This window comes from Mauremys reevesii, linkage group 7, assembly GCF_016161935.1.
Source record: "Mauremys reevesii isolate NIE-2019 linkage group 7, ASM1616193v1, whole genome shotgun sequence".
In the NCBI taxonomy this organism is placed as follows: Eukaryota; Metazoa; Chordata; order Testudines; family Geoemydidae; genus Mauremys; species Mauremys reevesii.
The window spans coordinates 111,552,043-111,624,131 of record NC_052629.1 but is presented as its reverse complement, the minus strand read 5'-3'; the positions used below and the strand labels follow the sequence as shown (position 1 = coordinate 111,624,131).

The 72,089-nt window shown below is 42.5% G+C and overlaps 1 long non-coding RNA gene across 1 annotated transcript; it reads right to left on the bottom strand.

The window, feature by feature from the left end:
- Nucleotides 1-56,808: 56,808 nt before the first annotated feature.
- On the bottom strand, nucleotides 56,809-68,963 carry LOC120368637. Its single transcript, XR_005582702.1, has 3 exons — nucleotides 68,871-68,963; nucleotides 57,892-58,014; nucleotides 56,809-57,079 (listed from the first exon to the last, which is right to left on the bottom strand). It is a non-coding gene; the product is annotated as an uncharacterized LOC120368637 (long non-coding RNA).
- Between the last annotated feature and the right edge of the window lie 3,126 nt (nucleotides 68,964-72,089).

Here is a 72,089-nt window from a genome sequence, read left to right as displayed (position 1 = left end):
TTCAGGTCTGTAACAAGACTCTCATTTGAGTCTTAATCAGCTTATTATTACACAGTAGAGAGAAGAAGGGTCAAAGGTGTCTGGGCAGAGCATACACCATCAGGTCTCCACTCTCTCCTCCATTCCATTGGGCTTTGGCAGACCGTGTCCCCTGCCTAGGGAGTGCAATATAGTTGAGGGTGAGTATACCTCAATCAGGGTATGCCAAGTTCTGCTGCCCTTGATTCACACAACAAGAACAACAACTCGTTATTACCCCTGCCCCAATAACCAAGTGACTTGTGATCCAACACCAGGCAAAAGTGATCATTTGGGTAAAGCAGCTCCATCATGCTGAGTACCGAGGCAGGGTGGGTGTGCCCATGCAAACAAGGTCAGTTCCTGAAGTTCTCTTCCCCAGCTCATCACTAGATGTCAGAGGAGAGCTCATTCAGACCCTGCTTACACAGGTAAACAGGCAGCTTCTGGCAGCAAACGTGCAAAAAGAGTAGCCTATTTATGCTCATTTTGGACTACATTTTGCTACAACATAAAAGAGTGCTGTGCTTTCAAGGTTACTCTGGTAACTTCTGTTATAAGAACATACTACAGCAGTCTAAGAAAATGGCCAAAAACACAAATAGTGCTAGAATAATAGTATTGTAAGCTGCAGGGTTTGGGGTCATTAGTGTAAGCGCCTGTAATACGTTTAGTTAGCTAGAAAATTTAGGGACCTTTTATCAATATCAGACTGTGATTTTTTAAAAAAAAATACACATTTAAGATTGGCCAGATACCCTAAGATTCCCTTTTTGCACCTTAGGGATCTACCAGTCATTTCATTTACAGATGGATAAAATAGATTCATGTCCATAGACCTACATTTCTTTGCAGCAGTACTGACCGACATCAGTACATGTTACATACACTAATCCCAAAGGGTAAACTTTCAGTGGATTGTGCTGGGCTTCTTTTGATCCTGTAGGCTGTTTATAATGGTGGGAAAGTTTCTAAGAATTCTAAGCACAGACAAGGTCTTAGAAACTGAACATAGATCTACATCTATCTAATCTCCTCCTCATCCTTTACCACTTATTCCCAAGTGTTCTGCACCCTCCGCACCTGGTACTGATGGCTCTGTCTTGGCCTGGAGTCTGGATAATGCCTGTGATTCAATTAAAGCAAATAAGAATTTGGAAAGTAGAAGTTTACATGATGTTTGAAAATGAACTCCAAGGTTTTCCTTCTTCATGGACAGCTTAGGAAACATGCACTACTTAAAGCATTTATTTAGAGTAGAAAAGAAGAACTGCAATGGGTTTCATCTACCTGTAGGTTTGGAGTCCCGAGGTCTCTTCCAACCCTAATCTTCTATGATTCTGTGAGTCATGTGGTTATAGGGTGACCAGATGTCCTGATTTTATAGGGACAGTCCTGATTTTTGGGTCTTTTTCTTATATAGGCTCCTATTACCCCCCCCCCCACCCTTGTCCTGATTTTTCACACTTGCTGTCTGGTCACCCTATGTGGTTACCAACACTTTTGAGTTGAAGGAGGTGTTGGAAAACTAGTACCCTTTTAACATTCAGTGGAATGAGTGGAAAGATTTTAGAAACTGAAAGAGGACACAAAGATTTGCATTACTCGAAAAAATGTCTCTCATGGCTCTTGATTTTATGTTGTTTTAATGGATGAGGATGGCACCTTGCATGGTGACATCAGCTTTCCCATGAGCAATTATTATTTCTCAGCAAACAGCTTTGCTGGAAGCAAAATTCAAGTTTTTTGCAAACAGCCAGAGGATTTATTTAGTCAGATGAAGGAGGGAGGTGGGGAAAGAGATGGATAAATGTGCCTTAGTTCCATTTTGATGAGAGTCCTAGTGCAAATTTCTGAACTGCATGGCATATTTCATTTGCACAGACAAACAGATAAAGCCTCGTGAAGGAAGACTCTTAATTCCTGGCAAAAGCCACCTTGTTGACTGTATCTGGACTATCCATCCACTAGGTACAAAATTGCCGTTTGCACTCTTCTTGTTTAATGCATAAAGGAATTTTCATTCTCCTTATTAGGAGAAGCATTATAGTATTCTCATACATCACAGTTAATGTACCGCACCAAGGAAGGCACTACTTAAAGATCCACTCTTCACCCCATGCACAACGCATGGAAATTGGACATTTCACCTAAACAACATTGCAGAACAGTGAGTCAGCTAGGAAGAGGCAGATATTTGACTGGAGACATTCCAAACCCAGAAGCTTATACTTCTTGGCAGAAGGAAATGAAATCCAACAGCTTCAAGAACTGCTGTCATGTAAATCACCTGACAGAGAAACATGGGAGCAATAGGAGACACTGATGAAGAGGGACTGAAGCTCAGTGGGTTACTCTGATATACATAAGGAGGAAATGTCTGACATTATCTCATTTAGATCAAGAACTCCTCCTCTTGCTTTAACTTTCCTTCTTGATTTCCATTTGTTTGGAACTGGACCACATCTCAGATATTTAAAATATATATGTATATGTCAGCATTACAAATGTAAATGTATTATTGTTACCTATTTGTCTTTCAGTAGCACCAGTGAGCCCCAGTCACAGAACAGGGCCCCCTTATGCTAGGGACTGTACAAACAGACTGTCCTTGCCCCAAAGAATTTACAATCTAAGCAGTATTAAGTTAATACCAGTTCTAGTCTCCCAGCAAGTCTTGTCCTTCCTCTCCTTGTCTGATTGTAAACTCCTCAGGGCAGATGCTGCCTTCAGTTGGGTCTTGCACATGTTGTGGTTGGTACTTAAATTATAAATAAATAGCCATATCTGAAAAATCATAACATAGGGATGGGCTTGAGCAAGACACCTAGAGTGAAACACCCCCAATGTTTCCAAAAGCATTGGAAATTTAAATGGAACCAAAGTTTGCAAATTATCACTCTCTCTCTAATGGGCCAAATAAAATTCACAAATCCAGACATCCACTGACTTTGAAGGAAGCTGGACCTGGAACTGAAATATGCAGCTTCTTCCATAGTATTTCTTTTCTATAAGAAAATCCCCTTCCACATCACATTCCGACAATTAACTATTGCGCAGATAAATAAATTTTTCAGCAGGAAGAACATACACCACCATAATGTACTTGGGGGAAAATACCATCTTTAGTGACTGTGTGTTGATAACACCTGTTTTACTTATAGATTGCCATGTAGCCATGCATTTAAATGAAGGCCTTGCCTACACTACTGAAGTAAGTCAACCTAAGTTATGCTACTCCAGCTATAATGTAGTTACTCCAGTGAATAATGTAGCTGGCGTCGACGTAGTTTAGGTTGACTTACTGAGATGTCTTACACTGTGCTGCATCGACAGAAGATGCTTTCCCATTGATTTACTTTAATCTTCTCATTCCGGTGGAGTACCAGAGTTGACCGGAAAGCGCTCTGTGGTTGATTTAGTAGGTCTTCACTAGACCCGCTAAATCGAGCCCACTAAATCAAGTGCAACAGCTTCGATCCCAGGTTAAGTGTACACATGGCCGAAGAGTCTTACATAGGTATGCACAGAAGAGGGAGTATTCGGAAGGGGACAGCATGCCTCTTCCCATATGCAGGCCATACAAGGATTTGTCATCCACATACTAAGGAGAAAGCAGTGACTGCTCCCAAGGTGTGCATGGCTTCCTAAAAGGGCAAGGAGACAACTAGGTCTTGGTCCTACCCTCCTAGCTGCTACACTGGCCCAGAGACACCAGCTGCATTGGAGGGGTGGGGTGGGGAGTGAGACTGACTCCATCCTACAGAACATGTACATGGCTGCTCAGGGAGGGATTGTGTCAATCCCACTGAGAGTTCTCCCAAGCAGCTCTGCACACCACTCCCCTACTCAACCTACTAACTGCCACAATTTGGCTCCTACACAGCACACCCTGATGTATTTCCTACATAGAATAAAATGCCTTGTAGCTAAGAAATGTCAGATTATTATTGACACTCTCTGAGGTATGAGGGACTAAGGAAAGATCCTACAGAGAGCACAAGAAATAGACACAAACATATAAATTGTCATGGAAAGCTAAAGTGTGACAGATGTACACAATGTTCTCTAACCGTTCATCATGGGTGCATCATCATATAGCTCATTCTTTGTAGAGCTGCCGAGATGGATAAAAACTACAGCAGTAAGAAAGCAAAATGTGCCAGCAGAAGCACATGACTAGAGCAACCGAGGAAGCCCATACCTATTGCTTACTGGTATTAACAGGTGATCTTTTGTTCCTTATTGTCTTAATTGCTGCATCGTGACATTACTCAGGGCACATTTTGTGTTACTGGTTTATGTATAAAATATCTGGCCACCACCCCATTGCCTAACCTCTTAAAAATCGACATGGTCTAGTAGGTTAGTCATACATTTTGACCCACCATATTTTTTCGCATAATATGGTGAAAAATTTCCTTCAGACATTTATAACCAGTTCTACTCCCAGTAACACCACTGCAAAACTAAAGAGACACCATAGAAAATCAGAATTTTGCCCAGTATCTATTTTTCTGACGTTAATTCATAAAATAATTAGAACATAAATCACTACCATTAATGCATGATTCTATAGTAGTCTATAATGTTTTCCCACTGCTGCTTTTGCAGATCCAAGCAGAAGGAGAAACACGTGCAATTTTTATGGTGCTTATCACTATAGTATCTGAGATCACAGATATCACCACCAATGGTTCTGATGATAAACAAGGCAATTCTGTGGTGACTAGTGCTCCATAACATAAGAGTGGGTGAAAAAAAAATCAATGTTTGTCAGATAGTTTAAAAGGACAGCAGTAGAAAGGAGACTAAAGTGACATTTTCAAGCTGCTAAGAGGACATGATCAATAAGGGAAACTGAATACCACAAATGACAAGAAGAATTTGAGTTGTGTTTCTCTAAGCAATATTCTGCACTTTTGACTTTTGGGTGCATTACTATTGAGCAGTGTATTCAGTGTTTCTGTCTGGATACAGGAGTCATATTAGAATCATCTGACAAAGACAGACGTAGGGGAGTTATAGCATTAGAAAAGAAGCTCAGTCTTGTGTTTAAAATACAAGCAGGGCTGGGAGTTGACAAACTGGAGTTCTGTTCCTGGCTTTTCTGGGTTTGCCTCGGCAAGCCACTTAATCTTTCTGTGCTTCAGTTTCCTCATGCATACAATGGAGGAAACTCCAGGGTTGTTATGGGGCTAAATTTGTAAAGTGCTTTGAAATGCTTGGATGAAAGATGCTGAATGCAAAATAGTAGTAATTAAATTACTACAGCTAGCACCTTAAAGGAATAATCCTTTCACTCCAGTTTTTCATCTGGCACCGAGCAGATGGTATTACCAGTATCATACACACCTTGGATACCACATCACACAGACCTGAGTGGTCAGTTGCTTTATAGACAGTAAAAGGGGGAAAAAATCTTGCATTTGGGACCATATCTCTGTCTGGATACTGACTCCTCCTGCTGTGATGGTTATAGCCCATAAGAGATTTGCAATATGTAAGAAAGTATTACCTCAGCACATCGTATCTCGTGTGTTGCCAGGAGATTTATCCTAGAGATCACTGGTTGCTCCTAAATTGCTCCCAAAGAGATTACATTCTATAAAATAGCCCAGCACAATTAACTGAAAGCAAATTCCTCAACGCATAGGGAAGCAAAATGCTTCCACATTAGTACAGCCAAAACTTAATTTTGCCAGCACAGCATTTTGAATCATTGCAGTCTCATTTCTTATGAGAAATCCATAATGGACCAAGCTTTGGGATGGGTAGAGATCCATAAATAAGCCTATTATTTGCTTTCTTGCACACACTGCTTTTATCACTGGCAGGACAAGCTGTTCAAACTAGTTTCTAAACTGGATACCTACAAACAATCTGACTGCCTATGATCTACCTAGAATGTCGCCAATTTAAACCAGTTTTCATTAAAAAAAGAAGAAAGGCTCAAAGGCCTGACTTGTTCAGCTGATTGCTAGTGGGCTATGGAGCCTTTCACCTGTTTACTTCCAGCCCAGACCAGAACTAACTGAAAGTTATCATTATCTCTGGGATATTCAGAGGCACCCATATAAAAACTGGTGGTCTCAAACTGAGTTCCTCAGATGCACATCAAAAAGCTACCACCACCACCACCACAATTCCAGCCCTGGTTGCTAAGCGGTGAACATATACAACAACTTTGCACCTTGAAATTGTATTGTTTCCCGGACCCCTTACAGTGGGCTGGTCTACAGTACCACAGTAAATCAATCTAACTTACGCAACTTCAGTTACGTGAATAACGTAACTGAAGTCGACATAGTTAGATCAACTTTCTGCAGTAGCTACACTGTGCTGTGTGAACAGGAGAGCATCTCCTGTCGACTTCCCTTCTGCTTCTCGGGAAGGTGGAGTACACAAATCAATGGGAAGAGTGCTCTCCCATTGATTTAGTGTGTCTTCACCAGAGCTGCTAAATCGATACTCGCTGCATTGATTGCAGCAGTGCCAATCTACCGATAAGTGCAGACATGCCCAGAGACAGTTTCAGAGACCTAACAACCCCCTTTCCAACCGGGGTTGCACGTATACTCATATGCTATAATTACTGATTGGTTTGTGATAATGACTATAGTGAATGGTGACGGGTAACAAAAGACTAGAGACCAGTAAAAGCAATAAACACACTTGATAGAGGCACATAATAGAACAATTCTATCCCACCCACAGCAATAACCACCAACACCATGCTATACCTCACCGCTATATACAGGCAGTGTTTAGGGTTGCCAACTTTCTAATTGTACAAAACCGAACACCCTAGCCCCTCCCCTTCCCTGAGGCCATGTCCCCTTCCCTGCCCCTTCCCCGAGGCCCTGCCCCCTGCTCACTACATTCCCCCTTCCTCTGTGGCTCACTCTCCCCCACCCTCACTCACTTTGACAGGGCGAGGGCAGGGGGGTTGGGTGCAGGAGGGGGTGAGAGCTCCAGCTGGAGATGCGGGCTCCAGGGTGGGGCCAGAAATGAAGGGTTCACGGTGTGGGAGGAGACTCTGGGATTGGGCAGAGGTGTGGGAGGGGGTGAGGGTTCCAGCTGGGGGTGCGGGCTCCAGGGTGGAGCCAGGGATGAGGGGTTTGGGATGCAGGAGGGGGATTGAGTCTGGGGGGTGGGGCAGATGGGTTCAGGGTGTGGGAGGGCACACTGGGCTGGGGAGAGGGTTGGGGGCGGGAGGTGAGGGCTCTATCTGGGGGTGCAGGCTCTGGAGTGTGCTGGGGATGTGCAGTTTGGGGTGCAGTATAGGGCTCCAGGTTTGGGGGGGCTCAGGGCTGGGGCACAAGCTTACCTTCAGTGGCTCGCAGTCAGCGGCACAGCGAGGGGCTAAGGCAAGCTTCCTGCCTGTTCTGACTCCGCAATGCGCCCCAGAAGCAGCCAGCAGGTCCAGCTCCTAGACAGAGGCATGGTAGGTGGCTCTGCATGCTGCTCTCACCTACAGGCACCGTCCCTACAGCTCCCAATGGCTACAGCTCCCAGCCAATGGGAGTGCAGAGCCAGTGCTTGGGGTGGGGGCAGCGCATGGAGCCCCATGGCCACCACACCTAGGAGCTGGACCTGCTGGCCACTTCCGGGGTGCAGCACAGAGCCAGTACAAGTACGGACTAGCCTGCCTTAGCTTCGCAGCATCACCGACTGGACTTTTAACAGCCCGGTCAGCAGTGCTGACCAGAGCCGCCAGGGTCCCTTTTCGACCGGGTGTTCTGGTAAAAAAACGGACACCTGGTCACCCCAGCAGTGTTTCCAAAGTACCAGGCTTCTAGCCTGGGCTTAACATAGTTAAACAAGGCAGAGAAGGATCTAGAAGCAGCCCTCAAAGCATGGGCCCATAACGCCAAACAAATAACATGCTTAGACAGCACAGGTCCGTAACACCAAATGTCCATGGCCACATCATATGGCTTTATTCCAGGCAGCTAAAAGGCACCCCCAAAGGCACATGCAATTACTATGTGATGAAAGAGCTTTGATTTTATATGTGGACACGGCCTATAACATTAAGACAGACCAATTTTTCTAGCAATTTACCCTTGACACAGCCTAATAAATTACCTAAAAATTCCCTAATCCTGTCGGCTCAGCTGCTTCTAACTTCACCAACCGCTTGTGAACCCAAAGGCCCTGAGACTTGATCACAACCTTCACCTGCTTATTACAGTTACATGCATCTGAACAGGCAACAGAAACAATACCATGTGACTAACGCAAGCTATCAACCAGTGGTAATAGCAAATAATGAGTCACAAACAATACATGAACAACCTACAGGCAGAAATATGTTTTCATGAAGAATTCATTGAATAATTACAAATAAAATTAACAAAAAGCAAAATCTATTTGGGAACAGTTAATGAATGGAAGAAAAGGCCAAAAATAATGCAACAAAATATTCTCTCTAGATAGTTTGGCACAGCTCTATATTTAGTGCAACTAAACAAGTCTTCTTACAAACAGATGGTTTGGTAAATTCAAAAGTAATCTATACTGTAATTAGTAGTATTTTTTTCAATACATTTTGGCATCATTGTAGAGTTTCCAGGGACCCTCAGAAAGACTTTAATAGAGCACTGACTTCAAAAGGACTACTCACCCACTTGAAATTAAGCACATGCTTAAGTGCTTTGCTGGAAAGAGACCAAACACAATGAAATTCAAAGACAATCTATGATTTTGAGTATCCAATTTGAGACACCTTAAAGAGGCCTGATTTTCAGAAGGTTGGTGCTCAGCATTGGTAAAAATCAGACCCCTTTAAAGGCACATCAGTTGAGCAAGTTAAGTGAAATCTGAGGCACCCAAAAATCACTAGTAAAGACAGTCGATTTCTTTTTCAATTGTTTTTGCAAGAATTTTCACAATTTTTTCCTCATTTATCAAATCAGCTCAATCACAAAGTCATTGTTTTTAAATCATAACCACTACTTCTACCTAGCTTATATAGACTCAAGGGTCAGTACATTTTAAAAAAAAATTAAATGGACATACTAGCTGGTTCACCCTGGTAAAGATTTTTCTTTACATTGCTGAGGCAGTGCTTTGTTTAATTATGCATGTTATTTTGATTCTGGTTTTTAATTAAAAAAAAAGGGAAGGTAGGAGATAGATTTTGCACCACTAGCTTTCAGGACTGACTCTGAATCCATAATGTATTAATTTCAACTCATGCTGCAATTGTAAATCTGTCACGCAGGTATAAACATTTTTTAAATATTGAGTTCCAGATGTCATGAAACTACTATACAACTCTCCCAACCCCCACTACTTCACTCATACAACCTAGAACTATTTCTAAATGAGCTGAAGATTTCAGGGTTGCACTTTACTGACATCTACAACATTTTAATAGCTATTTACTAAATCTTGAGCTTCTGTTACAAACTGTTACCATATTAATCTCACCACATAATTAGCTCCTCAGGGAAAATTTGTACCATTCATAGGATCTAGTTGAAACAAAAATAGCCTTGATAGTTATGAAACTCACCCCTTTACCTTCTTTCCCAAAAAGGAAAGTGAGGTACATTCCTTGCTCTGCTGTACATAATATTTAACAATCTTGCTCTGTATGTCACAGAAAGCGCAGCATTGAAAGATGAACAAAAATACTACTGCCAAAAAAGTGAAAGCCACTCATTTACACTGTCATCACAGAGCAACCACTGCAAAGGCACTCACTTAAGTTTAAGGGCACTTGTAGAGATAGTTAAGAAATTAAAACTGATAAAAACAATCTTAGTCAATGACATGCTGACAGACAATTAGTCTTAAACAGACTTATGTTTTTACTTTTTAAATTTTACTTTAAATAAAATAAATTTAGACTTATAATATGCATTGAATAATTTATTCTCCCTCTTTTTCTGCTCAAAAATCAACAGGACACTTTTCTCGTTCATTAATTTGAAAACTATTATCCAAATTTGAGCTGATTTGATTGGATATACAGAACCTGAACTAAAACTAAAGGGCCCCAACCAATAGCATTAATGTTAAGGCCCCAAAACAAGTAAAGCATTTAAGCATGTTCTCAAGCCTACCTCTATTTAGCAAAGCACTTAAGAGCATACTTTGCTGTATCAGGACATTATATTTGATACAGGATTGTCACTAGAGGCACACTTAAGGAATTAGGTAAAACAATCTTGGAATTATTAGCAATGGTCTTTGAGAACTCACAGAGGACAGCTGAGGTCTCAGAGGATTGGAGAAAGGCAAACATAACACCTATCTTTAAAAAGGTGAACAGAGAAGACATGTGGAATTATAATCCAATCCACCTAACTAGGATACCTGGGAAGACAGTGGAACAAATTATTAAACAATCAATTTGTAAACACCTCAAGGAGAATAGGGTAATAAGTAATAGCCAACATGGATTTGTTGAGAACAATTCATTCCAAACCAACCTAATTTCCTTTGACAAGATTACTTAGTGGATAGGGAGGAAGTTGTAGACAAGACATATCTTAATTTTCAGTAAGGCTTTTGACATAGTCCCACGTGATATTCTGATAAGCAAACTAGGAAGATGTTGTCTAGATGGAGTTGCTATAAGCTGGATGCACAACTCATTGAAAGAGCATAATCAAAGTATAGCTATCAATGGTTCACTGTCAAAGTGGGAGGGCGTATGTAGTGGAGTCCCACAGAGGTCACTTCTGGGTCAATACTTTTGTTAAGGACTTGGATAATAGAGTGGCGAGTATGCTTAAAAAAATGGCAGGGGACGCCAGGTTGGGAGGGGTTGGCAAACACCTTGGAGGACAGGATTAGAATTCAAAATGACCTTGACAAATAAGAGAATTGCTCTGAAATCAACAAGATGTCTTTACTGAATTTCAAGTGCAAAGTATTTCACTTAGGAAGAAAAAAAATCAAATGCACAACTACAAAATGGGGAATAATTGGCTAGGCGGCAGTACTGCTGAAAAGAATTGGGGGGTTATAAATGGATCACAAATTGAACATGAGGCAATGTGAGAAACAAGGTGGGTGAGAGTATATCTTTTGTTGCACCAATTTCTGTTGTGAAAGAGACAAGATTTTGAGTTAGACAGAGCTCTTCTTCAGGTCTGGGAAAGTGTTACAGATAAATACAAGGTGGAATAGATTGTTTATAATAAGTAGTTAATATATATTGTAAGAGACAATTCAAAGTGAAGTGGGCTGTTGACACCGCTGCAGTCATAGGGCAAAAAAAGCCATAAATCCAGTGTCTTTATTAAGATCATGCTTTTTAGAATCTAGCAAAGTTATGAATTTAAGCTCCCAGGGTTGTCTGTTGAAGGTGTTGTGCAGGTTTCTTTTGAGGACGAAGACTGAGAGGTCAGATATAAAGCGATTGTTTTGTGAAAAGCGTTCACCCCCAGGTGATGGAGTTTTTGTCTTTTATCATTTTTCTGTGTGAGTTCATTTGAGAGCAGAGTGATTGTCTGGTTTCACCCACACAGTTATTGGGATACTTAATGGACTAGATGAGGTACACCACGTGTCGTGACAGGCATGTATAGAACCCAGGTATCTTGAAAGATCTGTTTGCTTCAGGAAAAAAAAGTGACTGTGAAATCCTTAATCACCACAATCTCTCCACTGCTGAGAGGGCAGCTATCCAGTCCCTGAAATCCAGCCACCAGATAGGATCAAACCAGCAGACAAAGGGGATGCCATCATAATTTGCAACTGTGATGACTATGTTAATGAGGCCAGACAGCTCACGGAAGCCTGCACCACCAGCTCGGGCTGGTCTCGCTGAGTGGCTCGACCGCCCCCCAGCTCGGGACCAGCAGCCCCCCCCCCCGGGGGTCGCCGCCCGTCGCTCTGGCCCGCCCCCCACCGCACTCTGGCCCGCCAGGCCCGGAGTCGGGCGCGGGCCCCCCCCCCCGTGCCGCCGGCCCGGCCCCCCCCCCCCCCCCAGGCCGAGGCAGGCCCGCCCGGCCGCGCGCGGCGCAGCGCAGCCCAGCCCCCCCCGCCCGAGCGGGCCCGACCCTGACGGCACTGGTTGAGTGGAGGAGGAGCCCCAGCGACCCAGGTGGGCAGGCGGGGGGGGGAGGGAGGGGGGTGTGGTGGTGGATTGGGGGGGGGGGTGGGAGGGGGGCAGAGAACAAGGGGGGGGGGGGGGGGGGGGGGGGGGGGGGCAGGGGGGGCAGGGGGGGTGGGGAGGGGGGGGGGGAGAGAGGGACAGAGAGAAGGGGGGGGGGGGGGGGGGGGGGGGCCAAGAATAAGAGGACAGGTTGGATGGGGCTGCAAGGGGCAGTCAGGGGGGGGGGGGGGGGGGGGGGTCTCAGGGGGTGTCAAGGAACATGAGGAGAGAACCAGTTGTTAAAATTTTGGCAGCTCATCACTGCATATACCATATTATTTACAGTTTCATTTTCAGTTCAGTTCTCTGCCAAGGAGAGAAAAGGGAAGAGATCTCTCTACCTAGAGATTCTTCCTGGTTCTGGCTCTGCTAGCCTGCCTCTCTTCCCCAGCACTTCCTCTCCTTGCCTTCTTATACCTCCTATGTTAACGGGCCAAGTTGCTTATTAGTCCTTGCCCAGTCCATTCTAATCTACTAATTAGGCCCACCCTGGAGAGAAACAATTGGTGTCTAAGTGAGCAGAGTGCTGGTTGTTGGCTCCCAGCACTGTCACACTGACCTATAAGGAAAGGTTTAAAAAACTGGGCATGTTTAGTCTTGAGAAAAGAAGACGGGGTTGGGGCCTGGACATGACAATAGTCTTCAAATACTTTAAGGGTGGTCATAAAGAGAATGGTGATCAATTGTTCCCATGTCCACTGAAGGAGGACAAATAGTAATGTGCTCAATCTGCAGCAAGGAAAATTTAGGTTAGGTATTAAGGAAAACTTTCAAACTATAAGGATAGTTAAGTACTAACAAAGGCTTTAAAACATCTGTCCGGGATGATCTAGGAATATTTGGTCCTGCATCTATGGAAGGGGCTGAACTAGATAAAGTATTCACATTCTTGTTCTACCAAAATGGATCATGTAAAGTCTCTAATAAAAGCTTGTGACTCTGGTCATCAACATCACTGAGAAACACATGTATGGATGCTGTGTAAGGAGTTAAGAATATAATGTTAAGTGTATATACATAAGATCTGTGTCTAGGGACTGGTCACCAGCATAAGTGAAAAACAGGTTTTCTTCCAGGCAAGAAATGTTTTCTTATCTGTCTGTTTACATATAAATTAAAGTATTGTATGGTTCATGGTGGGCCTTCACTCACATGTCTGAACTGAATGCTAAGAAAGGATTGTGCAATATTCACAGAGAGGAAAGTAAACAGGAAGAGCATGCCTGTGGAGGGTCCGCTGGTCCCATGTGCCTGAGGATGTTCCACAGGAGCCGCGGGACCAGCACCCTCCACAGGCACGCAGCAAATGGAGATAGGAGAGGAAACACCCTAACTTGAGGTGCACAAAGACCTGGGCTGGTATATTCTGAGGGCAAAGAGGACAGACATCCTGACATCCCTCACCTAGGAAGTAAAAGGACAGCAAGTTTTCTTTAAAAAAAAAAATTTCAACAGGCTTGGTTGAAAACTCTGGAGAGAACTTTGGGTGTGATAAGCTTCTTCAGACAGGAGGAGAACTTGGTAATTAGGTTTAGTCTCTAGAAATCTAGTTATGATTTTTTTTTTTTTTACAGGTAACCATTTGTTTCCAGTATTCTTATTATAACTTATATTTCGGATCTTAATCAACTTTTTCTCATTTTCACTGGAAATGTATTTAAGTGTGTGTGTCCAGAAGAGCTGTGTTCTCAGCTATAACTAATAAGCTGTGGTGTACTGTTCCTCAGAGAAAAACAGGCCTGGTAATTCTGTGAATGTTCAGCGGATAAGGGGCTGGACAGGGAACGCCTGAAGGATGCGAGGTTGGCGTATGCCATTTCTTTACCTATGCAGAGAGAGCAAGGCCTGCAGAAGAGTGCTTCTGTTGCCAGAGGCTAGAGTAGTCAGGGAGCTGACAAACAGCAGGCATAAACAAGACATCCTCATGCTAATGACAGGTGATCTGAGGGTGATGAGGCACCTTGCTAAGCATCATAATAATTTCTCATGGTCCCTTCCAACACTACATTTCTATGATTCAATGATCTCCCACACACTAAGGTCTTAGTACCACAAGATAATCCAGGCCCTTGGACCCTTCTGCCTCCATGGACCTCCATTGATTCCCTGTGGATCAGATAGCCAAATCAGAGCCTAACCCAATGTCTTACAAGTATAATACATAATGGTTAATGTAAGCATGGTATGGTAATTTTTAAAAAGAGCGAACATGCTTTGTTTTAGCCATGGAAGCTGGTTGAAATAACAAAAACAAAACAAAAACAAACCACCACCCATGAAAACTGTGTTTTTAACTAACAAAATATGGTTTTCATCAAAAAGAATCTTTTAAACACAGTAAAGATATCCAAGGCCGTGAGAAGGGAAGATACACAACTAATTATTGGGGGGTCTGGATGAGTTACTGTAATATGCAGTGCTGTGTCTCTTGGAACAGAGCCAATATGTCTTATTACTTAACTAAACAAGCTTGTTGGTACACAGTACAACTATCTTCCTTTTGATCATGTTTTTTGCTCTTTAAGTAGCTTTATGATGTTCCTCTGCACACATGCAAAGATTTTAAAATTGCTATTAAATATTAATGTGGTTTTCAGCAACAGAGAACAAGGATTTAAAATGTAAAAAGTGTCTAAATCAGTTTCAAAGTTACAGAAATAAACAGTAAGTATTAGATACAGATACAGGAGCTACTAAAGACTGAAGAAATAGTCATGAGATCAGGGATTCTCAAACTGGGGGTTGGGACCCCCCAGGGGGTTTCAAGGTTACTACATGGCGGTTCGCAAGCTGGCTGGCTCCACCCCAAACCCCACTTTGCATCCACCATTTATAATGGTGTTAAATATATAAAAACATGTTTTTAATATATAAGGGGGAGGGGTCGCACTTAGAGGCTTGCTATTTGAAAGGGGTCACCAGTACAAAAGTTTGAGAACCACTGCATGAGATAAAAACGAGGAGTACTTGTGGCACCTTAGAGACTAATAAATTTATTTGGGCATAAGCTTTTGTGGGCTAGAACCCACTTCATCAGATGCATGGAGTGGAAAATACAGTAGGACGATATATATATATATATATATATATATATAGTACATGAAAAGATGGGAGTTGCCTATGCATCTGATGAAATGGGTCTTAGCCCACAAAAGCTTATGCCCAAATAAATTTGTTAGTCTCTAAGGTGCCACAAGGACTCCTTGTTCTTTTTGCTGATACAGACAAACACGGCTACAACTCTAAAACCAATCATGAGACACAAGTCCCAAAGCATAGCATATCTTGACTATGCCACATGGTAGATTGTAGGTTGCCCAGGAATCTGTTACAAACCCACAAAAAAGGATCACAATTAACTGGCTGTATTCCTGGTTTTGCCACTGACTTGATGTGCAAACTTGGCTATGTTGTTTAGCTTTTCTATACTCATGTTCACTCATCTGTACAAGAGGTCTGATTAATTAGTAGCCTAATGCTTGCCTAACTCAGCGAGAGATACTTCTGGTATGTTTGATGCTGAACCAGTTCCTCATTACATCACATACCGAAACAACTAATCTTCTAATCTTGACTTGGATATTTTCTTTTTCTATATTTGAATTGACTTCAAGTGTGTAAATTTATTTTAAATATGACCCTTTACATGTTCCAGCCACTTATGCAGAATGGGCCTAAAATTTAAGCAAAAAAGACTAATGTATCAGATGGGCACCTACAGAATCAGCAGTTACTAGTCCTCTGCATTATTCCTCCAAAGAAGCAGAACGAGTGTATTAGAGGAATATCCTACCAACAGTAGTTAAAGGGACTTATGCCAGTTAAGATTTTTTCTATCAGCATACCGCAGAGAAACCTCCTTTTATTCACATCACTTTGGAAGGCAACATACAAAGTTGCCAGAACGTTTCAGTATTAATGCATTCAGAGAAATGTAACAATTTCCCAGTGAAGGACAGTACACTTTTTAAAGTAAATTCAACAAAAAAAAATCTACCAAATTAAAAATCTTCCCTGGTTGTTTGCTGTGTTGTTGTAGCCATGTTGGTCCCAGAATACAAGACAAAAGATAGGTGAGGTAATATCTTTTTTGAAACTTCTTGTGCTAAACAATTTGTTCCACCTTCTGTTCAGTTGCAACACTCTTGAGTATCTTTCCCGGGCCTGAAGAAGAGTTTGGTGTAACTCAAAAGCTTGTCTCTTTCACCCAACAAAAGTTGTTTCTATAAAAGGTATTACCTCACCCACCTTGTTTCTCTATTAAATTCAATGCAGCTTCAACGCTACTGAACAGCAACAGCAAAAACATGGTCATTTTTCCTTATTCTTCCACAATGTTGCCAAGATAAAGCTATTACATTGAGTGTTTGATATATGCAAAAGGTTGAACTATTGTGAGCTAAACCCCTCTCACTTCTTTCACTGTTACTGGTAACAAATAAAGGTCACTGATTATTATAGAGGCAGATGATGTGCTATTTTCTTTGAAGAGACAGGACAATGGCATATGCGAATACCACTCCAAGCCATTTCCTTAATACAATATGAAGATCTTCAGGAGCAGTGTTTCATCATTCACAAACCATGTCATGAGGCAAAAGGAGAATAGGCATCATTAAAACCACCTCATCATTACTTCTGTAGGCTACTTTATTAAAAAAATCTGTTTGATCTCTTGTTTTCTGACTCACTGCTAGTGACTATAGAGAACAAAAATTCCTCCTCCCCTTTCGCGGACCCTTTGCTTTGCCCCTAGATATTACCAGATTTAATGCTGATCTACAAAATATGTGTTACAAGAAATATCTGCGTCATCTGAAAATGTGCTGTGTCTTGATGCGTTTAAGGTTCAAAAGGTGGACTAACTGCACTATATTGCAGCTCATTTGTATTGCTCTGTCAGCAAACCAACTGTATCCAAAAGCAAGAGTAACCAAGGTTCATCAAGATTTATCTGCAAAAAGCCCTGCTCTGAGACCATTTTTCAAAGGAGGCACAAATGACAAACTCCACAAATAGCATTTGCATGTATGAAACATGCACGTGTGTGGATAAGTGTGGATGCAATTTACACATTGCATGTGTGCGAGGGGTATTTTGGATGACACAATGGATATAGGTGCACTTTTGCACATTGTACTTTCCTTTCAAAATCTGGCCACAAAGATCAAACTGTCATATTAAGCATCATGCACATCTCTCATTTTGTAGATTATTTGCATAATCGTGGAAACTACTGAGAAATGTGAATCCTTAGGAAAAAATCACTAATAAAATGAAAGCATATTTAATTGGCAAGTTGCTAAGTGGAAAATGTTAATTGCCAGCTATAATATACCAAATAAATTAGCACAGCTAGCTAGTCAAAAGCTGACATGTATTATGTATATCATTGAGACTTTAAATTATTCATACAGACGAACTACAAAGTCTTCAAGCTTGCCTTTTCTTTAGATTTATGTTGCCCATTGTGACTTTTAAATGTGTTTCTAATATTTGTCTCATAAACTACATAGTTCCCTGTCTAGCAAACTACCAACAGCCAATTCTCAATTCTTGCATGTAGCTCTATGGGAGTAGAATATGCTGTCTCACCTACCTGAAGTCTTTCACGCTTTCACATTTCAGGCATAAAAGCATGGTAACAATTCACCCAACAATACAATGTCCAATGATCCAGATTATTTTAGATATACAACTATATCATTGTTTCCACACCAGAGCAGACAAACCATAACCTGTGCCTGTGTTTGCAAACAAATTGCAAAAACTCAGTAAAAGCAGGCAGTTTGAAGGGACACACAGCCACTTTCTCTAGCACTCTGAATGGTACTGAAATAGATAAGCTGCAGCCCATATATGAAAACGGGAAGCAGAATTGCAGGGCACCCTGGAAGGCTCCTGGATAGACATCCTCCAAACATAATGCAATCATCATGGAGAGATTTCCAGTGCGAAACAAGTAGTATGTTGTTTCTGCCCCCCTTGTAATTGCCAGAATGATCTTAAGTAGTATGGTCTAGTGGATAGAGCACTGGACTGAGACTCAAGAGACCTAGATTCTATTCCCAGTTCTTGCCTTGGATCACCCAGTAGACCAGTGGCAATCACTTCACCTGTGTGCCTCAGTTTCACCATCTGTATAATGGGGATAATGCTATGACCTTGTTAAATTATTTGAGATCTATTCATGATCAGCACTATATAAAATCTAGGTATTAGTATCATAAATTAATTCTTATTTATTAAATTGTTTATTATTTATTATGTTGTTATTATTGTAAGCAACTACAAACTCTGCTGGAGAGTGTATGGACAAGTAGACAACATACCTATCCAGTCTGAAACAGATTACAGATCACACTGGACAATCTCATATCTCGCATGGGGACCACTGGGGTTCTAGTGAATGAGGTACTTCACACAGAAGAAACAAAGATAAGCAATGCCCATGAGTGAACTATATTAGATCCAGAAAGAGGACAATCTCTTTTTTTTTAATATACTGCACAAGTTACACCTCCACTTTCCCTAGTTACAACAATTCTACATCAAGTACTTACGTAGCAACTTATGTACAAATATTTGACACAAGCTACTTGTGGACTTCTGGGTGTGTAACCATGCTACACTAAATAGCTAAGCACATTGTGTGTGTGTGTGTGTGTGTGTGTGTGTGTGTGTGTGTGTGTGTGTGTGTGTGACACTTACAAGGTAACAACAATAGTGCTGAGCTAGCTTCCCCAAGGGGCATAAGGAAAAGCAGAGCGAGGGGGAAGATAGCACTCTGCCCTCCTACTATCACACCTGTCCACTGACCTGAGCTGGTGTGGATGAAGGTTGCAAGTTTCTAAAGGATATGTTCTCACGCATGATCTTTCTGGAGCATAGAGCCAGAGCCAATAGGAACAAGGATGGTGGGTGCCGCTACTAGGGAGGTGTGGTTCTGCAGCTGTGCAGGCAAAATCTAGCCAACAGCATTAGCAGCAACCAGGTAGGATGATCTAATCAACCTAAGAACTACATTGCCACAAAGCAGAAGGATGGGAGCAGACGTCTTCAGCGGCCTCTCCCAGCAGTAGTATCTATATGTTAGCTTGTGTTTCTCAAATTTTAATTTTCCCCTCTTTCCCTGGGTATTACACAATTGCAAGAGGGAGGAACCCTGTTTAAGAAAAAGTTAAAGTTTGGGGTAAAGTTTGTCAGCTGCAGGCAGTGTCCTATTTGCAGCCATGTTATCTTTGGCTAGCTTTGATTGAGGCTACTCCAGTCTGTTCTGATCATTCCCAACCCAAAGGGTCTTTTGAACAGCTGTTCCCCTAGGAAAAATCTCAATCAAGGAAAAGATTAGTGCTGGTTCCACTCGCCAACCCCCATTCCCTGCAAGGAAATAAAGAAAAATACCACAAAACCCTAGGGGGTTGTTTTCATTTAAATGAACAGTGCATCAGTGTCAGCTCCATAATATAGGTTGAGACTTGCTCTTTGCCCCATAAACAAGACAACACCGGACAGATAAGAGTCTGGCTCTGGCCAGAGAAACCTCTTCTTGCCAGAAAAAGGAAAAGTAGAAGAGAGAAAGAAGAAAGTTAAATAGCTGCAGAAAGAGGACGATTGATTCACTCAGAACAAGGACCTTGTCCCACATTGTAACCAAACCCTTCAGCTTCCAGATAAGTATAGGTATTCCAATTATTCTGCTTTTCATGTATGTCAGGGCTACCCACTACAGCCTGCCTGTACCCTTTCCAAAATTGGTGGAAGGAAGAAGAAGTTCCCACCTTTTCAGAACAGCTCCATTTCCCACAATCCTTTTCCAACACCAGAAAGGCAGCAGAGCCCCAACTGTGCTCACACCTGAGACTACCTCCTTCCCGGTTATAGAAACTGGTCTTTCTCTTCCCTTGATTTTCTCTGGATACTAAGGCCTTGTCTACATACAAAATTGTTTTGTTTTTGTTTTTTAAAAAAAAATAGTTAAACCTACGCATCCCTCCTGGGTGGACACCTAAATCGACTGAAACCTGAGCTGTATCGATTTAGCGTCAGTCAATTCCTTGACCAAACAAGCAAAATGAACATAAACCAGGATTAAAATCAATGTAAGTGGCCACACTGGGGGTCATACCAGTTTAACTAAATTGATTTAATAAATCATTTGCAGTTAAATGGTACTGCTTTGAGTGGATAGAAGGCCAAACGCTGCAAGTAGCTTTCAACCCTCTCAAACTGTTCCCTGCCCTATAATCCACAGCATTATACATCTGCCTCTAGTTTCCTCTTTCTGTCCCATTCATAAAAATGACACATATTTCTAGCTGCAGCAAATGTTGGATTATGAGTAAAATTAAAAATGCAATTAACATTAAAAGAAATAATGAGTTGTTTAATTAGCCTTGAAACTAGGCCTTGTGAAGATTTAATAAACTTTCTAGGGCTTCCATCACCAGTGACATTAACAATTATAAGGAATGTAAAAATGTTTTCACTACCCACGTATGTGATGCACATCGTCTAGCAGAGAAGCCACTAGACTGTGAGTCTGTTTTAGTGTTGACTGTGCCACCAACCTGCCAAGTCCTTGGACAAATCACTTTACCTCTCTTTGCTCATTTCCCCTCCTGCCCTTTATCCACTCAGCTGGTAATTTCTTTGGAGCAGGGACTGTTTCTTTCTGATGTACAGTGCCGAGCATAAGACAACCTCAGTTTCTGTTGGAACCTCTATGTCAGAGGTCCCCACCATGGCGCCCGCCGGGGCATTTATGTGTACCCGCCTAGTGCCCAGCAGGGGAGAGAAGCCACAGCCCCGCGCCTGATGGGGACAGAGAACTCAGGCTGCGGGCTGAGGGCACCAGCGTTCTCTGTCCCTGGCAGACACAGGGCTGCGAGCTTCTCTCCGGCTTCTCCGGGGATGCAGGCTTCATTCTATGTTAAAGTAAGAATAATAAATATATTTGGACCAGCAGTTCAACAATGTTTTACTTTTTTTAAATAAATAAGATGAAAATTTTATGATATTTATTTTGTAAAAACTCCTTAATTTTTCTTACAGGTAGATAAAAAAGAGGAAATTCACAGGGTAAGGTGAAAGAGTAATTGCCGAATAATTTAATTAATACCTTTTACATGTAAAATTACCCTTTTTATCTTATGGATTAATATATTATATAATATTAAATATGATGTTTTTCATATTATTTAATGTACAAATACAAAATAAGCCTTGAAAAATTGTTGGCGCCCGCCACACACTTTTGAAAACATGAATGTGCTACTGGCCACAAAAAGGTTGGGGACCACTACTCTATGTGCTACCAGAATACAAATTAATCACAGTAAGGGATAGGTCAAACTGGCAAATAATTCAACCTACCCAAGGTTATCAGTGGCAGCAATTGTGTTGTGACATAGGAAAGCATGACCCAATGCTTTACAGAGATTAACAGCCTTTAAAGATGGGAAAATATCATAATGTCTATTTTGCAGACTGGGAAACTGAAGTCCAGAGAGACGTGATTTGCCACAGGTCACGTGGGACGTTTGTGGCAAAACCAAGAAGTGAACCAGTTTTCCTGACTTCTCATCTTCAATCCCAAGATCATCCTTGGATCCTTTTGAACCCACCCAGTGACCTTTGCACTAATTCAGATAAAAGGAACTATCCCCTCTCTGAAAAAACCTTCAGAATATTTAGTTTGAGTTTAGAGTGAAGTACAATTTAACTCTTCCCACGCACACACCTCCATGTTTCATTGCTATTTGACGCACTGTTTCTGAGACCTGGTGGGAACGGCCAAGAAGACTGTTCTTATGTCACCTCTAGCCCAACTGGAAGCAGGAAGTGTTGAAAATGTCATGGCTGAGCATGTCCTCCATGTCAATTCTGCATCTTCATAGGATGAACTTCAGATTCAAAACATTTTCTGTGGTGTCTTATCCAAACTGAACCCAAAATATTTTGAGGTTCCCCCTTCGTTATGAAGGTGACTTTGTATGTACCTCTGTACTCAGCCATGCCAGCAGAACCCAGCTCTCACCCCATGCTCACAAGCAGAATTCTAAACCACAGAATTCTAAGCCTACAAATCCAAGTAATACTGGCAGGGGAAAATGATTTGGGTGTTAAGATTAGCACTATACAGTCAAAATATTTTTAATAGATGCCAAGACCTTCATATTAGACAGTGCAGAGCCTTAAAATCCCAGGGACTGGGAAGTATCACTCTATTCAGAGATATTTTAAATTAAAGTGCATAAGTGGAAAAGAAGCTGTTTGAGCAGGGACAGAAATGTAAATTGTACTCAGAAATAACATCTTTTAAAGAAGATGAAGCACATGTCTGACCCAGAGAGATGACATTTTTGAAATAAAGAAGAGTTATAAAATACACATTCTTTTATGGGAATTGAAAGTGATTTAATGCTCTTCCACGCCTAGCTGCCCCTCTCTAACCCGCCTCCTCCTGTCTGCACACACATAGTCACATGCACACCAAGCCCTTCTCATCTCAGTTCTTTTCTACACATTCCCATAAAGAAACCACCTGTTCATGAAGCTACGTTCTTTGTCCACAGAGGGGCATGCTTTGCCCTGAGTCAGGCCCAAAGGCCTGTGATGGAACAATCAGGTTTCTCTCTTCTTGTGTCTTCCCTTCTCTCTGTGCCCTGCACCAAACCCTTTCTCCTGCTTTGAACACCACTCTGACTTCTCTCTTCTTTCCCTTCATGTTGATGGCATGTATCATCCATCCACCTTCTTCTACAATTTGGTTTTCCTTCTCCCCTCTGATAGGCAATCAATAATGCCTGGATAGGATCCAGGCACCCAGTCTTAACCCCAGAGAATTCACTGGGGAGTCATTCCATTGACTTCAGTGCAGTTTGGCTAACACCTTGAACATTTAGAGAGCAAAGGACCCCGGCTGCATGAGATGTAAGAAAAAAGTTTTCAGGTCAAAGTATCTTATTTAAAGAAAAATTCTAAAATATACCAGGTTGGGAACTGACTAGAGGAGGGTGTGGGAAGAGGATTAAATCTTACACATTCTAATAGTGCTGAGTTTAATTAATTTCCTATATTCAATTTCTTCACTCACATGCTATAACACACACAAAAGAAAAGTGGAGTGCCCCTTTCCCAAGATTTTGAAGTGCAACGGGCTTCATATGCACCAAAAACCTATATAGAACTCCAAAAATAGAGGATAAAATGACATTATTTGGCTTTAAAGAACAGCAATCAGATTTATTACAAAGGTTGGTAATTCATAGCAAGATGCTACCTTCATGACTTTCACAGTTCACCAACATGTTGATCAACACCTGTAAGTTATACTACTAGAAATATTGGTGATAATGTTGTAATTTAGGATAATGTCCCAGAAACCCCTTTCATATAAACTTTACAAAAAGATGCATGGCTACCCCACTAGATAACTGCATTAACACCACCACTTTCATACACAGACCGTATCAAAGTACTTCATAAATTACAGCTCTGACCTTACATAAAGAACTTTCCAGAAAGATCTCTGCACCCACACACAGGAGTGGGGCCTGACTTAGGTCTCACAAAACCCTTTTTTAAATAGGAGGGAAACCAAAAAAGCTAAGACTCTTGGCCAACATCAACTGTGAATTGGAGGCAGCGCTGGAAATAGAACTGAAGAATCTCAACTCCCTCTTCTAACCTTAATGTAAAATGAAACTAAAAAAATTAATGCAGCTGCTTACATTTTGAAGCATACTAAGCAACAGTTAAGGCTGACTCACACTTTAGTACTTCATATGTGTGTGTCTCTCTCCCTCTAACACACATACACCCAGAGCAAGGAGGAGAAGAAAGATTGAGCTCGGTGGGTTTTAAAATGCGTAGCTTTGTACCCTCCAATATTAAGACCAGTTTCGCTAAGACTAGGTTTAGTACTGTGGTAACACCCAAAAGCCTCAACCAGGATCTGGACTCCATTGTGCTAGGCAATGTGTAAACACACAGGAAGGCAAGGTCCTGGTCTGAAGAGATTGCAATTTTTTTCCAGATAGTGTGTGGGCTAAAAGGGGTACAACATGTCTACACTGTGAGTGGAGCGGGGGTAATTCCCAGCTTGAGGAGACATGCAGCCTAGCTCTGATTAAACTAGCATGCTAAAAACAGAGAGTAGCTGCAGCAGCGCGAGCCACAGGAGTGGCTAGCTGCCCTGAGTACGTACCCATCTAAGATATTAGGCATGTACTTGGGACAACTAGCCCCTCCCATGGCGCATGCCATCGCTACTATGCTTTCTTTGCAGTGTCCCAGCTTAGAGCTGGCAGGGGTATGTGTCCTGGGAATCACACCCCCAGCTTGAACTGTTAACACAGGTATCAAAACAAAGTGCTGGTGTTCCCAGAGCTTGTGCATTTCATTCCCACCTCTCTCTCTTTATCCATTTATTTTTAAGGGGCCAAAGTGCTGCGACCGAAACTAGCCGGAGGAGGGGTTAGCAAGACCAACGTAGTGGGGAAAAGAGACTGGGGGGAGGGAGAAAAGGGCTGATGGAGAAAGGAGGATTAAACATAATGTGGAAGGGTGAAGCTGGCAGAGGTTAGGACAAGTAACCAATCAGCAGATAGAAGATAATGTCCAGCGTACAAACTGTAAAAAAACCAGTCTGTTGCAATCACTAGCATCCAGGGGCTGTGAAGGTCCAGAAGGAAAGGGGTCAAGCTGGGCCTCTCTCCATGTCCTGGCTGCTGCTGCTGTTGCTGCTAAGGTCAATCTAGTAACTCCAAGGGCTGGCTCTACCCTCAGAAGATCCAGATCTGCTCCCTCCAGCCATATGGGCTGGGGAAGAGCCAGAGGGTCCTGGCAGCCCCCAGATGGGCACCTAACATTGCCCGTGGGCCATCAGAGAGACATAGCTTAAAGTCCTGATCCTGCAGATGCTTATGTATGGGCTTAACTTTAAGCATGTGAATTGTCCAATAGGATGATTCACATGCTTAAAAGTAACCTTGTATTTGCAGGACTGAGGCCTACATGAGCATTAACACAATAGACCTCAAATCTTTTGGAATTGCTCTCAGTTGCTTCAGACATAGCTGAATCTTCTAGTTGTATTCTTCAGAGACCTTTTTACTTGAGCAGCCATAGTATTAACATTGCCCAAATGGTGTGCTGCTTAAAGCATGGAACTGAAAGTTCTGGAGAGAGAAACTCTCCCCTATGTTTTTCTACTCAGGAGATTTAGCTGTCTGTAAGCGAGGACTGGCCTGTCTCCCAAGCTCTCCTTGCTTACAGACAGCCCCACAACCTGAAGCAAATACTCACCAGCAACCACACAACAAAAACTCTAACCCAGGAACCCCTCCTTGCAACAAAGCCTGTTCCCAACTCTGGTCACATATCTATTCAAGGGACACCATCATAGGACCTAGTCACATCAGCCACACCATCAGGGGCTCATTCACCTGCACATCTACCAATGTGATATAGGCCATCATGTGCCAGCAATGCCCCTCTGCCATGTAATAAGGTAATAATTGGAGATATACCAATCTCCTAGAACTGGAAGGGACCTTGAAAGGTCATCTAGTCCAGCCCCCTGCCTTCACTAGCAGGACCAATTTTTTTGCCCATCCCCCTAGTAGCCTCTCCTCAATTGAAACTGAACTCCCCTGGCAGGCCAATGCAAAATGCTCAAACCACTGAGCTATCCCTCCTCCTCCCAATGTACGCTGGCCAAACCAGACAGTCTCTACGCAAAAGAACAAATGGACACAAATCAGATGTCAAGAATTATAACATTAAAAAACCAGTCGGAGAACACTTCAACCTCCCTGGTCACTCAATTACAGACCTAAAAGTCGCAATTCTTCAACAACAACAACTTTAAAAACAGACTCCAACAAGAAACGGCAGAACTGGAATTAATTTGAAAACTGGACACTAGGCTTGAATAAAGACTGGGAGTGGATGGGTCATTACACAAACTAAAAGCTATTTCCCCATGCTAATTTTTCCCCTACTGTTACTCACACCTTCTTGTCAACTGTTTGAAATGGGCCATCCTGATTATCACTACAAATGTTTTTTTCTCCTGCTGATAAGAGCCCACCTTAATTGTTAGAGTTGGTATGGCAACCCCCATTTTTTCATGTTTTCTGTATCTCTCTAGAGAGAGAGAGAGAGAGAGAATCTTCCTACTGTATTTTCCACTGCATGCATCTGATGAAGTGGGTTTTAGCCCACGAAAACTTATGCCCAAATAAATTTGTTAGTCTCTAAGATGCCACAAGTACTCCTTATTCATGGTGGCTAAGTCCATAAATGGCTATTAGCTAGGATGGGTAAGAATGGTGTCCCTAGCCTCTGTTTGTCAGAGGATGGAGATGGATGGCAGGAGAGAGATCACTTGATCATTGCCTGTTAGGTTCACTCCCTCTGGGGCACCTGGCATTGGCCACTGTCGGTAGACAGATACTGGGCTAGATGGACCTTTGCTCTGACCCAGTACAGCCGTTCTTATGTTATATTATTCTTTTTGTTGATACAGACTAACACGGCTACCACTCTGAAGTCTGATTTAGGTAACCCGGAGAGGGTCTATATTCCTATAGCAGAAGTTAAACTAGAGAGTTGCTTAAGCAGAAAGAGCTATTAATGTATTATTTTAAGGACGCTGACAACACACCTCTGGGTTTTTTGCCAAGTGTTTCATAATAACTTTGCCTCAATGTGAAAAAGGGAAACATTAATTGCTATATGCAATTATAAACCAAACTCACAGCTAACACTCAATTTAACTCCTACTGAATGCAAATGTCTTTGTGCTTAGGGATGTTTTAAAACTGTTCAGCTATTTCTCATTTTAAAAATTTACCATCTGGACATTTACCCAGACCTTGCTACTATTCAGCTAGAAATATAAAAATAACAAAGGGAGGAAATTCTCCTTTTCCTGGGAGAGTCTCCTCACACCATTTTAAAAATATGTGCCCTGGAACATTTTCTATCCATCTTTGTTACTGTACCCAGCAACCTACCATCTTTATTTTTGCTCAACAAAAGTATAGCACTGCACTGTAACAGGATTAGATGCCCTTTGAGCTGTTTTACTATATTTCAAACATTGCAGCAGTCTGATAAATCCTCGAATTCAAAATATAGTCGAATGGTCATTTTATTGTACCTACATCTTATTATATTTCCTGGTTGAGAAAAACAGCTTTAAACTGGTGGCCAGAACATCATCTATATTCTGGAAATGTTATAGTTTTATGCTAAAACTCCTGCGCATCCCCAAAGTACAAAGGAAGTATGAATGAAATGGCACCTAGTTACTAACAGAGTTCTTCTGTGAATGCTTCAGGCTGTGGGTGGTAACTGACCAAACCACTTCTGGTGCTGGAGACATTTAATATTAATAGTTGGGACTTATTAAAGCACAAGTAGTTTATTAATTCAAAACTTATTCATACTTAGTTTAGGGCCTGAGCTTGGTCCCTAGCTCCCATTAATTTCAATGAAGCCAAGATCAGGATCTAATTTATTGTATTTATTGCTGATATATTATGATTGAATTGGAGTTTTTCTGGACATCATTTAAAATTTCCACCCATTTTGGATTAATTGAGAAAATTATGGACAAAAGGCTAATAGCTCATAAAACTACATAGGAAATGTAATATGGAATGAGACCAGCGATTCATCTAGCCTAATGCATCTCGGCCTTTCCAGGCTGGTGACCCCCTGTGTCCAAGTCAAACATTTCACTCTTTTATTCTTGCTTTCATAGTAAATATATCAATACTGTTGTGTGTCTGAGTTAATGACTTGAGATTGTCGAAATAACAGGCTCAAGTAGAATTATTTAATCTAAGATTATCGATCAAAGATTAGTACAGCACTATCGAGAATACTGAAAGTAAGAGATACATTACCACCCTTTATTGTCAGACTAAGCACTGGATGTGTGTCTCTCTGGCATCTGGAAGGGACACACAGTTTTCATTCCCTCAACTAATTTCCCATATCAGTATCATTACATAGGGTTTCAGACAAAGGAAACCTCATTGACAAGAATAATCTCCCAGAAACATATGTTGTGATGTCATTTCTATACATTCGCAGTTTACTTGATTATTTACACCTGTGGGGACTAACAATTCTTCAAGATAATCTCTCTCTGGGGGTCCTTTTTACCCCACCATCATTCTTCCCTGTTGAGTCCCCTATAGGAAACATCTACTGTAACAATCAGAGAGAGAGAGAGAGAGTGTGTGTGAGTGTGTGTGTGTGTGTGTGTGAGAGAGAGTGTGTGTGAGTGTGAGTGTGAGTGTGAGTGTGTGTGAGAGAGAGAGAGAGAGAGAGAGAGAGAGAGATTGAGAAAATATAGCAGAATAGATAAATTCCTGAATATGGTTACTTATCGGTCAAGGACCAGTGTTCTGGGTCTTAGTATTCAGTCATACTCTTTGTTGAAGATAAAGATTCTAAAGAATAGTTACTATATATAACTGAATCAAATATACAGAAAGAAAGAAGTATTACTATTTACTAGCAGGTACTAACAATACCAACAATGATAAGCCTACATCATTTGAAAGTGCTTCAAGAGGTGGACAGGGAATACTTAACCTTGAAAGGTACAGGTGTGAGGAAAGTGAAGGAGTAAGATTTTCTTTGTTTTAGCTTGAACTAAAGTTTTCAATGCCTTGTGGCTCCCCTCCCCCTAATTATTTTTCATGAGTCCCCTTGGCGGGGGTGGTCACTACCCACTTGTTGTGATAAAACGGATCTAGCCAATTTGCTAGTCTCTGATAGCAGCCAGTAGCAAATGCAGGGCCGCCCAGAGGATTCAGGGGGCCTGGGGCAAAGCAATTTCGGGGCCCCTTCCATAAAAAAAATTGCAATACTACATTCTCATGGGGACCCCTGTAGGGGCCAGGCAAATTGCCCCACTTGCTCTCCCGCCACAGGTGGCTCTGGGAAAAATAAGCCTTCCACATCTTGGCACAAACTCAGTTTTAAGAAAACTTCTTTACAAGGTATCACTGGTTCTCAGCATCAGCTAGTGCTAAAAGGCACTAAAGCTCATTAAAAGGGTTGGACAAATATTTTCCTTCAAAACTTTTTTTGGATCGAAAACTCGGGATTTTTAAAAAGCAGAAAAAAAAAACCACGGACAATGTCTGCTTTCCTTCAAAATTTGTTGTGGTTTTTTTTAATTGAAAAGCTGAAATTACTCTGCCAAAACCTGAATATGGTTTGGGGTTTCAGAAGTGTGTGGCCAAATATTTGCTGCTTACTGTGTTTGATTGTTTAAAGAAACAATAAAAGAAATTCTGCTTAAAAAAAATCCAAAACTTTTGAACCACCTAAGCTTGTGACCAAACACCAGAGCCCATCCAGGCAGAGATTTTTCCAGGTTTCTGAAACTCTGCTGGCTTCCTTGACTCATATCTGTCTCCATAACTTTGGGTTCATTTAGCTTAGAACATAAGAACAGCCATATTGGGTCAAACCAAAGGTCCATCCAGCCCAGTATCGTGTCTACTGACAATGGCCAATGCCAAGTGCCCCAGAGGGAGTAAACCTAACAGGTAATGATCAAGTGATCTCTCTCCTGCCATCCATCTCCACCCTCTGACAAACAGAGGCTAGGGACATCATTCGTTACCCATCCTGGCTAATAGCCATGAATGGACTTAATCTCTATGCTTTTATCTGTTTCCTAGAGACTGGCACCATCGTGTCCGTCAGAAACTGGAGATGGTTACTGTGGGTTTGTCTTTGTACATGACTATGTACATACTCCACGAACTGAGTATTTGTGCTTGTTCCAGAATCTGGGATGAGCCTATGTTGTGAAAACTGAAATGCTCAAAATAGCATATGCATGTGAATGGACACAGGGTGCTAAAATTAAATTAACCCAGGGGTTCTCAAACTGGGGGTTGGGACCTCTCAGTGGGTCACGAGATTATTACTGGGGGTCACGAGTTGTCAGCCTCCATCTCAAACCCCGCTTTGCCTCCAGCATTTATAATAGTGTTAAATATATAAAAAAGTGTTTTCAATTTATAAGGGGGAGGGGGATGTCACACTCAGAGATTTGCTGTGTGAAAGGGCTCACCAGGACAAAAGTTTGAGAACCACTGAACTAACCCCTCTGAAGCCTCAGGGAATGCAAGGGAAGGGGGGTCTCTCTTGGTAGGGTTGGGAAGGAGGTAGGTGGTGTAGGATACTGCTCTTCTCATGCGATCCCACCCCCAGTGGCTAATTTTAAATGAAGCTACCCTCCCCTGACATAAATCTCCCTATGGCACTGAAATGAAATATAGACTATAATTTGGCATTTGAGAAGTGACAGGGATGGTAGCCCTAATGGAAAAGCTAACAGCTTGGCTCTTCTGCAAGCCTCAGACTGCTGAATGAGCTTCAAGGTAGGGAAGGCTGTGCCTCCCAAACAGCCTGGCCCTGCCCCCTACCCAACCCCCACCCACTTCCTGCCCCCCCAACTGCCCACCCCCCTCAGAATCCCTGAACCATCCTGCTCCTTGCCCCCTCACTGTCCCCCAGACACTCCCCCCACCATCACCACCCCAGGACCCCACCCCTGCTCCCTGTCTCCTGACTGCCCCGACCCCTATCAACCACCCCGCTGAGTCCTGACAGACCCCCGGAACGCCCACGATGCAACCCCCCTGTTCCCTGTCCCCTGACCGCCCCCCCCAACCTCTGCCCCCTCCCTGTGCCCTGACTGCTCCGACCCCTATCCACCCCACGCTGAGTCCTGACAGACCCCCGGAACGCCCACGATCCAACCCCTGTTCCCTGTCCCCTGACCGCCCCCCTCAACCTCTGCCCCCTCCCTGCCCCCTGACTGTCCCCGAGACTCCCTGCCCCTTAGCCAACCCCCCTGGCCCCAGCCTCTTACCCCCGGCTCCCCCATCACCCGGAGCCTCAGCACGTCGCATCCAGGAGCGTCCCTGAACAGCAGTGCAGTGTGGCTCCAGTGGAGCCTGAGCTCCTCCCCTTTCAGAGCCTCGTGGTAAGGGGGCGGGGCTGCGACTCCAGCGGGGCCTGAGCTCCCAGCCCCACCCCCTTACCATGTGGCTCTGAGCGGGGCGGAACTCAGGCCCCGCCGGAGACACGCTGCCACTGTTCAGGGAAGCTCCTGGATGTGCTGAGGCTCCGGGAGAGGGACGGGGTCGGGCCGGGGCGGGAGCCTCAGCCGTTCTCTTGGGGGCCCCTGCGGAGCCCGGGGCCTGGAGCAAACTGGCCCACTTGCCCCCCCCCCGGGTGGCCCTGAGCAAATGCTTCAGAGCAATGAGCAATAAAGCCCATCCTAGAGACACAATTACAGAATGTCCTACTTCTAGGGGGAGTTTCTTTCTAACCTCCAACAAGTTGTGGCTGATCATGAAGATGGTTGATTCCTTACAAAGAAATTATTCTAGTTAATATATGTGTCAGTTAATACATTGTCTACAAAAAGGATTCAGTTGTATGCACGCTCTAAGTACTTGGCCTCTGATACCTTGTGGCAATGAGTTCCACAGTTTAAACTGTGTGATCTCTAACAAAAAAATTCATTTTAGCATTTTTTAAAATACGTTACCTTTCAATATCACTTGTGACTTCTCAAATATTTGTTTATTACTTAGGTATAGTGTATGTTAATTACAACATAGTCATTTTAACTGGGTGTTGATTAAGTGGACCCTGCAGTGAACACAAGAAGCTGTTGTAAAATTAATATGAATAGCCTTGAAATAAAATATTGTTCTAAATAAATATTAGGAAAAAGTTCATTTGGGGGTTGATGATTTCCTGGTTAATTCTTTCCCTTTTAAAATCTCTGTCAACTTCCATATTTTAAAACTGTAGCCAAAAATATTACCTGCATATAACAGCTAGGTGAGACCCACTTAACCTCTTGATAGTGTCTGAAATCCCCCCCATTAAAAGGTCTAATCCTGCTTCTATTGAAGTTATAATTGACCTCGATCTGAGTAGGATCATACTCTAAGTGGAATTTTTGCTAATATTATTCTGAATAAATGGCAGTCGTTATCATTCAACTAATTCAGTTGCCTGAGAGCCATCCAAGTTAAATGCCTGCCAATTAGGCAAAGTATAATGTGTTCTCTTACTTAATACCCTTTAGGTCTAAACAGGAGCATTTCAGTTCCCCTGAATTTAAACGCATTTGGCAAAGGTAAAATGTGCCAGAGGGCCATACACTTGTTACTTTCTTTCTTTCTTTGCAGTACATCACTGAAATGTACATAGTGAAGCAAAAGGGTAGCCACAGAGACCACACTGATGGACCTGAAATAGGTAAGTTATGGATAGCTAAGGCTGAAACACCTTTAGTTTTGATTTTTTTTTAAATCTAAGAAGCTAAGCACAGACAAGTTCTCTCAACACTTAGTTGGAATACTTCCAAGCAAAGGTGAAGTGCCATAGCAAGTGGCACTGTTATCTCAGTAGCTAGTCCTCTCCCCTCTGAGTCTTTACTGGGTCACTAGAGATGAAACTGCTGTGTTGAAGGTAGACAGCTTGTAGTCATCGAAGATTACAACTGCACTTCTCTTAGAAGTGGAAGTATTATCGTCAGTGTCCTGGCCCAATTCCTAAAACATGGAATTAGCTTTCTCCCCAATTAAATTCCTTCCATAATTTCAAACAGGAGATATTCTTCTCTTCCCTTCAAAATACTCTGGTAGGTATTTTCATTGGAAGAGAATGGATTCCATTTTTCCTCCTGTGACATAATTGCATTTCTCTGTATGAAAGCAGAGTGGGTAAAAAACTGAATTTAATTCCCTGGTCCCAGTCACCTGACCTGGATTAAGATAACAAAAGTTTATTGTCCTTGTCACACGATAGGGAGTCAGAGTCTCTTGACTCCTGTAGTTTGTTACATTTTCCATTTCAGACTGTAAATCACTTTTGGAGAGAGTGGTGTGCCTAACTGCCATTTGTGTGTTTGAAAATCTCCCTCTTCAAGATTAATTGTGCTGTGTAAATATAAGGCATTGTAAAGTTAAGATTTCATATTACAGAAACTATCCTGGTCAGACCTTTTGATAGTATGAATCCGCAAACCTCTTGCATGTTTTCAGTGCATGTGAGAACCTGCTTCATCTGCTCAGTTGTACAGCAATATTCTTTGTCCCAAAGTGCCCCAAAAAGGCAGAAAATACAAAATCAAGCCTGGGAGTTGTAGTGTCATCTCCAAACTATATTTCTGAGGTATTTTGAAGTTTCCAAAGAGTGCATATAACAAATGGGTTATACTACAGTAACCAGTATAATATTTCTGGCTGACAAATAGAGTTTCAGGCAACACAGCCATCTGGCTACATAGAAAAATCACATGCAAAATATAAAATGTCCAGGTTAGTCAACTAATGATGGTCCTTTAAAGTTTTGAACCATGGTTATAACTTACACTTAAGGCAGTGCTTCTCAAAGCCGGTCCGCCGCTAGTTCAGGGAAAGCCCCTGGCAGTCCTGGCTGGTTTGTTTACCTGCCGCATCCACAGGTTTGGCCAATCGCAGCTCCCAGTGGCTGCTGTTCACTGCTCCAGGCCAATGGGGGCTGCGGGAAGAGGCACGGGCCAAGGGATGTGCTGGCCGCCGCTTCCCGCAGCCCCCATTGGCCTAGAGTGGCGAACCGCGGCCAGTGGGAGCTACGATTGGCTGAACCTGTGGACACTGCAGGTAAACAAACCAGCCCGGACCACCAGGGGCTTTCCCTGCACAAGCGGCGGACCGGCTTTGAGAAGCACTGACTTAAGGCACTATTATGTTCACCAAAAGCAATTTTGTTTATTAGAAACTGCAATATTAACAAACTGTTGTAGTATTTTAGCCAGTCTCTATGCTGCCTGGCTCATTCTTGCCATAGGTGCATTATTGGTTCCAACATACATTTAAAAGAAAAAAGTTTTCTATTACTCATGCATTTGCCCAATCTAGTGTGTTGACGAATGTTTTGTTGAATTTTTTTAATTCATTATACATTAAATTTTACAGCACATTGTATATTATAATAAAGAATTAATACTTGGCACTTTAGCATTAAGATCAGTATATACACTCTATATTAGCTACATATTTAATCTTTCCGGCCTTAATGGTTTTCTCTGTTGTTCTGGGCCACAAATAAACTTGTACCCACCCCACCCCACCTATGGGCAGAAAAAAAGACAAAACACAAAAACAGCCCTTCCCTCTGTAAGAACGTTCTCGACATGGGGAAATTCTGCTCTCATTGAATTCAATGGATTGTTTGCCATTGACTTCAATGGGGCCAGGATTTGCTCCACTTGATTTTAATTCTGAAAACGGATGAAGGTTCAGGGAAGTTGGTAGATTTCTTATGTTATCCCAGCATGTTTGTTCATCCCTCAACTAAATATTGTGAATCAAATTCTGCTCTCAATCACACTGATGAAAATCCCAAGTAACACCAATAACTTCAGGGAAGTTATTTTGAATATATATCTGTGTAAACTAACTGCAGATTTTTGCTCCCTGACCTTCATTGAGAGTACTTTCTGAATGCTAAGGACACAGAGCTGTTTCTCTTACTGCTGAGTTTTCCCAGGGTTCCTTTGTAAGAGAATGGCAGTGCCTATTGCAGATATATTCCCCATGCTCACATACTGATTTCCCATTTAGGGGGTGCTGTTTACAGGACCATGACTTCTCTTTAGGCAAAATCACCCACCAAAATTTTCTATTGATTTGCAACTTGATGCATAAAAAGTGAGCTCTTAAAATTATGAGCACAGGCGAAATAAATGATTCATGTAGGCTAGTTTTGTCTGAATAAATTATTTGTTTTTTTCTCTCATCCTAGCTAGGAAAGAATATAAAATTCATGTTATTCTATACAAATAGAAACTCATCTAAAATTCTGACCTAATACAAAACATATATGGAATTTCTTCAGGGTTTGGGGTTTTTTTTAGTATAATATTAATGCCATGGAAGGAAAGAATCAAACAATAAGATATCCCATTTATGGACATCAATTATAGATGAGTACAAATATTATTAATATTATTGTTTTCTGAATTTTTTTTTTCCCCTGTGGAGATACAGCCTGATTGGCACCCAGAACACTTTATCGTCTGTGCTAACATTTTAAGGCAACCATTCACTTAAATAAAATCATCTGCAAAACTCAGACCTTAAGAGATCTTCTTTATTTTCAGTAAAATAGCTGGAGTTTACATTGCCTGGCACTTTAAGAAACATGGGAGCACATGACAAAATGTTATGCACTTAGCTTTATTTTAAGAGGGGGTAAAGGCAGCAGACCCAGAAAGTCTGATCCAATCACCCAACAGGAGATGTACCAATTTGTGATGGATGTACTTGGCCCTTAGAGGCCCCCTGCTGGAGGTCCCATCACATTGCACCCCAGGAAAGGAACAGTGAAGATGGGCTCTCCAAGCTGGCCTAGACAGGCTGCACAGAAGTAGGTAATAAGAGACCAGCAGGCTCAGATAAAGGATCTGACCAGAGAGCTTAGGAAGGGTGCTCTGCTCTGGCCAAAGGGAGCTCCATGGGCTTGTCACGGAGTTCCCGGGCGATGCTCTGGAACTGCTCCCCACAAAGTGAGGCCGGACTTTGGGGAGCCTCCTCTCCCTTGGAGCAGACTGTCTTCAGGGCAAGAAGCTCACACGGCTTCATCTCCTGGGTCTCTCCTAGGAGCATTCAGCATCCTCTGCCACTCCACACACTTTCCACAGTGAGTCCGCCCAGGCGGGGTCCTGGGGAAGCCACAGGGTCCTGCACCCCCCTTCACAGTCAGATGTGACTCTCAGCCAGCCAGTAAAACAGAAGTTTATTCAATGACAGGAACACAGTCTAAAACAGAACTTGTAGGTACAGAGAACCGGACCCCTCAGCCGGGTCCACTCTGGGGCCCAGTGAGGCAGACCCCCACATCTTCCCTCACTCCTCATCCCCAGCCAGCTCCCGACTGAAACCCCCTCCAGCCCCTCCTTTTTGGCTTTTGTCTCTTTCTCTGGCCAGGAGGTCACCTGATCTCTTTATTCTCCCACACCTTTAACATCCCTTGCAGGGGGGAAAGTCCTGGGCCATTAGTTGCCACGGAGACAGAGTGTTGGCCAGAAACTGAGGCACCCACACAGCACCCAGAGGAAACATTAAGAACAATCCCACTTCGTTACAGGGCTGCATTAGCTAAGCCTGGGAGAGAGAAGACCTGTGTGCTCTAGCCTTAAGGTAACGGACAGAGGTCAAGAGGCCAGGTGGGAAGAAGCCCACCCAGAAGTGGGCAAGCCCAGGTTCCCCCCCAACCAGCCAGTGCTGGAGTGGCCTAAGCCCCAGAAAGAGGACACATCTAGTTTAAAAGCTCAAGAAAAGGGACTAAATTTAAAGGTCCCGGAGACAAGGCTGAAGGCAGAACAACAGTTCCGGTTGGACTCTACAAAAAACAAAAACCAACCAAACAAGAAAGGGGTTAGACGGAAAGGGCCCAAAGAGAGGGCTGAAGACACTAATAAGGACAGACATAGCTCTTGCTGATACCCCCAGAAGGGATTCATTCAATTTTGATTGTGTGACTTGGACAGAGGGCTGAGCCATTGAAGACATACCAGTCAAAGTCAACAATCTACAGGCGGTGCCAGGGGCAGGAAAAAAGCTTTCAGCTCCACACTCAGCTGACAGGAGGCGCTCATGGGACAGGGGGCACTAAGTGTCCTCTGTCACACAACTGATTCTGAAAAACGTCAAGCTCTCATACCTGATGGTGCCTACTAGTTGCTCATAACAAAACCCTTTTTGTTGGTGTGGAAAAAAAAACTCAGACTGCAATGGTAGCTACCAAGTAATAAATAAAGAGGCAACCATCCATGCTCGCAGCCATCTTTGGTAGAACAGAGGAAGGAAAGCACAGGTCTTTTTTTTTTTTTTTTTTTTTTAAAGTTTGTGAATTCAAGGCTCATGAAAAATTAACAAATGTGGAAGTTGAAGTCCACTATCCACAGAACACAAATACTCCATGATGGCACCAAAGTAATGTTCCCCATATTGCCCCACCAAAGTGCCACGTCCCTGACCCAGACAGACCATCTCTAGGGATAAGAGTTTAGCCTCCAGGTTCATTTTGTCCTCAGGCTTTCTGCTGAGTGAACCAATAGTGGTGAGTAGTGCCAGCTGTAGCAGTTGGGATAAGGAGGACAGTTGTCCATGCAGAATTTGAGTGAGATCAAGGCTCATTTCACATAGACATAGGTCAACAAACAGCCAGGGGATGGTAACAACATTTGAGCACTGCCAGAATGGGCTGGGATTATTGAGCTGGTTCCCTAGAGCGATGTCCTATTGCCTGTTCTTTGAGCAAACCCTGTCATCAAAAACACAAGCCTTTTCTAAACCAGAAACAAGGAGAATCCTATCTACATCAAAAGAAGAGTCTCTAATGGGAGTTTCCTCTCCTAGAAACCCTTCACCAGAGAAAAGGAAAGTCAAAAGGAAGCCAGAAGTTTGTTTGCAGAGTAGAAGGGGTCTGCAGACTAGAAGAAAGCAAGCAAGTTAAACTTTCATAACATTTATCTCCATACATAGAAACATAACTTACCAATATCTGGGCTTAGCCTCATATCAATGCATAGCTCCCATAGGAGTTACATGTTACCAGTGAGATGCATGACCCTAACCTCTGAAATGAACTCTATGGGTTTGCTTCATTGCTTGTACAACATCTGTTCCTAGCAAATTATTTGAATACTTGGGGCCAGATCCCAATCTCATTCCAGTTTTGCATTGATGTAATTCCACTGACTTCACCGAAACTCCTCCTGATTTACACTCGCATAAATAAGAGCATAGTTTTAATTTAGTTTGGCTTTTATAGCATTCCACCCCTCTAACAGCTAGTTTCTGACAAATTCATTTAGCGAATAACAGTCTCAAAACCTCAAAAACTATACTTTATATTTCTCAAGGATTTAGACATTGGCAAACAGAAGTTATTGAGCTGGAAATAATCCATCTGTGAATGTGACGATACAAAATGTACCAGTCTAAAAATTACTTTCTTCCAAGTGCTGAATAAAAGTAACAGAACATGTTACTGCCAACACAGAGGTGTCAAGAAGACGGAATAGGATCCACTATAATATGGGAAAATGTCTGCTTGTGTATTTTGTCATCAAATTGGAACATTTTTGACACAGGTGATATGGCAATATGATTTGAAAACATTATAGGCACAGTAATTTTCATAGTATTACAAAGGTGTTCTGCTGACATTGTATTTAGCCTTTCATATATGGATTTGATTACAGTTATGTTATGATCATTCAAAACCAGTTAGACATTTCCTGTTGATCACTACCATATATTCTAGCAAATTCACCAGGTAGGTGTGGGGATGTGACAGTCCCAACAGCTGGAAGTAGAACAGGATGGGAGTCAGGAAGTTCATTCACAGGAATTTTCCCTCCACAGCTCTCTGCTGAACAATAATGATCAGAAAAGCGAGGGCAATCAGGGTATGTCTACACAGCAAAGAAAAACCCATGGCTGGCCTATGCCAGCCAACTCAGGTTTGCGGGGCTCAGGTTATGGGGCTGTTTCATTGGTGCATAGACTTCCAGGCTTGAAATGGAGCCCGGAACACTGCAAGGTGGGAGGACCACGGAGCCAAAGCTCCGTCCCGAGCTCAGAAGTCTACACAGCAATGAAGCAGCCCAGCAATCAAAGCCTCGCAAGCCCGAGTCGGCTGGCATGGGCCAACCACGGGTTTGTCTTTGTTGTGTAGACATACCTTCAGATTCAGGGCTTATAAACTTGTTCTAAATTTTTACAGAAGCTCCTGGGTGGCCAGGAACAGCAGTAGCTTATCTGTACCTGGTAAAAAAAATGAGTTCTCTCTTTGGGACATGAGTTCACCTCCTCAAACCCATTCATTTTGCTTCAGTGCACTAGCATGTCAAGACTACATGATATGCAGGATAAACTAGAATGGCAAGAGGCTCCCTGCAACATCAGTCCGAAGACAGAAGATCATTCCAGCCACCTTTGCACTGCAGCCGATCACAAGTCCTGCACAACATGCTACACAAGTTTAGAACGATAAACAAAGAATACTACTATATTCATTTGTTAAAGCAGGAGAAATTTGGAGAGAGTTAGGATTTGGCCATGAGCACTGGCTCTTGTTCTTCAAAGGTCACCAGTCCACATAGTTGGCAAGACATCAATTTTAGGTCTCCTCCTCCAAGATGTACTGATTTAAAGAGATGAGATGCTTGTCTTTTTTCCTTTCCTTTACTCATTTTAATCCCATACTAACAGAAGCTCAAAAGCGGCTAACAATGACTCTTAATAAATCAGTTGGACTTCAAAGATCATTTCATCTTTGGGTGCAGTATGGTTTGACACATATGAAAAGGAGATCTAGTTTCCTTTAAAATAAATGGAAGGATAATACGATCACACTATAAATAAGTGTAAATAATCATTTCTTAGTGCCAGATTAGCTTAGAACAAGGTGTCTGCCTCTTCTGATCCTCCTTCACTTGGACATTTTTGTTAAAGAAGTTTGCCACCAAAATTGTTTTGATATTCTTTTGTTTGATGTAGATGATGACCAGCAACTGTCAGACTAGCTTGAGAGAGAGAGACACTTATGCCAGACTTTTTCTGAACTGATTATGCCCAGAAGGGAGGAAATTAGATCAGGAGTGTTGGAGAAAGAGAAGGATGTAAACAGGAGGAGAAGGAAAGAGGAGGAAGAAGACTTCTAGAGTTTTCGCTAAGCAACCATAATGGGAAGGGGCAGGTGTTGTTGAAAAGGAACTTCTCCATCTTGTGCTGCTCGATTCCAGAAGAAAGTCCTGATTTAGGGTACCCAATACTAATGGCCCAATCATTGAGTCCTAGTGCCACACAGGAGTCTGGGGGGGAGGGAATGATACAAAGGTAGCTTTGTAAGGTCCACCTAATCCTGGCAGAGGACCAGTTCAGAAATACAACTTGGGACAGCCTCAAGGCTTATGCCTGGAAGAGGGATACTTTGAGCATGCCTCCTTTTCTCTGAGCCTGCCCACTACACCAGGAGCCACTACGCTTGCCATACACCAGAAATGGATTCCCCATCGCCGGCGAATCCTCAGGCAGCTGGACATTCTGACTTCAGTGTCACTCTGCACAAGTGGAGCAGTTCAAAGTATAGATTCAGAGTTTTAAGGCCAGAGGGAATGTTAGCTCATCTAATCTGACCTCCTATATAACACAGGCCATAGAATTTCACACAATTACCCTGTATTAAGCCAAGTAACTTCTGTTTGGCTAAAAAATCTCTCCTGGAAAAGCATCCAGTCTTGATTTGGAGATCTCAAGAGATGGAGAATCCACCACTTCCCTAGGCAGTTTGTTTCAATGATTAATCATCCTCACCATTAAAAATGTGCATTATTTCTCATTTAAAATTTGTCTGGCTTCAGTTTCCAGACACTGCTGCTTTTTATGCCTTAGCAACTAGATTGAAGAGTCCTTAAGTATCCAGTAATTTCTCCCCATTAAGGTACTTATACACTGTAAATCAAGTTACCTCTCACTCTTATTTCTGATAAACTAAACGGATTACGCTCCTTCAGCCTCTCACTGTAGACATTTTCTTCAGCTCTCAAATAATTTTTCTGGCTCTTTTCTGGACACTCTCCAGTCATTTAATGTCTTTTTAAAATAGGTACATTAGAACTGGACACTTTATTCTGGTATTGGTTTCACAAATGCCACATACAAAGAGAAATAAACCCGTCTCATTACTCCCTTGTTTCTCATCCCAGAATCAAGTTAGCCCTTTTTGCCACTGCATTTTACTGGAAACTCATTTTGTCCAGTATGACCCTAAATCCTTTTCAGAGTCACCACTTTCTGGGATATAGTTCCCTATTTTGTAGGTAAGGCCTATGGTCTTTTCCCTAGAAGTATGACTTTACATATGGCTTTATTAAAATACATTTTGTCTGAATGGGCCCAGTTTACCAAGAGATCCACATCGCTCTATATGACTGCCCTGTCCTCGTCATTTACCACTCACCAACCTTTGTGTCAGCCACGAATTTTATTGACAATGATTTTATATTTACTTCCAGATCACTGATAAAAAAATATCACTGAGCCTAGAAGTGATCCCTGCAGAACCCCCTGTGACACTGCACTTCATATGTTTTATAAAAATATGTTTATAAGTGTGAATATGATGTAACTGGAATATGTTTTATGCAAAAGGTCTCTTGTAAGGTATCATTACAAAGCTTATGTTATACCAAATGTGTTCATCCTATTTGTATGTATGTATCATTCTTGTATCTAAAACTAGAAATATGAAGTATTACTCTGAAGTCCTGTTGTAATTATGCAAAGTGTGGGCCATTAATGGTGGCTTGGAATCTTGATGGCTCCCATTAACTAGGACAATTAGTTGTGAATGGCTCTGTTTACTTGCAAAACATCCTGGGTATGTGTGCCCCAGCCTTGGGAGAATGGAGATTAGGGGGTCTCACAGGACATGTGACCATGTCACATGATACTGGAATCCATCTTAAACCTGGTGCTTTTTCATTTAGAAGGAGGGGTGGGAACCCAGACAGAGACAAAGGATTCCCGCCTTGGGCCAAAGCTATAAAAGGGGGTGGAACAGAACAAAGGGGTCCCAGTTATGTGGAATCCCCTGCTTTTCACTTAAGATGCCTGCTTGAACTAACAAGGTCTGTACCAGGGGAAAGGATTAGGCCCAGACTAGGAGGGAGTCTAGTCTGTGAAAGAAGCTTATTGGAACATCTCTGAGGGTGAGTTTTACTTGTCCTCAGTTTCTGAATGTATTAGGTTTAGACATGCGTGTTTTGTTTTATTTTACTTGGTTACTTACTTTGTTCTGTCTGTTATTACTTGAAACCACTTAAATCCTACTTTTTATACTTAATTAAGAAACAAAAGTGATTTCATTAAACCAGAGCAAGTGATTAATCCTGGGGGAAGCAAACAGCTGAGCATATCTCTCTATCAGCGTTATAGAGGGCGGACAATTTATGAGTTTACCCTGTATACGATCTATACAGAGTAAAATGGATTTATTTGGGGTTTGGATCACATTGGGAGCTGGGTGTCTGGGTGCTGAAGACAGGAGCTCTTGCTAAACTGTTTTCAGTTAAGTCTGAAGCTTTAGGGGCATGGTTCAGACCTGGGTCTGTGTTGCAGCAAGCTTGCATGTCTGGATCAACAAGACGGGGATCTGAAATCCCAACCTGGCAAAGAAAGCGTGCTCAGAGGTAGTCTCAGCATGTCAGGTGGCAGTCCCAAGAGGGTCTCTGTGACCGAACCCACCACACCCTCCCAAAAAACAGCCTTATTTGATGATGATTCCTCACTGACAATTACTTTTTGAGATCTGCAGTGCAGGCCATTTGCTGACCTTAAATTTGTGTGACATTTAGCTAACTTGAATTTATTAGAGTGGATTGATTATTTGAAAGTTCTCTTCACAAAACAACAAATAGCCTCACTCATTGATAGAGCCCTGTGCGGATACAAATTTATATCCGCAGATATAAATCGGTATCCGCGGAAACTGGGAACCAAAGCGCGAAAGGAGCAGAACGTGGGGCCGCCGCTCCCAGGAGCCAGCTCCTCCGGCGCAACTGTACCACCCGCAGCCTTGCCCCCAGCTCTGCCCCCGACCCTTCCACACAGCTGTCTGTCCCTCCTGTCTGGGGGCGTGCGCACCACTTAAACACAAGAGCGGACCAAGGACAGCTGCCGGTGAGCTTGGTGCCCATGCCAGTGGCGGGGGCTAGGGGCGGTACAGCCATGCAGGAGGAGCTTCCAGCATGGGGTGCTGGCTCCTCAGAGCGACAGCCCAACATACTGCTTATTTCGCTGGTGCAGTCCCTGGGAGAGCCTTGCAGTTCCACGGATACTGCTTTATATCCACAGATCTCCACATCCACAGATATAAATTTGTATCCGCACAAGGCTCTACTCACTGATTTTTCTGGATGATGTTCAGAGCTTATGATCCACCATATAATTCATAACAATGTGGTGTGGGAGATAGAAGCCAGGTTCATCCCATAACTGGCCATAAAATGCATGCCAGCAATTTCATCTCCTACAAACAAGGGATAAGCCAAAACTGACTTGTGGCAAAGTATGAACCAGGCAGCTTTCACAACTAATTTGGGCAATTAGTTAAGAAAAACAATCACAGTAGACTCCAACTTCACAACTAAATGCCCTGGATAGAAATCAGTAAGGTATATGCTCCAGAATATTTTTGGTTTTTTACATAATGTGGCTGCTAAAATTAAAAAGTTAATTTGGTGGGTGGGTTGGTAATTAAATTATTATGGGTCATATCTAATTAAAACAGATTTCAAGCTGCGGGGCTGGATGCCAGCTTTAGGTTCCCTAGCACAGCTTTGCATACAATCAAATGGAGGGGGTAGGAAATGAAAGCGGCCAACACTAAGAAAAAGTCTAAAGATAAAAAGTATTTTTAAAATTGGGAAGAATTTATCTTGCAGATTGATCTTTGCATTTTATTATTGGCCATTCCATGTCACATGTTTCTGAAAAAAAGCCCTGAGACTAAAATAAGAAAGTTGAAATAGGAAACAATTAACCTCTAAGATTTTAAAAATCATAGTTGCATCTAGGTTTTGTATACATTTTTATTCCAGTGTATTTGAACAAAACACAAACAGCCTATCCACAGATATAGAACTGCCAGGCATTGCAAAATGCCCTGTTAGCATATGGTACACAAACCATTAACTTGCAATAATAAAAAGTATCAGAATTTAATTTAGCATTTAGCCTCCTAGTTTGTTTTGCTGGGGGATAGTGTAGCCACATGAGCATATCACAAACTCCACTTCTGCTGTCCTGACAGCTACCGCCTCAACATCCTTTGCTGTCAATGCCACTGCTCACTCGCAACAATGAATTAAGGGACACACACAGGGTCTTCATATGTCAAGATGAGGTAAATCAACTTAAATTCTCAGACGACAAACTTACCATTGTGGAAGGTCACTGAACATCGCTAGTTGCTCTGTGGCACTGGTGTTTTGAAGTATAATTCCAAAGGGAGGAGTGAGTGAAGAGAAAGATATGTTTGGGAAAAAGATACTGCCCTCTGACAATACTTTATATTATCCCAAACAGAGAAGCACAAGTATAAATAGGGAATAGTATGCTCCTTACCCAGTCACAAAAGAGACACAGAGCCTATTCAACAACATTAATCAGAAAAAAAAAGATACATAAGCTCAATGCTGAAGGACATTCTGTTTCTGCTAAGTGCCTTGGAGAAATATTTAAGAATAGTTTGCCCTTATTAATATCTTATTCCAAATCTAGATCAGGCCCTGTGGAACCTAAGGTCATTGGAAAGACTCCAGGACCAGGTCAGTGAAAGATCACCAAAACAAAGGAAGCTGAAACTGTTTAGGCTCATCTCCCTTCTCTCCTTAAGTGTATTGCAGTGGTTCTCAAACTGGGAGTTGGGATCCCAATGTGGGTCACGGCCCCATTTTAATGGGCTAGTGAAGGCCAGTGTTAGATTTGCTGGGCCTAAGCTGAAGCCCAGGGCCCCTCCCGCCCCCGCCCAGGCTCACACAATGTTTTGTTGTCAGAAGGGGATCACAGTACAATGAGGTTTGGGATCCGCTAGTGCATCCTGTTGATGAATTTTGATGTCACGTAATTTATATGGGATGGGGACATAGGTTTTATCCTCCTTACAACTTCAAAAAACTCAAGGGTAAATCCAGTACAACTCCTTCATTAATACAGCCCCCAGTGACCATGTCTGGCTGATAATATGGTACATTAACAGCAATTGTAAAATCAGTCATAGAGGTGAATATACTCCTATGCTATTATTCAGACTACTGCATCCTCCCTCCTATGCAGCCCGTCACAGCATATTTTGTCTAGAGGAAGATGCAAAAGCCATGCAGAATTCCTTTCTAAAACTGTTTATTATGAGTACATAGAAGGATAAAAACATTGCCATCGGAAGACAACAGGATTTTGGTCATTTGAGAGTTAATGATTAATCCAGAGTTCTTTTACTGTCAATTTAAAAACAACCATCCCACCAAAAATAATCTCATATTCTTGACCTTCATTCAGCAAGTTGCTTAAGCATGTGTTCTAAGCTGAAACTGGTGTCTAAGCATAAGCTTGCAATGATGAAGGGGACAATTTTCAAAGGGCAAGTAGACATCTAACTCCCATTGAGCACACATGTAACAAGTTGCAAAAAAAAGTGAAACTTCTCCAAGCAAAAGAGCTGGTCTCTGTTTAACATTTTATTATCTTTAACAGGCAATAGGATATTGTCTGTATAAAATATACTCTAACCTACTGTAGGCACATAGATAAAAACACTTAGGACAGAGTGCCATAACTCAACTTTTGGGGTATTCCCCCCGCCCCCGCCGCCCCTACACACACTCACCAAAAGTATCTATTTCCATTGCTGCTTTTGACTTCAGTAAAAATGCTATACATTTCCTCTCTGGATATGATAGAACTTTCAGCTAGCCATACACAAGCTATTATAAGAAAGTATAGCTATTTCCACCTGATGTTCTTCTCCCTGATTGCAGAAACAATGGCACTATATGAATTCACTGAAGCAAAGACAATATCTTCTGCCTTCCAAGGCTTTAAAGTATCCACTAATGAAAGTTCTCTTTTGGTTTTCCCGCCATCCTAATTTCATTTTCTATGTGAAATTGTAAAACTGGCCAAGGCAACACTATAATCTAAAGCAGAACAGCATCTTTTGTTTTGTAATATTGCACTGGGAGAACTTGAACAAAGCAGAGAAGATTTGTAGCTCAGACAGTGCATAAAGAGGTCTGGAACTATAGTAGGGGTGATGGTTCAAAAATGTTGCCATTTTCAATTAATATTGGTAAAACCCAATGGTGAGCGTGTGTTTCGCAGACCCCTCTGCCATTCTTCAGCGGGTATGTGTTATTACAGCCCAAAGTGTAGAAGCTTGGCTCTTTAGCTCAAACTGTAGCAGCTCATGCTTTCAAATGTGGAAGACCTCAGTTGAATCCGTAGGGTGTTAGCCAAGATAGCAGCCGTCATACTGACACAATGTGTTTGCACAGATGAAAGTGGATATTACTGTTTTGCCTTTTTAAGTTAAAGTCAGGAAGAAGGAATATCTTGCACGTAGTATCAACTGTACTGAATATTTGTGTGTTAAAGCTTTGATTTACTAGCACAATAAAAGCAACATATGGCTGTACCTATTGAAAAAGAAGGTTACATAAAAATAAACTGTCTCTATTCTATTATATATGTATGCAAACATATACAGATAGTCTGTATTTTCATAAAGGCCTTTCTATTGTAAGAGATCAGTAAAATAAAAGACAATGATAAAAAATGGACAGATTTTAGTGCATTGGATGTCAAAATGAGCTACTAAGCACAAGTACAACAATAGTAGCTATTAGGTGCTAAGCACCACTGAAAATTCAGCCCTGAACTCTTTCAATAATCTCTTCCAATGTATCCATCCTATCTGTACTGTGCTCTGTTTATTTCCCTTCCCAAATCATTTAGCCATCCCTGCATGTTTATTCTATACTCAAAAAATGTTTAAGTGTAAATGGGGAAAAAATAGCCTTGTTCATCCACAAATTACATAGCTGTAAGCTAAGATTGTTTTAAAGTTTTGTTAATATATATGCCTTCACATAAACTTAAGAGCATAGAGACACCTCATATTACCTTTTGCTCAGGGGCCAAAATTAGAGTGACTAAAATCTAAATGGGAAAAGGAGGTGGGGTAGGCCTATATCATCGACAAACTGAATGTAAAACATGGAACAACTGAAGGGAGAAGCTCCTCAAAGGTTTTATTAGAATTTCCAATGGGAAATAAAGTGCCTACATCATCCAAACTTTAAAAAGGATACAAGGTGGTGGTTAAAACTCACATTTGTTTTTACTCGTGAAATGCACTGTGGTATCTTAAAAGATTTGCTTTGACAAATTCGTATTCTCATTGAAGTTAACAGCAACAGAACTTACCAATAAGCTCCTGAATGAAGGCAATAAGATTTCAGCACAGTTAATGAACTAAAGGAAAGTTGACTGTTGACATTTCTGCAAGTTCTTTCTAGCAGTGCAGAAACAAATTTGGATGGAGATGGGAGGTCAAGTTAACATGCTTTCTGCAGAACTAAATAGAGGAATCATTTTCCTTGACTTTCAGCTATACAGCACTTCTAAAAACCTGTTTATATATAAAGTACTTGTAATTAAACAATGCTATGAACTAGGCTTACTGGTGTCAAACACATTGTTAATCTAGGAACTGTGAAAATATAATACCTTTTAAAATGTCCTTCTCCTTGATCCTACAGCAGTGAAGATCAGTGAGTTTTATCTTTATATCTTGAGAATTGATCAAAGCCATGAGAGAGGAAAGTCAAGACAAAAGGAAAGAAGCAGCCTTGCAGTAATTACCCTAACCGATATAGGGCCAGATACTGAACTGGTAGAATTCAGCATAAATCCACAATTAAATGAAGCTACTTGGATTTACGTCAGTTGAAGATATGGCCTATCATTTAACTCTAACTTCCTTTTTTAATGAGAAGCATACCGGAAGCAACAGAAAACTGATAGGTATATTGGAAAGCAAGTCATACCATGACATACTGAAGCTGTATGAATTTATAAGATTAGATCAATGAAATGGTGCTCTGCAGCCTAAGACCATTTAAATGACCAATGGGAGGGGTCTCTTCTACCATTGCTTTGGGAGGCTGTTATACAAGCTAATAGAGCTCAATGACATTAATATTTCTTGATATCCCACTCAAATTTTCCTCCACTTATTGTCACTCCATTATTCCTAATTATATCTACTTAGACCACCCTGAACAAATACTCTCTTCTACCTCTTGCTGCTTTTGCCTTTTGAATGCTTGTGGATGGTTATGTATCTGTGCCCCCTCCCCTCCCCCTCCATGCATCATTTAGCCAAGCAATATGTACTTACTACTTTGAATCATCTTTCATACAGCAGGTCATTCTGTACAGATGTTTAATTATTATTCTTGTTCTCACTGAATTCTCTCGTTTGTCTTCAGCTTTCTAATATGGAGGTGCCTGACACTGCACCGAACAATATTTGTATTTCCTGCAGCACTATTCATCCCTAAGGAGCCTGAAATGCTCTAAAATGTTTAACAGAAATACAAATGACTTAATTTATTTATTTTTCCTTTATATTATGCCTGGATAGGGATATCTTTGCACATGGTTTGTTCTTTGGATTTATTATTTCAATACATTCCCATAGGCCAGATAAACCTGCTGACTATCCATACAGAAGGCACATCTTGGGCAGCCATCAGTGAAAGCTTCCGCACACCTCCTTAACAATATGTCCCAGTGCTGTTCTGGCTGAACTCTACCGAGTGGTAGAAGCGTAGTTCTAGTTCCTAGTTCAAAGATGACTCTGTAACCACTAAGATTAGATTATCAGAGTGCCAGTTCTGATGGTGGTATTGGTGATACCACCTACACACACACACACACACACACACACACACACACACACACACACACACACACACAAAAAGGGGTGGGGGTGGGGACCTGACCCCTGGAAAAGGACTAAATCATTTCTAACAGACCACTGAATAGCCATACTCCAGCAAGCCTACAAGGCTTGGGCATGGTCTACACTGTGGGAGGGATGGGGAAGGGGAGAATCGATCTAAGATACACAACTTCAACTACAAGAATAGCGTAGCTAAAGTTGACGTATCTTAGATCGACTTAGAATTACTTACTTTGCATCCTTGCGGTGCGGGATCGACAGCCGTGGCTCCCCCATCGACTTTGCTTCCGCCTCTCGCCAAGCTGGAGTTCAGCAGTCGATGGGAGAGCGATCAGGGATTGATTTATTGCGTCTACACTACACGCGATAAGTTGATCCCCGATAGACTGATCGCTACCCGCCTATCCGGCAGGTAGTGTAGACATACCCTTGGTTAGAGACATCTGATCCTCCTCCTTCTCAAGCTATTTCAAGTACTCACCGTGTGTATTAATGTATCCCGGGACACAAAGTACCCTTTCCTTCAGCAGTGTGAATGAGAGCTTCCTATATAATTCTGACACCATATGTTCTGTTTTCTGACTACTCCACAAGATTACAATACAAACTTGCTTTTTCTCCAGGAAAAGAAACTCAGTTTTAATAGTGTAATATTAAACTGTTTAATGCATGTAAGTCAATTAGTCACCATGCACAATACACTAAAAGACTGATTTTCATTTGAGCTTCAACAGGGCCTTTAATTTTGCACCTGAAAATAATTACATATGCAAATGTGTGCCCAAAAACAATTATGGGTCCAAACTTAGACATTTAACTATCTGATCTTCAGGATCTAACATATAATCAGATATCGAAGTGATACCGGCTGAGCTCAAATATTTGCAAGCATGCAAATCTAGGCAAAATTATTTATTAATGAAAAAACTGCATTAAAAATTAGAGAATATCACTTCAAGTCAGTGCCTTATATGTACAATTGTTACCATAAACCACTTTTAAGAGACTTTGACTAGAATTCATAAGACACTGTGGGAAGTAAATTATATTCAAGGTCAAAAAAATAAAGTTTATAAAGTAAATGGAAAAATGTAAAGAAATAACTGATAACATATGAAACAAATTTTGTTTCTAGATTGGCATTAAAAAACTTAAATGTTTATTCCAGAGTCTACTGCCTTTACTCACAGTGAGTACTACCTACATCCTGAGTAGTTCCATTGATTATAAGAAATAAAGCACTATTCAAATTGAATAATGGTGGTGTGACAGGGTGGATTAGGCCCAGAGGCCCCCTACTGGAGGCCCCAGGGTCCTGCCACACTCATTCCAGGAAAGGAGAAGTGGAGCTAAATCCTTCAAATCAGCCTACAGAGACTGCGCAGGAAGCAGCCAATCAGAAGATTGCAAGGGGCTAGCCAATCAGAGGGTTATAAGCTAGTATAAAAGGAGCTGCAGTGCAGACTAGGGCCAGTTCTTTGCTGGAGCCAGAGGATTGCAGATAGTGCTCCTGGCTGGCCAAAGAGAACTGCGGCACCATGAACAGCCCAGTGCTGGCAGGGACTGGGGGGAGGAAGGAAATGCTCCTGACTGGCTGCTGTGCCTGAGCATAAAAGAGCCCTGAGGTAGGGGTGAAGCTTTGATGAAGGCTGGAGCATTGGGGAAGTGGCCCAGGAAACTGAAAGAAGTTTCATTGAAGGATCACGGTGGCACATGGCTGTTATTATTAGGGTCCCTGGGCTGGGACCTGGAGTAGTGGGTGTGCCCGGGTCCCCCCCATAGGTCACTGGGGAAGTAGCCTACAATTGGACAGCAATAAACCTCCAGAAGGAGATCTGAACTACTCAGTGGCCCGGCTGGAGAGCTAGGGCCAGAGGGGTCAGGGGAGGGTAAAACCATTGCCTCCAGAGAGGAAGCCGTGGGGGTATGGCCCAATACCAGGGCCGGAACTGTTTAAAGATTGCAGACACACCTGACCAGAAGGGGCGCTCAGGAGAGGTGGGTGCCATGCCCTTATAGGTGGAAGAATCTGGACCTAAATCATTCAACAATGAATTACAATTTTTTTTAGTAATCTCAAACCAACCTACAGAATTATCTTATAATGATAACTCTATTCAATAGGTTTTTAAAGTACTTTCCATTTGCTGCCTTTTGTCCTTCATGCCTGTTGAACTTAAGCATGGCACGGGTGCTTTTGGGGAGGAAAGTTGATGCAGCTTTATGCACCAGCATCTCCTTATACCCAACAAATTAACAGGTCTGGCATCAAGCTCAAAGGAGGTTGCTCTGAACACTTGCATTCATGACTTGAAAGAAGAGTACAGAGTTCAAAAAGAAAAGTGCTGGTGCTCCAGAACCAAAACATGGCCATTATTTAAGACCCCATAGCCAGTGGCTTACAGACAGGTCCAGCCATGCGAACTTGGACAATCCACACTGGCATGTCTACAAGGGAATTATCACATTGAAAGTGCCCTACTGTAATAGACTCTGGCAGTATTTGGCATAGAATAATCTTGCTCCATCACACTGCCACCATCTTACCCAGAGACTCCATCAAGAACACAGCCAAATATATAAACACAGAACACAGAAAGATATATAAAAAGCTAGATTAGACACTGAAATCCATTTGTGATTAATTGGCGAGTAATGAACTTGACAAACTATGAACCTTACATGAATGGTAATGCAAAAGTACAAAAAGTCAACAATAAAGATGCAATAATAAGAAGACTGTCCCCTCTGAAGAAAACTTTGTTTTCCCTTTGCCTGGAGGCAAAGGCAGTATTAGACAATTTCAAAAGTGACGAGCACTTTCTCTTGAATGGTTCTGAAAAAAACATTAAATTAGTAACATCTTGCTCTTTGAGTAACCTTTGGTAACTGTTCTGAGAAGGAAATATTTGTGATGCTTTTCCACTTGAGCACAGCACACATCGTAATACATATTGAGGTGTCTAAGCAGTAATGGGAACATCTTTCAGAGGAAAGTATTTACAAACAAAGACTACATTTAAATTAACATTAGAGAAGTAGCACAAGCCATGGGAAAGCACAGAAATTCAATGGAAGTTTTCTGTGCTGTCCTTTACGCACCCTGACGTATCTACATTATGGGCCTGACTGCAAAGTTTGGATCCAGAACTAGGGCTTTGATTCAGTATAGATGTCAAAATCCAGCTGCAAGTTCAGAGCCAGATGTTTACAGTAAACTCCTGATTCTCCAAAAAGCACGGGGGATAGAATAATCTTGCTCCATCACACTGCCACTGTAAACTCCTGATTCTCCAAAAAACATGGGGGACATGGATTTTATTCGGACAATCAAGAGAGCAGGAGCTGTTCAGTCACTCAGCAATGGGGTGGCCTCCCCTGAAGCTAGGGGCTTGTCATCCTCCTCCTCAGTCCTGGTTGGGGGTTTCTGCTGTGTCCTGCTCACTCACTCCCATGACAGCCCAAGGAAGGCTGTGGTACTCACAGAGCAGAGTCCTGGTGAGCAGGGAATCGAGTGTCACGGGCCCTGCTGCCACCAGAGCCATTCCGCAGCCTGGTGGCCTCCCTCACGGCCAGGGGCAGTCTAGTCCTCTGCTCTATTATCCAAGCCTCTACATTATCCAAATCCCTTATTTGTCCCCCAGCATCAGATACCTGCTGCAGATGGCATGTATCTCACTGGAGGACATTGAAGGGATTCAGACAATGTGGAGGTTCAGCCAAACGGGAGTATATCAATGTTGATATCAACATTGAACAGAGCAGAGCACTACACCAGTAGCATCTGACAACACTGGTGACCCCGACGTGATTGTCAGATGCTACTGGTGTGGTGCTCTGCTCTGTTCAATGTTGATATCAGTGGGCTGCGTGCGTGTGTTCCCTCTGTGTGCTGCCCCAGCTCTGCGCAGATAGCTGACACGGCAGATCCCGAGAGAACTCCCAATGACCACAGACTCCAGTAAGGTACGAAGGCACGTCGGCCAGGTTTATTGTTGAAGAGAAACACAGTCTGCAGCTCCCTGGCAAATGAAGTCCAAGGTGCTGCTAAGGTGCAGCTAGCCAGTACTTATGTGCTTCCTGGCAATGGACTCAGCTCAGTCAGTGGTAGGACTTTCCACTGCCCCCTAGGCTGGACAAAGACACCGCCCCAGGGATGCATTCTTATACACAGGTACAAACAAGTTACACATCACTCCTGACGTATGAGGTGCAACCCCTCTACGTAGCAAGGTACAACCCCTCTACATAGTAAGGTGCCGCCTCTCACCTTGTACATGTTGGTTCGAACAAAACAACTCTATCCATCATATTACCCTTTTGGCCCTGTCATTGGGATGGGTCAGCCTGTTCCTTGTTATCTGTGTGGAGTGTACGAGTATGCGAATGTTCTGATATCTGGTGTCCAGTACCTTTTAGGTATGTCTCTTTTTGCAGCATCAGCCCTTTCCTTGCCAGCTTCTGTGAGCAGGGCCTGCCTCTGGCTCACAGCTTAACTTTGCTTTATGTTAGCAAAGTCCTGACCATTACTTTAGTTCAGGTCTTAGGCCTCATACCAGGCCTCTGATACCAAGGTTTATATCTCAGGGCCTCCTCTTACTACAATTTCCTCAATAGGAGTTCAGCACCAATCTTTGCATCTCTTGGAAAATCTTCCTCCATGTTTCATTCTCAAAACATTAAACAGAGGAGCTCAGATACTACAGTAATGGAGGCCATATAATACTTAAGGGCCAAATATGCTCCATTTAATGTTTGTTCTATTATGTTATTTGAAAACATTAAACTTACCAGCTGGCAACTGCCAGTTTTCTTTCTTCCTTTGCTTTTTCCTAATCTTCCAACATCCCTCTCCCCCAATTTGTGACTTGTCTAAATAAGTAACTGTCAGTGGCACAGCAAAGTCAGCCCTTTAAGATAATTTCTACAGCTGATTGGTAAGGGAATATCTGGACATATAGCACAACAATTTTCCCATCTTAGCTTTGCACCACCTGGGGGCCGCATTCTTTTTTTCTACACCCATTGGGGTTTTGCTCTTGTCTTCATAACTGTTCCTACTTCATGACAGCACAACACAGGTACTAGGAGGAATGGCCTGAACAAGAACAGAGAAATTAAGAGTGTTTGGTAGAGGGATGCATGAAGGGCAGCAGGGGAGAACAGAAGCTGTCGGGAGGACAAGATGCCACAGTGGGAATGGGAAGAATGAATTTTGGGATTTGCCCGTCACCCCCTGGAAGCAGCGTATCATACCAGAACAAATGTAGCTTGTTTGGGACGTGACAGCAGCACATTACCATGAGGCCATATGCTGTTCCTCCATATTTTCCATCTTTTTAAAGGACTCCCAGGATGTCTTTTGTATGAGACTAACATTTTAATAACAGCCCTTTCCTTGGTTGTTTCATTTCAGACTATCCTTCACTGAATGTCTCTTCACATCACATCCACCTTCCTAGCAACCTCCTTGCAGACAGAATCCAAACCTACCCTTTCCCTGCTGCTCAGTATCGTTTTTCACAAATATTTCCCAGCATAAACTCATCTTCAGTGCATAATATAGATAATCCTGTTTACTAGATAGCTTTTCTGCAGAGCTAGTCTTGCCAATGAGGGCTGATTGCTTTTGATCCATTTTATTAGCTGGAACCTAGTTACATGTAAATATATCCCCATCTGTAGCTCTCAGATCCATCCCTTCTTAGCAATCAAAAAGTGTCATGAAAGATAAGTCAGGGTGGAGAACAAATACAAAAATATGACCTCACAAGAAGTGAGAAGCTTAACGGGCTGCTGAGCTGCAGCTGAATATTTGCTGCAATTACAAACTATAATCAACTTTTTGCCAACTTTTAAGGGCAAAAAGTACAATAATTTCTAAAGGACAGTCACTGGATTTTCCCTCTAATAGGCCCCAGTTCTCGTTCTAACCCGTTGTTATAACAGGTGCCCTAGGCTATACTGTTGGAACTCTTTGAAATCCAGTTAAACAGCAAGAAGAACAGAGTCTCATTTGAATTAGAGCAGCTTAAAGGAACAGAGAGGAAATACGCTTGGCAAGTAACACAATTCTAGTAGTTGTGCATGCTGTGATTCTTCAGCATGCTTACTTATAATGAAGGGGGGGCTTACTGGGGAACTGTCTGTGCATCTCTAATACAGAGGAAATATAAGCTGTATATATAACAATAGCTAACAGTGTCTGTGGTACAATTTTACAACAGGAAAATGACCGTGTGTTTTTTCTGGAAATGTGAGGCATCTTTGGAAAGTATTTTAATCATGTTTCCATTAGCAAAGTCACAATAGATTCTGGTACTCCTGTTGCATGAATTCACGCTAGGGTAAGAATTTTCTAACACTACTATTAGCTAGTTTTCACTATCCATTCCCCACTCTCTACTACTAGTAGAGCTGGTTGAAACATTTTTCAACAGAACTTTTTTCAGCTGAAACTAAAATATTTTGCAGAAATGTTCTGTTGAAACAGTATTTTCATCAAGAAGGTTTCTCGGGGGCAGGACAACAAATTAGCACTATCACTGACCTGTGGGATTTTCCTGATTCAGAGTAATCCGGGATGAAAATCTGTGCTCTGAATCAGCCAGAACATGGATTTGAACCTATGGGTCCCACATCCCAGGCCACTAGCCAGACTAGACTACAGAGTTACTGCCTCGCTATCTATAGGTACATCTACATTTCAGAATATGACCAGGAGTGTCTCAGCTCAGGTCAACTGACTCAGGCTCAGGCTAAAGGTCTAAAAATAGCAATGTAGACTCCCACTATTGTTGGAGCCAAGGCTCTACGACTCATCCTCCCTGGCCAGGTTTCAGAGCCCTGGCTCCAGCCCAACTGGGAATGTCAACCCTGCTATTTTTGGCCTCGTAGCCCAAGCCCGAGTTGTTGTAGGATCTCCAGTGATCTGTATGCTATGTATAACCTGTATGCTCAAAAGGTCTGTTACACTTCCCCACCACCCCATGTCTCCTCTCCTTCTTTGAATACCTGTGAAGGTATTTTCCCCCGCCCCTCCTGGAATGCTTGTGGGATGAATGGGCTGGTTGAACAGCTGGAAGATCAGAAGAGCTCCCAGGTAGACAAGGTGTCTGGGACTCTAATTAGGCAGCACTCACACACCCAATGCATGGACACTGCATGGACACTGCCCGAGGTGGAGTGTGACCAACCAGACACAGCCAAGTCATCTCTAGTCGCAGGCCATGAGGAGCAGGTCCTTAAAAGGGGAAGGGGCCATGTGCTCAGGAGTGCACTCTCAAGCTTGCGCCTCCCATGAAGGCCCTTCGCCCAGACCGCCTGGCCAGTGGTTCGCCACGTTGCATTCCATTGTGCCTCGGAAAGACTTACCTTCATCGCACCATCCATCGCTGCGCTGTGGGACACTTACCTTAAAGAATCCTGACATCTCCAGTACCATGCCTGTCCTGGGAGCATGAGTATGTGAGTGTGACACTCCCCCGCCCCCCTTCTTTTGAGCTTAGCTCTCAGTATAATAAATGTGCTGCTTTCTGCCAGACTCTGATGGGTCATTAGTCCTCCCTAAGCTTACTAGCTGGCCCAATTTCAGGTAACATGAGTCAGTTGACATGGGTTTTGAGACTCACTGCTGCAGGGTTATTTTTCTATTGTTTGTGCACAGAGTAGACATACATTCTCTCTCTTCTGCGCCCCTTTCTACCTCCCTCTGTTGCTTGAAAATTTTCAAAAGATTTCATTTTTGTTCCATATTGGAATGAAACTAGATATTGAAACCTCGAAGCATTTCATGAAATGGAATTGTTGTTTCCTGGCCATCCCTAACCATTAGCTCTATTCTCATTAGGTAACTTCCCAGCTTTACAATGTGATCACTATTTTTCATCATGTAGAGATGCTACTTTTGAACGCAGTGCCAGGTCACCAGCACAGCTACTGTCAGCTTCCGAAAACCCTAAAAATACTGAACACAAGCAATAAAGCATAATAGTTAGAATCCTTGGGAGGCTGAATTTTATTGTAGTTATGTTGGCTCATGAAATAGTGACTGTAACCATATCATTCTGATTACCATCTTGCTTCTCCCTCCCCTGTTTCCTCCCACTCTCACACTCTTTGTTTCTGATCTGATTTTAGTGATGGTCATTTCCAAAACTCTTTGTACATCAGGACTTGGAATACTTTCCAATGGTCCAGGGGTGACCAAGTTGTTTCTTCTTTTGAAAGAGAGTCTACTGCTTCAAGAGATATGCCCTATATTTACAATGGGGAATGCTGCCAGACCTGCAAAATAAAAGGAAGTTTTTAAAGTGTGATCCATTTATACAACAATTATCTCTAACTCTAGCAACCTGTGTAGATATTGGCTGCTAAAGCCATGCTGAAATTTAAATTGGGGATTGGTGGGGGGGGACTGGAGAGGGAAGGACCAAGATGATGATAAGAATGACTTCAGATGCCATGGATGCTTTAAAAATCAATTCAGTGGGGTTCAACCTGGCAGGCACAACCCTGAATGAGGGATCATGACTACCCTCCCTTTACCGCCAGATAGAATAGGAGGGTCCCAACAGGGAGGTTTAGATCAGCTATTCTCATTCATTATTTTTACCAGCTGTTACCATATTCAGGGGGTGCTACCATGGAGCAAAGAACAGATGTAGGAAATAAAAAATGAAGCCTAATATTGAATTGGTTGGTGGTTGTTTTCCTGGCCTGGCACATTGTTTTGCTGCACTGAGCATGTGGCACAGCATCCTAACCTGTGCTCTGCTAACATCACAAATGCCATTTAATCCGATTACTCCCAGTGTCAACATAATGGGTTCACAAGTTTCACCCCATAATTTCCATGCTTCTGGTTGCTACCTGTACTGCATCTGAATGGCTGATTGAGAAACATAAGGTAACAATCACATAGCTTTTCCTCACTCTTCCTCTCACTGAACCAACTGGCCAATGTTCAAGGGCTTAAAGATTGAACATCGAAAAGGGTTAGATTCCACTGAAGAATTTTGAACTGATAAGATTCAGGGTATTTAAAGATTCCACAAAAGACCCCTAGCGTTAATAAGCAAAACTAAATTCTCTTTTACCTGTCCTTTCTGAAAGCCACTGTCCTAGGTCCGTGGCCATTAGAGCATCCTGGTTGTCACCCTGCTGCATGCCACGGCCGCTCAGAATTTCAAATCAACACATTCTGCTGCCCAAAACTGCCTCTTGAATCAAAGGAGAATCTCCATGAGCACTAACAGTATAAGGCCTGTAGCACAGAGTTCATCACCATGTTCCTATTATGCCTCTGGTGTTTAGGGCAGTGACAAAGCTCCTCCACTCCTGTCTGTTTCTGGCACAGAGTTAAGCGTTACTAATTCCATCCAATATAAAGCAGTGGTGCACATGATCCTGCTCATTCCACTCCAGCAGAGGCAGATATTTTATTTATAATGTTTGAAATAAGTCACCTTATCACTAACAGATTCAAATCATGAAAAATCAGAATAGGGGAAACCTTCAGCCTCCTTCAGCCCTACAGTGGGGTTTGTAGGTATCCAGCCCCAAACTGTGTATGGACCTATGTGACTACAGAACTTCCCTTCTTCCACAAGCTATTGAGGAACAGGATGCCCATGAGAAGCCCAATTTTCACACATAAATGCCTAAATATGCTACCCACATCCCACGTTTGGATGCTCAAATCAGCACTTAGATGCATAAAACAGGTATTTGATGCAACTAAGTACCGGTCTGAGTGTCCAAATCTCTCATTTGGCTTCCAGTTAATCGGCTGTGTTCGAAAACTGAGCCTCAGTGTGCCTATAGCCTCCCATCCAGAAAAATGAAGCAACATATTCATCTCATATGACCAAGCATCATTAACCATGAATAAAATGATCTTGATGAGAGCGTGTGTGTTTGTTTTAGAAACTATGAACAGAGTGCTTAACAGAACACACAGGATTCCCTGATTTTCTAAGAGCCCATTTCAGCTCCGGTGACGCCGATGATATAAATGGTTTGGTAAATGGTCCTATTGTTTACAGAGAGACTTTCCAGCCACTGAGACAGTAAAGCTGCTGGGTGGATGAACAATGACTGTGTGAAAATGCATCAGTTCTAGAAAAATGTGAGAGATTAAGTCTCATGGTACAGCATGTAATTTTATTAGAATCTTCAAAAGTTAAGTAATCCCAAATGGTTGGAGTATTTATGAGCAGAACACAAGTGCGGTCAGGCAAAACAGTCCCCAGTGGGTAAAAAAATTTACAAGCATGCCGTATACTATCCAAGAGCGCAATAAAGCAGTTCCTCGAGTGCAAATATTTACAGGCAGAACCAAACTCTTTCAGATTTTTGAGTTATTGCCTGCTTGTGACTATGGTTTCAGAGAGCTTTTCCCTTATTAGCTGTTCAGCACTACCCAGCGAAAAGCAGTAGCAGCAACAGCACTTCAATGCTTGACTTCGTTCCTATTGGAAAGGCAGTCAAATAAGAAGAAGCTAGTTTTAAAATTGAGATGATGTGGCATGCATTCCCTGTCAGGTTTAAAAATGCACACAAGCAGAGAGAGAGAGAGAGAGAATGAATCAATCAGTCTGGTCATATGACATGTATTTGCACGAGCACGTTTATAGTCATCCTGTATGATGAAGGAAGATGAAAATGACAAACTCAGCCAAACTGGAAGTGCCAATAAATGTAGTTTACAGTGTTGTTGTAACCATATTGGTCCTAGTATAATAGCGACGGTAGGTGAGATAATATCTTCTGTTGGATCAACTTCTGCTGGTGAGCAGACAACCTTTTAAGCTTATACAGAGCTCTTGTTCAGGATTGAAGGCACATTTTCCCCTCAAATCAAGTGAAACCTCATTCCCAGTACAGCCTCATTACAGAAGCCAATTACAGAAATGTACAATAACCTCTTGGAACTATACACTGTATTCTAATACTTCTCAGGGGTCAAATTAAGAATCCCAAGGCAATGATGAATATGCTACCTCCATATCCAGATACACCAAGATACTAAACACTAGAGTTCAGTGAATTCTTGGGTTTTCAGTTCATACATGTGTAGTTTTTTCCTTCATCAAAATGAAAAGCCCGAAAATGTTCATTTCTGGGTTAATGAAATATTCTGTTCACCTGTAAATGATTTTCTTTGGCATTGTTGTTTGAACTTAGTTTAAAAAGAAACAGGCCCCCAAAAGAAACTAAGTCTCTAGCTATAGTTCTAAATCAAACAGTTTCGAAAAGAAAAAAGTGAAAGTGTTTCTTTAAGACATCTTCAAAAAATTTTTAAAAATACTGACATTTCCAAATTTTCTCTTTTACCAGCTGAAACTATTTACCAAATTTGACCTGAATTTGCAAATGGCTTTGGTCAACCCAAATCTGCATTTTTGGCAGTAAACTATTAACCCCATAAAATGTCTCCCACCTCTACTAAACATAAAAGGTCTCATCAGCTTCCTATAAGAGTGCTCTGAGCTGTCAGAATGGTGGAAAGTGACCTTAAAGGTGCCATAAAGGAGCAGCTGAAGAGTGCCTTAGTGGGAAAATTATTTTGATGACCAGGGCCGGCTCTAACCTTTTTGCCACCAGAAGCCAAAAAAAAAAAAAAAAAAAAGACGCTGCCCTGCCGAACCAAAAACAACCCCACCCTCACCCCCACCCCCGCGTCGCCCTGCCAAACCAAAAATAACAACAAAAAACCCAAGCGCTGCCCCGACGAACCAAAAACAACTCCCGCCCCCGAGCACCGCTCCACCGAACCAAAAAGAAAATCAACAAAGAAAAAAAAAAAAACCTGAGCGCCACACCGCCAAACCAAGATTGGCCACCCCAAGCACGTGCTTGGTCAGCTGGTGCTTGGAGCCAGCCCTGTTGATGACATCAGTTGCTCTCCACCCCCCATTTCCCTCCTTTTTGGGGTAGAGGGCATGCTGGGTCTGCCTGGGGACTGGGAAGAGGCATGATAAAGATTGAATATCAATAAGCATAATGCACTTCAGCGGGTGGAATGGTTCCTAAGGAACCGTTTAACTGGCATAAGTCAGAGCATCCCCAGGGCTGACTCTGACTTACAGTAGAGGCCAGTTCATCCACAAGTTGGTTCAGGAATGGAGAAGATGGCAGTAGTAGCTGTGAGATCTTTGCCTTCCCCTCATTCACCTGCACCAAGCATCAACTCAGTGAAAGTGGGGAATGGGGATGTAGCCCAAATATGGGCAGAAACCAAAGAAATTAAAAATGGGGAATATTTAGCATCTCATTAACCTGGTCCAAACCAAGTTTATCAGGTCATCAACACCCCTTTCACTTAACAATACCTTGAGCAGAATGATTGTAGCCAATCCACTATAGCTCTGCATGGGCAAAATATAATTGCAACCAAACAACGTTAAAAAAAGAAAAAGATTTCCTGTTGTGCAGTGTTGCCGTCAGCAGAAGATTGGCACTAAGATTTGCCATTTCTCTCAGCTCCTCTTTGCCTGCTGTGAAAAATAATGATCTGTTGATCTCAGATTGTCACTCACACTGTGTGCCCACTAAGCCAGCATCTGTCTCCTTTTGAATATCTTTTTGTAATATTTACTCGCTGTCAGGAAAAAAAAAAAAGAATCCTCTCTTTTAAATGGCATTAGTGAAGAGGTACTGACAATAATAATGATCAAATTTCAACAGACTTGCCCATAGCCATCATAATGATGTTCCTGCATGACAACAAAAAAGGCAAATATTTGTACTGCAGTTCAAGTGTCAGCAACTTTTGCAAGTATTTTATGACATTTCATCTATGATAATAAGTACAAATTACCCATGCTCAATTATTAAATACAGAGCCAAGTTCAGCCATATATAATTACACCAGTAGTGCATTTAACTTCCAGAATAAATATACATTTTAAATCAGTTTTGCGGATTTTTGAATGACAAGATAAAGCATTACAAATAAAGTCCTCATATTTTGGAGCATGTATTTCACCTTCATTATGAGCACACACACACACACACACACACAAACACACACCATAATACATGTCAATCCGGAGTATCTGTTAATGTTGCTGAGGTTGTCATTAAGGTACTGTGTTATTGTGGGAGGGAGATTAATATGTCGTGTGATGTATGTTTTACCATCAGTCTGAGGCTGATTGAAGTTCCATGTCATGATGCCAAGTCTGTCACCATCTCTGGAAAACATGCTCTGTGAGCATTAGGGCATGATCAAGAAGTGTCCCAGAACCTAAAACTTCCTTGGTTTTTAGGGTTGTGCTGAGGGCAAAGTAAGAGGGAACATCACACTTCATGAACTTTAATCCCTTTTGAAGCCAAGTTTGATTGCTGAATGTGCAATCAACCCACCAAACTTGCTGGTGCCTGTATAATGCATGCGTTTAGCTGAAGTGCAAAACTACAGTCCTAGCCAGTTGTGATCATTTAGTGAGAGAAAAAAGGCTCATTTCCAGGTGGCTGTCTGGCCTGGACTTTTTGAAAAAACACTGCGGGATCTTTCAATAAGGCTGAGATTGGTACATAGCCACCAAGATGCAGACACCTGCCCAGATCTCCTGCTTCTATAGGTTCTGACTGAGACAGATTCCCCATATTGGCATCTTCCATATTTCCACTGGCCAGATCTCTGGTAGCAGTAGCACCAGCTTCCCGGTTAAACCCTAGCAGATCTCATAGTTTTCAAGCCCATTCAGTCCTTTGCCACACTGACAGATTTGTCAGTCTAAATGACAAGTCCAGGGTAGACTTTGATCTGTCGTCACTGAAAACAGGTCTGATTTTCCAAAAGCAGCTGTCCTCAGGAAACAGTTACCAAATTAGCAGAAATCTCATGATCTTGTGATATCTCCACCTTTTGGGACCAAAAAACTCAAATGCAATTCATAACAATATTTTGGTGCCATCCACTGTGAATCCTACCCTTTATTTGACCTTGAACTGAAGTCAAAATTTTATTTTAATCCTGATCTAGATTCACCCCCTCACCGCCTTGTTTTATATGTAGGTACTGACAACCTGGACTGATCTTAGCTATAAACCACACCTGCAATGTCCCTAGAAAGTAGGCTTTAATGTAGAAACAGCCTCTTTATTTGGCTTACACTAATCGTATTTGTAGCTGAAGAATTATATTCATGCAAATAAATATTCTCACTGAAATGTATTCTGGTGTGTGGTGAAAGAGAAGTTTGGCTTTCACAAGATTTTACAGAAGTCAAACCCATAAAGTACAGACTGGCTGTTCTTTAGGACTATGCCCTGGTCTCCAATACAGGGAAAGCACAAATTCTCTCTAATAAAAATAACATTCTTGTCTCACATTGTTTTGTCACTTGAATCTCCTCATTTCATGACACTCTAGGCACACTGTCTCCTTGGCATTTGTGTCATTCTGATCCTATGGGACCAGGTGGGCAGTTCCACCTCCCCAACCAGTGCACTCAAAGATTCCAAGGGTTCACCCCTGACATAAGCTACTGTAACTTCACTAACATTAACGGGAGCTGCAGAAGGAGGAGGGGGGAAAAAACAGGCCATTTATTTAGGAGCCTAAATTGGATTTCAAACCTCAACTATACCGCACCATGTTTGTAATTATAGCTGCAGTGCTTTGCATGCAATACGTACAAAATAACCAATAACTACAGTTTTCAAAGAGGAAAATGAAAAGTGAAAGAGGAAATATTGCATATAAGTAGCAGAGAAGCGTGCTGTCATGTTCCATGCTAGGAGTGACTGTATTTCCATGATGGGTAACACAACAAACACTTAGCTATCTTTTGTGATAAGAGGGTCTATACAAGTAGAACATAAACTTATTATAGTTATAACCCAAACAGCAGTATATTTGGCAGATCACCTCTTTCAAGTATTAGCCATGTCACCACAAGGAGAAAGGGAACTATCATTTCAGTTTGTTTGAACAGGAAATACAACAACTATGATACTTTGCACTTTCGAGTCACCTTACGGCATGTAGCAGTGTGAAGATTTCAAAGCACTTGACAAACATTAACAACAGGATCAGGGAGGTAAGTATCCCCTTTCTTATCCCTATTTTACACATGGGGAAAATGAGACAGAAAAAAGTTAGGGCTGACATTTTCAAATGCCAATGAATACAGCTAAGCACCTAAAACCATATTTAGATACCCAAATAACTGGCCAGATTTCAGAGGAGTGGCCCACTCATTACCCCCATTGACTTCAGTGGGAGTTCAGAGGTGCTTAGCACCTCTGAAAAACAGTCTATTCAGGTACCTAAATATGGATTCGCATTTCTAACTCTAGCAAGCAAATTCTGGCCTCAGTAACTGACTCATGGTTGCATAGCCAGCCAGGGTCAAAGCCGAAACCAGAACTTGGATCTCCCGGTTTCCAATCCTGTGCTTTAGCCACACTTACTCATGACCACCTAAGCAAGCCAGAGATTATAACCACCACCAAAAATCCCTACAACAAAGCCATTAGACACAGCAAGAGTTATAGTTATTGGCTGTTTATGCTGCTGATCGAGCAGACTGAGCAACAGCTTATAAGATGGCGGAAGGGTCCGAACTGAAGCGTGGATAGGGGTCTGTATATATGTGAGCAAGAACTGAGAGTGGTGTTTGTTCTTTATGGATAATAACATCAAAATGTCACAAAGAGCTCCTCAGTTAGTTTAGTGCCAGACTGTATCACAGCACTATGACCGCTAGCCCTGCTGCTTGTAGTAGCTGCTCCTGGCTGTGCTTTGTAGCTGGAAAGCAAATTGCCTAAGGTTACTGCTTTATCTAGCGGTCCTTGCTCACTTGTTTGCAGGACAGGGAGGATCAGAGGTGAAGTGAAGCTGGGATCATGACCACCTGGGGTAGTTAAAGATTCCACAGAACTTTCTGCCAGAGTAAGATTGTTAATGCCAGGTGTCCAAACCAAATCCCATCCTGGGTAACTGTCTCTCTCCCAATAACACTGACATTTCAATTGAATAGAATCATAGAATATTAAGGCTGGTAGGGACCTCAGGAGGTCATCTAGTCCAACCCCCTGCTCAAAGCAGGACCCATCCCCAGACAGATTTTTACCCCAGTTCCCTAAATGGCCCCCTCAAGGATTGAACTCACAACCCTGGGGTTTACAGGCCAATACTCAAACAACTGAGCTATCCCTCCCCCCCAGCATACTTTTTGCATGATGTTGCTGAGCCCTGTTAATAAGTTGCCATGTTCCAAATCTGAGCTATTCACACTTCAGTGATGGGTGTAATGATACCTGTGCTGAGCACTTAGCTCCCATCGAAACTAGACAAAAGAAAGGGAGAAAGGTGTTCTCTGGCTTGCTAGTAGGAGTGATACCTCTGAGGCACAGACCCATTCAGAGGTCACTAAGGGGGATGGCACAGTGGCTACTGTGCTAGTTTGGGACTTGGGAGACCTAAATTCAGACGATCTGTATAATCTTGGTGTCACTGAGTGACACTGGCCCTTTAAATAGGAAAAAGCCAGGACATCTGTGACTCATCAGCTGACGCCAACTGGGCTTAAGAGAGGGCACCTGTGGCCCAGATGGAAAAAGACACCTGGTGAGCAAAGATGCCTGAGGTAGTCTGGATACGGCACTGAGAGCTGCCAGAGATCAGGAGACAGGAGGACATCTCTGGGGACGGCTACTGATAACAGAAGGGTCTCTGCAGGCCCTCCCTGAAAAGAGGGAGGAATGGTCAGGAAGTCAGTGGACAGGCTAGCCTGCTGAACTTTCTGAAGCTCGATAGCCAAAGAGGGCTGAAGGTGGGGACTGAGGAGTGGTGACCAGAGCATGGTCAGAGATGCTGGGTTTGTACTTGGTGTCTTGCATATACTGCTTGGACTATGCTGGGAAATGCTGGATTATGGTTGTGGGACTTTGATTATAACCCCACAAGGGTTATGTATACTTGCAAAGTCTTTAAGGACTATTCCTGGGGCTCTGAAGGGGAAACTAAGGCCACTGCACCAGTCATATACCCCACGCAGGGCCTCCATATTATACTTGGTTAAATAATCTCTTTGCAATCTAGTTCCCTGCTTGTGAAATGGGGTATCATGAGGACAAATACATTAGATTGTGAGGAGTTCAGATACTTCATCATTGGGGAGCTATACAATTACCTTAGATAAACGCTGAGAAAGCCAAAGAAGTGGGCAAAAGTTTGCATCAGCAACATTTGCTAGTACTTGTCATGATACCACAACACCAGTGTGCAAACAAACCTTAGCTTTTCCAACCCATTTCAATTTCTAATCCTATTATTTGACTCCACCCTCTGACTGATTTATTATATTTTTCCTTCAAACTTTTACACACAGTGCTATGACAATCAAGATCCAGACACCACAAAGGGAGAACAAGAGTATCTGAACCGCCCCCCCACCCCCACCCCCAAAAAAGCCAACCAATTGAATCAACTGGTTGTAGACAATGTTATTATGTATAAAAATGTCAAGGTATTTTATGAAAGCTTGTAATATCCTGAACTTGATGGTCATTAGGAGATATATATACACAGGTTATGGTTATGAATTCATGCATGTGCATATGTGTACAAAAATTTTAATTGTAACTATTCTGCAAGTACAGCATCACCTCGCAACAGTGTGGTGAGGCAATCAGGTAGCGAGAGCACCTCCCAGGCCAGGTGTGTACACAAAACCAGCTCCCTGTCTAGCTAGGAAAACACAATGGTGGAAGTTAATGAGGAAAAAAACAAAACTTGAAACTAAAAAGAAAACCCCAGTCTGGGACGCACCCTTGCTCTGTGTAACCATGAACTGCCATAGTCTGAGGGGAAAAATGGTGGGAGGAGAAACCAACTGCAAACCCTGTTAAAAGAGAAGAGATTGAAGTGAAGGCTATCCAGAATCTGAGGGGCAGCATCTAACAGGGTGTTATCCATGAAGCACTGGATCCTCTATGGGACAGAGGACAGAGTGTGAGGCAATAGGGAACTTGTATTAGAAAAGGCAATTTAGCTAATATGCATGGGTCCTACGATTGCATCATGTTTATTTTCTGTGTAAATTCTCTGTGTTTGCTTTTCCTTACTATTTCATCTTTGAATCTAGGATTTTCCCTATTAAATAAACTTTTGGTTTATTTTTACCTCAAGCAGGTCTGTTGTGCCAACTGTGTGGAGTGCATGTGCCAAAGTGAACTTATAATTGGGGTCGACAAACCAGAGGGGAAAAGTTGGCATTCAGAGGCTTGTTATATGAAAGGGGTCACCAGTAAAAAAGTTTGAGACCCACTGTCCTAGGCAGAAAAAACAAAGGCATTCAAAATAACCTTCATATCATAAATCCCTTGGAAGTGAATCCATCACACTCTTGCTGTTAGTTCTCATTTGAATTTAGTGCCAGTGAAAGGTGGTGTACTGGGAGTTTGGAAGGCTAAAATCCACCATCCACATAAGTACAGAAAATCAGACCAAACAGGCAACCAACGGGAACAAGCCTCAATTATTACTGACTGGCTAGATTTGAACCAGCCGTCTAGAGATGAAAGATCCATTTCCCATTGTCATTCTCCCTAGTCCTCTTGCTCCATGTTTTCAGCACAGAAGAGGAGGGTAGGGAAAAATGAAAGCTACGAGAAACCAAAAAAAAAAAGCAAGAACAAAAAGACCTTTAGCACCTGTGTGTCACAGCAGCTATTCACTCAGCCAATGAAAAAACAAAAAGGCTGAAGTTCCAGCCTCCAGAATGTACTAGATCTTCTCTGGATGCAGAGAAGAGGCATTATAGGTTGTTGCAGACCCAAGTGTCCCCTCCTGCCTACACCACTGCTGTACCAGCAGGTCCCCAGTATACGTCATTTCAGTATCCGTGGCCCTTTTCAAGAGCACAATCCCGACGTATACCAGGGACCCGCTGTACAAAGAAAGGGCAGACACCCCAACACATGTCACCGCCTCCTCCTCCCTCTCTCTCCATCCATCAATTCACTGTCCCGAGAAGGGACAAAGGAAGCAGACATGAAACAGAGGAAGAGGTCCTGACTTAAGAAGTTTGATCAGTAAAGACTGTTGAGAGCATGTGGTGGCAAATTTTGCTTTTAATTTAAACATAGTTTAAGTTCGGCATTTATCTTTATTTTTCTTCCAACCATTTGACTTTTATGCCTCATTACTTGTATTCACTTAAAATCTCTTTGTGTTTAATAAATATGTTTGATATAATCCAGTGTGTTTAAATTGAAGTGTTTGGAAAACTCCATTTGGGGTAATAAAATCTGTGCATATTGTTTCCATTGATGAAATAACAGACCTATATAAATTTGTATTATCTAGGAGAGGGCCGGGCAGTACAGGACATACACTTCTGGGATTGGGAGTGCACTGGGGTCTCCCTGAGGTGTAATTCAAGCTGGTAAGAGCATAGGTGTGGCTGGTTGCCTGCCTGCAGCACACACAGACATAACTGGAAGTGAATTGCATCATAGAGGCAGTTTGTGAGCAATCCAGGGTGGAAGCTACAGCAGTAAAGCATTGTAAACCACACCCCAAGTTGGAGGGCAGGAGCGACAGTTATTTATTAGTCTGGAAGGATTATACCCTGGGTATGTCACATCTGGGAACTGGGATGTTAAGAAAAAAATACCAAATACCACATAAATTGTGATAGCCATGAATGGGCAAGACTGCATCTGTTTTTAGACCCTTACATTAAAAATTAATGGACTCCAAATCAGTTTAGTAGGAAAAGTTGCAGGACCAATCACATTAATATCTTCAGAATGAGGATTTAGCTAAACACTAAAAATGCTAAAAATATCAATGAAGCAAATACAACTTTCTAATGAAGAATGATCTCTGATGGCAGAAATGGACCAACCGTCTCTATCACAGAAAGGGCAGTGACTGCACATTGAGAAAGAAGGCTGGTTACCTGAATTACACTTTGTTTTCCTTCTCCAACTTATCCCACTTTGCTTATTGGATGCAGCCCATTAGGTACTCAATGTTTAGTGACTGTTGCAATTAATGGGTCGGTACCAATGATCTCTCCAAGGAGATATTTAAATTTTGCACTCAACTCACTTGTCTTTACTGACTCCTTTTTGAAACTTGAGGTCACATGTGAAGGGTTTCCAACTGGCCACCGGACTACCAGAGCCTCTCTTTGTGCCAACATTGTGTAGCTGTCAGACACGGCAAAAAGAAAATAAATGCATCTGAAAAGGCATTTTATGTTACAACGGTCATGCAGGCAGGAGCCGGGAACACAGGGAGATTCATGTGATTGCAACAAGAGAAAGAGCATTATTAGTAATAACGCAACAAAAAGCCAACGGGTGTAGGAACCCCTGAAGTTCAGCGCATTCATTCTGTTATCAGTTGGGTTAAAGACCCTTAAACTGATGGATGTAGCAGCCACCCTCCATTCAGGTTAAATACAGGAACCAACAGTGGTCTCAAAGACGGGGCAGCACACCCAAGGCCACTCAGGAATTTGTAGTTGGAGAGCTGTGCTGGATATGTACCTGCACATGCACCAGAAAGTGAAGCAGAAAAAAGCCAAACATACAGGCACAACGAGCTCGCTGGAAGTTTGGTGCTGTGAACAGAGACGCTGTCTCCTGAGGGTGAGGGGGAAGGGGATGTGTTTGTTTTTTCTTGTTCCTCCTGTGCTTGAGTAAACAGGATTTTGTACATTCTTTTTAAATAAACAAGATTGCTTCAAAGACACCCAACTCCGCTGTCCATTTCTCCTCCCACCTGGATCAACCCATAGGGCGCCAGACTTTGACTAACTCCTTGGGCCAAAAGGGATAACAGGTCTTTATATGGTCTTTCAGCAGTATGACTAGTGTCCGTAGTTAACAGCCATTAATCAAATTAGGCACCTCAACTTTTGGATGCACAATTTGAAACACTTTGTGCCTGAGTTTTTCCAGTGGTGTTAAGGACATTCAGCTTCTACTGGACTTCTGAGCTCCCTTTGATTCAAGAGGAGCTGTGGGTCCTCAGCACCTCTAAACAAATCAGGCGCAAGGCGTCAGACTGGACACACCAGCTGCGAGACACATAAAGGTCATGGAATCTGTGAAGCTTAACATGTCTAATTCTCCCCAGGAAGCAGAAATTTGAAACCGTTAGAACGTGGGGCACAGGGGGTGATATTAATCCCTTTTATTTCAACATCAGCAAACTTCATTTCCATTCTACCAGCTATAATATACCTCTGTTTGAATGACTTTCCTCCATCATAACTGTAGTCTCCATCACTGAGTAACATTACCAACTGACAAAAAAACACAACTCAGCTAGAGAACCAGCTGCATTGCAAGATTCCAGCATAAGATTCATGCAAAGCTTTCAGCTCTACTCTCAGAAGACCCCAAAGAGCATTTCCTCAGATGAGTTTTCACAGTAGTGTTCTTACATTTCTGAGCCCTAGGTCAACTGAAAAAAAAAAACCACCCCCATTTCAATTATTCTCTTGTGTCTGAGCGGCGGAATGTTCAGGCAGTTGGATTTGGAGGAAAGAGGATGATTTAGGCCTCAGTCCTGTGATGGTGTCCACATTGGTGGAACTCTGTGGCCTCATGGGAGCCTACGGACTTCAAAAAGGCTCCTCATGGGCATAGGGTCAAACTGCACAGAGCTCACTGCAGATTGGGAGCCTAAGACAGGGTTACATACGTCCAGGTTTCCCCGGACATGACCTCTTTCTTGATCCTCTGCTCTCTGTAGGGATGGATTTTTCAAATGAGAGGATGTCTGGGATTGTTGTGGAGAAGATCTTGCAGGTCAGAAAGAGTGGTCTCTGCGCCCTGATTGGTCACTCCCTTGCTGCTGGATCCCACCCATTCCGGCCTGGCTCTCTGCCCTGGGAAGGGGGAGAGGCCCACAAGGAGGTGCTGATTATGGGGCTAGCGCTGCATTCTGGGCCTATACTAGCTGCCCTACTACCATGACACTGCCCCCCACCTCAAGAGTGAGGCTGCAGGTACCCCCTCCAGTACCCCCGCCCGGTACATGCATCCCTCCAAGCCCCCCCTCCCATTATGCACACCCCTCCAGCACCCCCAAATAACCCTTCCAGCACCCACCCTCCAGCTCTTCCCCCTTCCAGCAATGTTCTCTTTTGGGGAACCTGAAATATGGTAACCCTAGTTTGATATGCATCCTCACCAAGAAATAAACTAACAATAATACTGGTAAGCCTTTTCTTTATGTTCCTGTTGTGTCATGATACTCGTATATGAAAAATAGCTTGTATCCAAATGGGATGTTGTCACAGGGCTTGCCATACCTCTGTCCCCTTTCTTGTCACCCTCTCAGATGTTTGACTCCTCGCCACTACCTGCCGCAGATGGAATCTCACAACTCTTCCATATTCGCACTAGAACCTGGATGCGCTATCCTGTACATGCCTACCACTGATCACTCTGCAGGTCCAGCTGGGTTTCAGGCACCTGCCTGAGACTCCCTTTAGCAACCAGTGATCAATGATATTGACCAACATCCTTTCTAAAAACAAACGTTTTTATTTAGCATTTGGAACAAAGCATTAGAGAAAAGGGATTTTAAAACAAACAGCCTATATTTACATTTAGTCTCACCTAATGTTATGCTTCAAAAGCTAAATTAGATGTGATTTAAAAAGGAAAGCTGAAGAACAGAACTGAATCAACTTGCATGCGCGCAGTGAGCCCAGATCCAACTGAAGTGTTTGTGTGACGATCTTGGTCTTGCAGCCTGACCCACCCTGCTCTAACTGTTTTCTGTGCTCCCCTAGAAAACCAGACTAGAGCCATTAAGGCTGCTTGATCTAGTATTGTCTCTTCTAATAGCCATTTAACAGCCTACAGGCTCTTGGAGGGGTCTCCTATAGGTGAGTGAGGGTGTTGAAGTTGTATCCTAAGATGGGATGGGGCGGGACACAGCAAAAAAAAAAAAACAAAAAAAAAAAACTCTGCAGCAGTGAGACTCAGAGCCTGGATCAAGTGATTTGGGCTCATGCTACAGGGCTAGAAATAGCAATGTAGGCATTCCCGCTCAGGCTGGAGACTGGGCTCTAAAATTCAGTGAAAGGGTACGGTCTCAGAGCCAGACTCCAGCCCAAGCAGGAAGAGCTACATTGCTATTGTTAGCCCCGTAACATGAGTCCCGCAAGGCTGAGTCAGTTGATCCTGGCTCAGACATGCTGCCTCAGGGATTTTGTTGGTTTGTTTTGGACTGTGTAGACACCTTCTGAAGTCCAGCAGAGATGGAAATATGCAATTCATATAGATATCTGTGATCATATTAAGT